This window comes from Dreissena polymorpha, chromosome 3, assembly GCF_020536995.1.
Source record: "Dreissena polymorpha isolate Duluth1 chromosome 3, UMN_Dpol_1.0, whole genome shotgun sequence".
In the NCBI taxonomy this organism is placed as follows: Eukaryota; Metazoa; Mollusca; class Bivalvia; order Myida; family Dreissenidae; genus Dreissena; species Dreissena polymorpha.
The window spans coordinates 64,167,934-64,224,231 of NC_068357.1; the positions used below are offsets into that span (position 1 = coordinate 64,167,934).

The 56,298-nt window shown below is 34.4% G+C and overlaps 3 protein-coding genes across 5 annotated transcripts; 2 read left to right on the forward strand and 1 right to left on the reverse strand.

The window, feature by feature from the left end:
* Nucleotides 1-2,104: 2,104 nt before the first annotated feature.
* Nucleotides 2,105-37,163, forward strand: LOC127874486 (uncharacterized protein DDB_G0273453/DDB_G0273565-like). 3 transcript variants are annotated; one of them, XM_052418842.1, is made up of 9 exons: nt 2,105-2,213; nt 2,840-2,933; nt 16,327-16,968; nt 24,243-24,401; nt 25,325-25,526; nt 28,406-28,555; nt 32,987-33,112; nt 34,562-34,627; nt 35,013-37,163. In XM_052418842.1, the coding sequence occupies exons 3-9, from the start codon at nt 16,396-16,398 to the stop codon at nt 36,053-36,055; spliced, it is 2,319 nt and encodes a 772-aa protein (XP_052274802.1). In that variant the 5' UTR covers nt 2,105-2,213; nt 2,840-2,933; nt 16,327-16,395; the 3' UTR covers nt 36,056-37,163. The 3 variants fall into 3 exon arrangements, with proteins under 3 accessions (XP_052274802.1, XP_052274804.1, XP_052274803.1); XM_052418844.1 differs by lacking the exons at nt 2,105-2,213; nt 2,840-2,933 and adding an exon at nt 7,462-7,796; XM_052418843.1 differs by lacking the exons at nt 2,105-2,213; nt 2,840-2,933 and adding an exon at nt 7,870-8,100.
* Nucleotides 37,164-40,338: 3,175 nt separating this feature from the next.
* LOC127872287 (uncharacterized) lies at nt 40,339-44,197 on the reverse strand. Its single transcript, XM_052415616.1, has 4 exons — nt 44,188-44,197; nt 42,960-43,081; nt 41,742-41,925; nt 40,339-40,526 (listed from the first exon to the last, which is right to left on the reverse strand). The coding sequence occupies exons 1-4, from the start codon at nt 44,195-44,197 to the stop codon at nt 40,339-40,341; spliced, it is 504 nt and encodes a 167-aa protein (XP_052271576.1).
* Nucleotides 44,198-46,600: 2,403 nt separating this feature from the next.
* Nucleotides 46,601-50,978, forward strand: LOC127872288 (uncharacterized). The gene is made up of 6 exons (XM_052415617.1): nt 46,601-46,606; nt 46,937-47,120; nt 47,298-47,471; nt 48,117-48,245; nt 49,715-49,816; nt 50,684-50,978. Exons 1-6 carry the CDS (start codon nt 46,601-46,603, stop codon nt 50,794-50,796), a joined length of 708 nt encoding a protein of 235 aa, XP_052271577.1. The 3' UTR covers nt 50,797-50,978.
* The last annotated feature ends 5,320 nt before the right edge of the window (nt 50,979-56,298 follow it).

Genomic DNA, 56,298 nt, shown 5'->3' on the forward strand with positions numbered 1-56,298 from the left:
CTTTCTGCTTCGTCTTCAGTATGTAGTATATTTGCTCAGCTCATTCATAATCTGAGGCTATTAATAGATGCGGCTGCCGATAAACAAGGGCGAGTCCAATTGCACGGCAATCTCCACGCAGAGATGTCGTTCCTTGCTCTCACATACACCTCAATGACGTAGTACAGGTAGTTCATAATCAGATTTTATTAATAGATTAGGGAAAACAACGTAATAGTATAAGGTTACGCTTGTTTATATTCTCAATTTATAAAACGTGGAACATGAGTTCAACAATAACTTCAGCGATACGATAGACAACAACAAAAATGCTTCACAGTCGCTAAAACCGAATATAACAAACAATTAATTATAATAATAATACGAATGGTCTGTTTCGGTACCTCGTTCATGCTTCTACAGCGGGGATTTCATATAACGTTCTTTTGTTCTCAACAGATACCGGCGATCTTTTGTATTTACGGGTGCTAGCAACGCATTAGTAAAAGGTTAGAAGGTTAAGTTGTTTATAGTCACAGTTCTCAATTTATAAAACTTTGGACATGAGTCCACCAATAACTACAGGCATACTTTAGACAACCTCAAAAATGCTTTATAATCGCTAATACCGAAAACAACTAAATATAACAAGAAATATCTTTTAAAAATGTAGTCGGCGTATACGCTGACTTTGAAATAAAGTTTGCAATTTACTTTTCTAAATAAATAAATAAAATGAAAAGAAAAGTTTAACTATTGTGTGTTTTTTTTTTCATTTGTAAGTTGCATATTCAACGCATGAGATTTGTGTTAGCATTGTCAAACCACACATTAGTGTAAGAAGATAAAAATATACTACGGGAGGGCACATCATATGTGTCCTCACATGCCTAATTATGAGTATATTTCTTCACTATCGAAATATATCGTATGTTAATATTTGATTAAAACACAGTTTTCTTTCGACACATTTAAGTCACACGTTCATAGCCTCGTCATGCGAAAATGGGTCTTATGCGTTTCGGCCAGTGTTTGTTAAACCCAACATGTGCATTTGCGCAGTCAGGTCAGAGGCGATGCTGTTCGCTGTAAAGTCACTCAATTTGTTATGGTCTCATTATGTATCTCCTGACCAGACTGAGAGATGCGCAGGCTTAGTGGGCTATATATATGATGGACGCATATGGAATAAAACCCATGTTCGCATGGCGAGGGTCATCAAAAATCTAATTGCGAATTGTAAATGGCACATTTTAGCACAATGCTTTTTTTATACAAAATTGAAATCAAAATGGCAAACTTATTAATAATGGCAGCCTATCCAGACGTTCGGGAACGATTTCCAGACGTGCTGACCAAGTACGGTAAACATTGTGGTTGGATAATTAAACGATTTCCTCTTATCGTGACACTATACTATTTCGGTAATGATTGTTTTCTCGGCTTGAAAGCAAAACTGAAATTCTGCTAGATGGATTTTAACGCGTAATTGTAACTGGGCCACAATTTGTGTCGTTTGAACATACAGAGAGTATCGGTAGTCCAGAATTCCTTACACTGAACAGAGCTACATCCTTTGCACTGAGCACAGACACAGTGATGTAGCCAAAGTTCAGAGGTTGTATCTCGAATCAGCTTATGAAATATTCGAAAATATTCATGCGTGTCTGTTGGCTTTATGTAAAAGTCATTAAGATGAAAAGCTGAGTAAAACAGCTATGCCGAAAAAGCGCATTAGTGCTCTATTAGTGAGATAGGTATGCGATATTCCAACAATATTCATTTAATATGATGGTGATTGCAAATTGTCTTCATAATCAGTTCTCATTACCATTTTCATCATACTTTCTATGCTTTCAGAACGTCTAAAAAGGGCCATGTTGTTGTTATTTTGTCTAAGTTATCTCTATGAAATAAATAGGATGACAAAAAGTGCACACAAAGCTCGACCCGTGCGTTATGGCACACTCTTTATAAATTTGAATGGCGTGTGCTCATTTCAAACTGCGATTAATTTTGAAAAATGAATTGCGTCTTAAATTATGCAATAGCGAACAACTTCAATGCCTTCAGCGCTTTGATTAAATACAAGTAATAGTTTAGTCTTCTTCTTTTACGATATTTTACTTCCGCGCGACGTTTATCGGTGATTATGCATTGTGTACACACCGGTCTTACTGAAACGTAGTGACCTTACCATCTATGTATAGAATGGGTGATTACGTACACTGAAGGTAAGTTAATGTGTACCGGTAAAAAGTTCGTAGTATTGGAAATGCTTACTTTTTCGATTATAATTAAGTTTGTTTCCCATGACACAATAATGTAAATGTATATCGCGAAAAAGATACTTATCACATATTTACATTTAAAATTATTACAACATTGAGGAGATTTTGAAATCGAAAGTGCAATCAATTTCAAAATGTTGGAATCACAACCCCAATTTTAAAACTGCCAGTGTTTCACCATGTATGTTTGAGTTGCTGAACACGTGAATCTAGCTTTGTTTTAACCACGTATCAATACATATGACAAATCACTTGGCACTTGTATGCATATTCAAGTATTAACACGCATACAAATAACTTTTAAAAACTTGACGGGAAAATGCCATGTGTATAATGCGAAATAATAGTGTATAGTTAAGGTATTAAAACATTATTAACACCATACAGACTAATTTGAGAGCGTTTATATCCTGTTTCCATATAATCATAATTACACAGTCCATAAGATTATCTAACATAACATCAATCTCTTAGGAAGTGGAATGTTTAGGCTTATATATTAATTTTGGAGTTATCGACATTTTCCTATTTAATTTCTTTTAAATGTTTAAATAAACGTGTTCTTGCAGCCGACTGAAAGTGACAGAAGGAAGCACCGATATAAGCATGTCAGAAATCGAAAGGGTTCCAATAAACAACAACCTGTACATCCGTCACTCTAGGGTAAGTAAGGGACTGAGAGCGTTCTTTCGACACAACAACAATCGCATTCGCAGCATTCCCTTATACAACAGCACATACAGCAGTCCCGTACCAAGGCCGGGGGCCCTGGCCCCCCCTCGCCCCCGCTGGCTGTTGAGTTAGGATTTTTTTTAAGTAATGGGCCTTCTTTAAATTGTTCTCTCATGAAACGGCCAACATAACACATTCCCTCAAAGCAGATGTGTTTTCGTGTCCCTGATAACGGGATTAGCTCTAGCCAGAGGAAATAAGCCACAAGACAATGTTTTCTTATCGCCTTGTACACACATTGGGTGGTGCGGTGGTCGAATGGTAACACTCTGGTCTACCATTCCAGAGGTTGCCGGTTCAATGCCCAGCCGGGGCACTGGATATTTCAGAAATGCTTCAAGTGTTTCCCACCCAACTAGAGATGCACTGGTATAAAGCCCAGGTAATTCTCTCGTGTATCGGTGCTTTACACTGAGCACGTAAAAGAACCAAAGGATCTATTTGCAAAGAGCTAAGGTATCGCACCCGGATTTCTTGTATCCTAATACTGTCTCTTCTATTTGCTGTTTCTTCAGCAAAACCAAAGGACCCCATTGAAAATAAGTGCTTGCACTTTCATGGGTTATCCTTGACTGCAAGGTCAAAATACATACATACATACGTACGTACATACATACATACATACAAACATACATACATACATACATACATACATACATACATACATACATACATACATACATACATACATACATACATACATACATACATACATACATACATACATACATACATACATACATACATACATACATACATACATACATACAAACATACATACATACATACATACATACATACATACATACATACATACATACATACATACATACATACATACATACATACATACATACATACATACATGCATGCATGCATGCATGCATGCATGCATGCATGCATGCATGCATGCATGCATGCATGCATGCATGCATACATACATACATACATACATGCATACATGCATACATACATACATACATGCATACATGCATACATGCATACATACATACATACATACATACATGCATACATGCATACATGCATACATGCATACATACATACATGCATACATGCATACATGCATATATACATACATACATACATACATAGTCATTACCCTCTTGATCATGCGTGCTTCGTATATCAATACTTTGTGTAACTCGTCTTTTGATTGACCAAGGGAAGAGAATCAGCGCATGGAAGCAACTGATACAGGCGGTTGAAAAAAAATGTTTGGGAGAAATTAGAGAGGTATTGATACTCGTCATTTTTTGAACAGGTAAGTTTCTTTGTCTTTGTCCAAGGCCCATAACTTCGCAAAAATTCAATTTCCGGAACGAAACTCATACTTCATCCGTATTTAATGTAGGTAGACTCACATACCAAATATCCGGTCAATATCTTTCAGCGTTTAGAAAATAATTTCGGAAAATGAAATGCCGGACGGACAATGGGCGGAGAGTCAAACAGCTATATGCCATTCTATCGGGGATATCAAAACCAGCTCAATATATGATAGAGTTGCATTAAAAGCTTCCGGAAAACGGTTATTGTAGAGAACATATTAAAGTCCAACGCCCATTACTTCGCAAAAAAAATCAATGTACCGGAACGAATTTCACACTTTATCTGTAGGGCATGTAGGTAGACTCACATACCAAAAATTAGCTAAATATCTGAAAGCGTTGCGTAAAAAAACTCCGGAAAACGGTTATCAGATAGAAAATGTCTTAGTCCAATCTAATGTAGGAGTTGTAGACGATTGTGATGGTGTATCTGTGTTGATGATGGTGAAAGTAAAAATGCGTAGTAGATGGTAAACATTTTATTAGGAATTTATTTAAAAACTGTAGAGGAGGTTTGAATTCAAAGGGAAATGCTATTATGGTTATATGTCAGTCATACTTTATGGTACATTTCTTTATAAAGGTTTTTAATTTTCAAAGTGTGCTTTCCTTCTTCACCAAACATCATACATTTCTGAAATCTAAAGCTTCAAACATTGTTGTGCATTTCACATCAATTTTTAAGGCTTTAGACTTCAGAAAGGTGCTGATTAAACTCTTATATTTCATGAATTTTTATCACAAAAAAAAATAAGCATTAAAATTCAAATTGAAAAGTAAATGTAAAACAAGTTCGGGCATAGAGACCACGCCCGCATCCTCCCCGGATCGCCCCCCACCCCACCGCAGTCAAAAAATTCCTGCGTACGTCCCTGCATACAGTTATCATTCACGGGTTAGTCAGGGACTGAAACCGTTCCCAGACAAATCAGCCTGCACAGTCATCACTTATGGGTAAGTAAGGGACTGAAATTATTCCCAGACACAGCAGCCTGTACAGTCGTCACTCATTGGTAAGTCAGGGATAGATACGAGTTCTCAGATACAGAGGTATATAAGTCTTAGCTGTGCAGATTCTGTGTCTTCTGCATGAATTAACTAATCTACAAAGGCAACTATACCTGCAGACCAGTGAGGTTTAAAGACGTTTAAATCCTTGTATCAGTAAAAATGCTTTTCAATTTCTCCACAAACACAACATTACACATTTGAACACATTTTTGATAGCTTAAGATTCATTAAGAGAAGGAACTAAGCTGCTTTCGCACAGATATTGACAGACATATATACACAGTATAGTTGGTGTTGTTTAATCACTCGTTTAACAGATAGCTATTAATACTTTTCTATATTTGATATTGAAGATGCACTGTTGATTGTGCATATCCAATAGCGTACGCTTGAATTCGAAAGATGATATGTTTACAACAAATTCATGTTGGTACTTTCTTTATAAGTTATATGCACATGATTTTCAACGCGTATTAAACGTAATAATATCTATTATAAGATATATATGTTTTGTAACAAATCATAAACGCCAATCTGTTATGCGAAAACTCTCGATGCCGTTTTTGACTTTAAATCTTGGTCCCCTGCTAGAGGCACACTTATCACTCTATAAGCATTCACATTTATCGATATTTTATGATACATTATTAAAATACCTTTTATAAATTATTTATTGAATATTTTGTAATGTTACGGACGCACAATAAAAAAAAAGTTGTAATGGGTTACATATTCATAGGTGCGAGAAAATGAGTAGTAGTAATAAAATGATAACGAATGCAATTGACATGACGAAGCGTATTATTGACAACAGAAACGTTTAAAATTCCATTTTAAGTGTGAGGATATACACGTATGATTTATAATCCCTGATGATGGTTTATTTGAAAAAAAAGTGGCAGTTTATATAATGTGTTTATCTAACATGTCGTGCAATATATCGTGTCTACTGAAGAAAACAACGGCAATACCCCTTAAAATTGGATACATTGTATCCGCAAGGTAGCGAAATCGTGCGAATTTTTTTACACACGCTTGTACAGATGGGGTAATCACGTGATAATCGAGATGGCGCGTCCATGCTGAGGCAGGTATTTTTCGCCGGTTAATACCTTTATTACTTGTATACATTTGTTAAATTCAGCTCATTTTCCAGCCATATCAGCAAGACAGTTACTGGCGTTTATTTCATAGTAATATTCGCTCTATATCTCGACTCGACTTTACTCGCTGCGAAATTTCTTAGCGGGATGACCTGGTAGAACTATTTAATTAAGACAAAAACTGTCAAGAAAATTACTTTAATGTGTTTGATGTTTCTAGTGATAAACAGGTTCGAGTAAGTTAGTGTTGTGAGCATCGGATTGATCTTCTTTTTTGACATTTGAAACGTCTTTTTCTTCAGATTAAACATACGTATTACTATGTATCGTTGAAGGGCCTCGTTTTAATCGATTGAAATTAATAACACTAACACAGTTATGCTTCCGAAGACGCCATTTAATTAGCTTGCCACTGTCAATCAAACCTGTAAAAACCTGTATCGTATTCAGACGACGCTCGCATTAACAGCTGATTGAATAACGAGACCCTGATAACTGGTTTGTAGGCGGAGTTATAAAAATCAATAATGGCCACTAGCTGAGCAATGCACTGCATACAATAGCTCGCGGGGCGGGGTTAAAGTACCCGGTCATAGCTATGTATATGGGCAAAATCGTAAGGAAACGAGTTTTTATTGCGGATATCACTGAAAAGCCAGTTGAAATCGGTTGAAAATAAACAATATAGCGATTTTTATTTAGGGGTCGAGTACGGTAAAGTACGAAAACGACCTAATTAATATTAATGATTTGACACGTTAATTCAAACCTAAACAAACACATTTGACCTTTGAAATGTATTGGGACGCATCATGAATGTTATCGTTATATTGTATATCATACTTTTTTCTACTTTAAATTATATTACTGAAACAGCTTTCCGTATTTATCATTTTCATTTACTTGATTACGCAATTTATGACGTATCTAGTGTGACGTCATTTCTCAGACGAAACATACTATCTAGTTTCTCTCAGAATTTAAGGGACAACAATTTTGACATGGTGGTTTTAACAGTATTTTTTTTTAAATATTTTTAAAGCATCAAACGTATTTCGGATTGTGTGTTTGTCATTAATAATTGTTAACATCGATAGGAATAAAATAATTCGCTACGGCAGGATTAAGATCTCGTAAATCGGGTTTTGGTCAGAGTGGAACTAGCATTCGATACAAACGCTATCAAAAATGGTGTGGTTTAAAATACATTTCGATAATAGGGATGGAAAAACAGAAAATATATTTCGACAAAGGGAGGGAAGAACACTAAATGGATGTTTATATCGTTGTAAATTTATCGTTATAATCAATGGATTAAAGTTGTCATTAAGGTAAATAAAATTTAGTTTTTGTTTTGCTGCTGTATTTTTTTTTCATTTTTTACAAAGAAAAGTATCAAATTCTCGATTCTTTTTTATTTCTTCTCATATTTTCAATAAGATAGTATTAAAGGGGCCTTTTCACAGATTTTGGCATTTTTTAACTTATTCATTAAATGCTTTATATCGATAAATGTAAACATTGGATCGTAAAAGCTCCAGTAAAAAATCAAGAATAAAATTTTAAAAAGGAAAAGAACATTGCCCGGACCAGGTTTCGAACCAGTGACCCCAGGAGTCCTGCCAGAGTCCTGAGGTAAAAACGCTTTAGCCTACTGAACTATTCCGCCGAGTACATATATTTTAAGTATTTTATACCTTATATAAGCAATCTTCGTAGTTTCAAAAAATTTAACGATAAAAACAGAACTCTCCAAATTATTCAATCGTTTCGCGTTGCAACGCTTTATAATTTTTAGGTTTTAAAATCGTCAAAAGATGCATATAATGGCTATATTAGACCATGGTAAATGTTCAGTATTACTGTTTCCTCACAAATATCATAACTAAAACGAAAATTTGCGAATCTGAAACAACTTTTTTCAATTTTGTCAATTTACCAAAGCGTGAAAAGATCCCTTTAAAAGGAACAGTTTAAAGAGGAACTATTTTTTACCTGACACAATCGGTACAGTAGTTATTAGTCGTCTGGAATGTTGAAGTCCTGAGGCTCGACAAGAATCATTATATTGTTATGTCAATTTATCATTTGTCTTTGATAAAATGTGTCAACGGCATAAAGCAGGATAAATAGAATACATGGTAAAGCGAGCCTTATTTTTCTTTTTCGGGCCGAACCGGATAAACTTTCTCCATCTCGGCACCAACCATGTATTCTCTATTTATCTTCCATACAGTAGGCTAATAATGTTTAGCGAAAGCTGAATATAGCTATAAGTTGCATAACTCGCGACGCTGCTATGATTTTCGCCTATTACATGTATTTATGATCATTTATTTATTATTTTATCGGGTAAAAACCGATTTTGACCAGGGTTTTACTGCCAACCTCGATACAAAAAATATTTCAATGAATTAATGTTAAGTTTATTTCTCGCTATACGATTTATATGCGAAACAACGATCTTTTCCGCGAACTGTCACTTTAAGGTAGCGTGAATAACAGTATTTATGTCGAGATTTATAAAACCTGTGTATAAGAAAACAGCGAACATGCGGATTATTGGACGTCAAATAGACTTTCATCGTTTGTAAAATGGACGAACGACTGCATATTTCGGGCGTAAATTACGCACAGACGTCCATTAACGGAAGCGCTGAAAGATGTTAATCAAATTTTGTTTTAAACTTTGTATATCCAACCGTGTATCTAAGTCCATTTTTAAAATTTGAAAACAGAATGATACTATCTTAAGTAAAAGAAACTATCACATGGAAGAATATTGTAATAATCTTAATTATCAGGCAATTTATATGGTGTAATGGATACGCTAGCAACCCTTTATTAGTTGTTTCAAATATTGGCATGCAAGAAAATAAGTAAGAAGTGACAAATTCAACAAACCTTTAAAAACAGTTAAACATCCCGTGAATATTCGGTGCTCTAGCATTGTCATTTTAATTCGTGTCATGTCATTCTCTCAAGTTGAATAAAATGGCGACTGGGAAAATGTGCGCTATCGCGTGAAGTCACGTTTTTTCGTGAGTGATAACACGTAAGCTTGTTTTTTAGTTCATTAAGTTGCACATCTCTTTGCTTGTATGGGTCCCAGAATATGTGAAGCAAATAAGTATTGTTATAATTATAATATGTGTGCATTAATGATTATGCACAATAAATATTAAAAACGAAGTGCATTTATTTTTATATTACGCCTTGTGTGTATGAAGTATAATAACAGATAATTTCTATGAATTTTGATGCATGAACAATAGTAAAAGTAATACAATCAAAACACTTTAAACTGTTGATTTTGGTCATTTAATTTTGGAATGCTTATAAAGTATACAGCAAAATAACGCATAAACTGCATTCCAATGATTTACTTGATCATGCAAACACGATGAAGTAGCCATTTGATAACAATTAATCAGCCAGCCTTTTCCTTCATTATAAAGTATCTGTAAAAGGCACTTTCCCAATGGAGAAAAAAAAATACCAAATAGAGGTCCGAAAAATCCCAAAAGAAAGGAAAGCTGCATCACATGAGCGTATTAATTGCAAGTGAACAAATATAATGACCACTGACAAGGCGGAGAATCACGTTGTCAGAATTGAGAAAAAATGGCCGCCGATGCCTCGATTCGATCGAGAAATCGAGTTTTCAAACAAGCACATCTTTCTTATTACTTACTTGTTTTTAATCGGATGACGCCTATCATATGGCCAGCCGGAAGCGGTTTTAGCGAGTATCAACCGTTTTCCTCTGGTTGGTCTGATTGTGGAGATAAGTCATGGAATATTTCGCGATTTCCTGAACTAACAATTATATCACTGTTTTCACACTAATTAACGCTGTTTAAGTACCAGTTGTTCATGTGGACGCATTTTGGTTGGCAAAAAATGGATAAATCGATTGCTCATGGCGTTATTTTCAAGGTAAAAGTGAGTTTCGATTGGTTTTGACGATTGATATTGAGGACGCACATGGTCCTTATACACAGACAACTTCTTGAAAAACCTGATACGCACATGTCAAGGAATACCGTTTTCTCCGCAAAATAAGTAAAACAACATCGCATTGGCATGTTCTGGTACATTTAGCGATACATATCTAATGTAAAGGCAATGTAAATGTTAGTTTCGTATAGGAATCTGGATCATCAATCGCTTCCGGCTAGTCCTATGATAGGCGTCATCCGATTGAAAACAAGTAAGTTATAAGTAATAAGGAAGAAGTACCTGTTTGAAACCTCGATTTCACGATCGAATCGAGACATCGGCGGCCAGTTTTTTCTCAATTATGACCACGGGATTCCCCGCCTTGACTGAAACTAAACATTTCAGCAAAAAAGGCACATAAAAGAATGTTTAGATGGGTTTGTGCAATTAAGTACCAAGCTATTAAATAGGCGCATAATTCCGAATCTGAAGATATCGCAACACAAATTTTCCCAGTTTCAGGGGTTTTCATGCTTATAATACCAAATTTGTGAGGTACCAGTGCTGTTCCATATTAAGCTGAAAAAAATTATGTTAGCGACACAGGCCTTTAATTTTTAATTAGTGAACAACCCATTTATTATTTTAATCGTCATATATAACAATTTTGTTTTGACAGTGTACAGAGGTGTCAATCGAAGGTGTTCAAATTTTCCATAATATTCACACCCATGCTATATGCATGCTTAATTTTGCTACTGGGACGAAACCACTACCCCTTTTCTAAAAAAAATAAGTGGGACGAAACCTTCATAATTGAAAAATCAACTGCTGTTTGTCTGCTTTTGATTTGTTTGATATACAGAATCGCTGTTTTGTCAGATGTGTTTTAATCATCAGCTGGTGTTTAACACAGGATAATGTAGTACCTTATGATTTGATCGGGCCATAGAATACTTACACTGCAGTCAGTTGTTGTTTTTTTTTCACCATTTTAGGAATGGGACTGGGTCCCTTGGGATTTGGAAAAATCGGGTTGTTTTTACTAAACTTGAGAAATAAGTGTTGCTGTTTTTTGCAAATAAATTGAGTATACAAGTGATTTCATTATTACATTTACTTAGGTTCAAGGCGCTTGATTGTTGATAAAAGAGGCCATAATAGGACAATAATTGGATAAGTGATGTTAAGTTTTAGTAAAACAGAGCTTGAATAGCCAGTTTTAAAGTTAACTTTTAGAACCAACAGTTTTTATGCAAAATCCGGGACACATTCACTCAAATGGTAACAGAAGCTGAGTTTTCCCTCCCATATATGGAATGTATGGAACTGCAATTACAGTATTACATTTTGAGACATTTGACGAAATTATTGCTGTTTAACATTTCATTATGGTTTTATTGGACAAGTTTGGCCATTTTGGGGAACGTTTTGTCAGATATTTGTAAACATCTGTTACCTTTGCTATTGGAAAGAAGTGAAATATCTGTGGAAAGTTTGAAAGAAAATTCACTGGAAATATAAAGGTTAAGTTGTTAAAAAATTTATAGTGTCAAATGTTTATCATCCTTAATATTGAAGGCATATTTATATTTATTAAATATCCTATTTGCTTTACGTGTCATAATCATATTGATTATGATGAATGTAAGTTTGGCAAGTAGTAAATAATAGTTGCTAACTAATTAAAACAGTGGAGATCATATTTTACCAAGGGTTCATTTTGATGCTTTTCACAATAAGATGCAACAGTGATTCTTGTGTTCATGAGAGTAGCTTCATATTTTGTTTTTAACATTACAAGTAAAACATTAAAGATCAGAAAATCAGTGAACCATGACCCTTCCTCATTCTGATATATTGCTGGAATCCATGTAAATTCTAATTTGTATTGCGTAATGAATATATTGCACAGGTTATGAAAACCATACCGAAAACAAAACCGAAAAACATGCAAGTTATTATAGGTTAATAATATATTTATAAGATTTATATATAAGATTTATCTTCAAAATATATATTAAAATAGTCACTTACCTTTCCAAATTCCATGGCTTTTTTATTTGTTTTTGTCCTTCCTCTGTCTGTCTGTCTGTCTGTCTGTCTGTCTGTCTGTCTGTCTGTTTGTATGTCCCAAAACTTTTACCTTGGTTAAAGTTTGATAACTTTTGCAATATTGAACATAGCAACTTGATATTTACCATGCATGTGAATCTCATGGAGCTGCTCATTTTGAGTGGTGAAAAGTCAAGGTCAAGGTCATCCTTCAAGGTCAAAGGTCAAATATAATTGTATTTTTCTTTCCTAAAACTTTAACCTTCGTTGAAGTTTAATTATAACTTTTTTAATATTGAACACAGCAAATTCATATTTGGCATGCATGTGTATCTCGTGGAGCTGCACATTTTAAATGGTGAAAGGTCAAGGTCATCCTTCAAGGTAAAAGGTCAACACAAATTTCTCCATTCAATCTCTTACTTAATTCTCGTGGAGCTGCACATTTTGAGTGCTGAAAGATCAAGGTGATCCTTCAAGGTAAAATGTCAAATATATGGCTTTAAAGCGGCGCAATAGGGGCATTGTGTTTCTGACAAACACATCTCTTGTTTCGTCTTAGAAAATGGCCGTTTTTTTTACAAATTTAAGTAGATGAGAACTAAACTTTTCACAATTTGAAGAAGATCGCGACTCAAAATTTTCACAATCTCAAAAAGTTTACGACTCATTTTATTTTTACAATTTCTTATAGTTTGCGAATCATCTTGTTAAATATTTTCAAAAGTTTACAACGCATTTTCGCAACATTAGGGGGCAAAGGCCTCTTCACAAAGATGGGAAAAAAAGACCCGGTTTCATGACATAAGATGACCTTATTATCATTTTAAGCTAAGCTGACCGCGAAGTTCTTATGCTGAGCTATTGTGATCATCCTATGTCTGGCCTTGTCCAGTGTGCGTCGTTACACTCCAAAGGCAACATTTTCATGTTTATCTTTACACCATCTTCACATGTAGGCTGAGTTTTATTATGGGTCATGTGCATCCAAAATCTAGGTCAAAAGGCAAATCTTATAAAAATGTATGTAACATGTCATACAACTCTTATTTTAATATTAAATTTAGGATTGGCTCAGTTACATTCCTTTAAATGCAATGTTATTAACGATAATTCAGTTTGTGGATGTCATGTCTATGTTTTTTTTTTGTGATTTGAAGTTGAATTATTGTTATGCTCATCATCCCTCTTCGAATAAGGCATCATTTAAAAGTTGCTTTGTACGTTTGTGTGCTTGTTCATTTGTGCAAACAGTCCTGATTCTACCATATCTTTGAAATATGTTTACTTTGAAATAATTTTGCACTTACTTCCAAAGGTCCTTCATAAAGGTGACGCTGTTGCGCATTTTTTTTTATTTCAACAGCTTGGCAATGGGACCTTTAGATTGGGGAAAATCGCGTTGTTTTCATTTAAGTTGGGAAATTGTTGAGTTGTTTTTGTATTCGCTAACAAATACTTAAAAAAGAAAATTAAATAGTTTTTGTTATTGAATTAACAAAGGTTCAATTTAAAGAGTTGGAAAGGGAAATTTGGGTTTTGTTTAACACCACTGTTCAATTATTTGCTTGGGAAATCTTCAATTCGCGAGTTTAGGCAGTCATTTGTGAAATGTATTATTTGTTGTGAGATTGGGAATGTGCCAGAATTTCTGCCCCACAAACGACAAAAAAACTCACTCTACATCAAAGTTTAAGGTCAAACTTATTTGTTAAAGGTCAAATGTATACTTAAAATAGCTTGAAAATCCATGTCTCAGCTTTATCTTTACCATTTATAAACCGATTTTGAAATAACTTTTTACGAAGGTGTTACAACAGTCACCCTTCCCCACAGGCCAAGGCCAAGGTGGCACGTAGTGGTAAAGAGACTAATATGGCTAGAAAACAGTTTGAAACAGCTTGAAATTCAGGTAAAAACAAAAACTAATCCATGGATTTCGAAATGTCGTGGCACATCTTAATAAGACAAGTGGCTTGTAAAACTTGTTCCCTACGTCAAAGGTCAAAAACAGCTTATTGTGACTTTAAGGTTGTAATATGTAATGCTATTTTAAGATAATATACCATAAAAGTATGAGAAGGTGGCATTTCACATGTCTACCGGCTCTGTACCTTAAAATTACTATTTAGCCCTAAAAAAGCTGAACCAGTATCTGCCTTAACTTCTTAAAGCGGATATATACGATCTTGTCAAATATTTATTTATTAATATAAAATGTGTAAAAACTTATTATACATATATTTCAATATAAACTAAAATAAAAGTTAAGAAGAACATGTGTCGAAAAATGCTAAATAAGCCAGATATTTAATTCTGAAATCGAAAAAGGCTGTACAGCCGAATTCGCCAGCATGTATATCATGCATGTACGATGTGAATCTAAATTTAGTTTAACGGTTCATTTGAAATTCCTGCAGCGATATCGATTCATACGACACACGAACACTTACTAAAAAGACGAATGCATCGGTTATTGTAGGAAAATTATTACGAATTATCTTCGTCACAATCGGCTCGGGGCGCTAATTTGTATTTGCTGTATTTTATGAAATTCGTCTTAAATGTATCATTTTTCTTGCATATTGTGTGTTATTATAACATATTTGTATCAATATTTTACAATTCAGCACATATAAAAATCGTATATACCCGCTTTAACTTTGCAATATATTGATGGATTTTAAAACTATCTGGCACAAATAATTTTCCTCGTGACATGTGTAATCATGTTTCTTTGATAAACTTTACGAAAAATGACATGAGAAAATGGCATTTTGGTGGTCAAAACTGTCTCACTACCTCAGAGGTCAGTGTCACAAAGGTCATATTTGGACGTAAAACAGTTTGTCCAGGTTGTAACTTTTTCATCCATCATTCAATTTAACACAGTTTACAGTAAAGCACTACCAGGAGGAGTGTCATATAAACAATTATCTAAAAAGTCAAGGTAAAGTAATAAATAGGTTTTGTTAGATACAAGTGGAGTTTATAGACACAAGTGGATTATGGTGGCATCCTTTTTTGTTTGGATGCATGTCTTGTTAATTTAGGTCTAATAGTACCCTAAGGTCTATTACTAAGTACATGCCTTCAAAAAGGTCAGGTCATCAACAATTTATGACCGTGAACTTAGATGAGTGCGTAAGGGCTCTCACGGCTCTCTTATTTCAATTCTTAGTTGCTAGAAACATGTTTAATATCTTGGCTGAGTTCAGAAAGTGGTATATTCTATTGAAACACAAGGCTTGAAAAGATAATAAAAGTCTTACGTTTTGCCCGATCAGCATAAAACCTGATCAGAACATTATTTTGATTAAATGACATCTTAGCTCAGATTACAAATGAATATGGGTAAAAAGCAAGGTCAAACAAAAGATTTAGAATAAAAACATCACAAAGTCTTCTCAAAACACTTAATTATCTTTGGGTCTGATATATGCAATCTTAATGGCCGTTGTCCCTCATTTTAGTAATATTATAATATAATATTATGAACTAGACGAACATAAAAAACTTGACTACAGGTTCAAGTAACAACAGAGTTCGGAAAAGAAAAAAAAACAACAGTTTTCATGAAAAATTTGCAATAATTAAAAACTATTGGAAAGTTATATAACACCATCTTCAAAAATAAAGTCAGCTTTCAAAACAGAATTACTGAAACTCTGGTTTCTCACTTATTTCATTTATAAGGTCGAGAAATGTTAAAATACTAAACTGTTATTAAAGTAAGTCAACTTTACAAACTGGTCAATATAATCAACATACTAATGACATAATTATTGGAAAATCTACCATTATAAACAACGGTTGTCAAACGATCTTTGAATAAAGCGTGTATAACTTGTTTATGTCTTACAGGGGCTGCTAAAGCGATCATAAGTCTCCTTAAACCCACATTGGATTCTGGGACGTAGCTGATGAAACACCATGGCGAGTCTAACCAATGTTTTCTCTGAAAAGGAAAGGGCAAACTGGCTGAAGGCATGGCTGGCAGTTGTCATAACAAAGTCTGGTTTAGAGCAGTTTAGTGAGAATGAGGCTAAAACTGTACACGCAAATATATACAATAATGTGTGGTTAAGTAATCAGGCGCCAGCGGCATGTACAGGCTGTCACACTGCAAACTTGCTGAAATGCCCAACACCAGGCATATGCAAACGAGGAGCACACAACACATGCAGAACAATGCATGATAGTGCAGAAAAACAACCACGGCCATGTCCATCGAATGTGTGTAATAAAGTCCGTGACGAAATTGTAAAGCAACATAAATTTGCAAATCCTTCTTGGAAGAACACAACTGCGAAAAAATGGGCAAATCATCCATGGCAAATAGCGAAGGCTTATTTACCTCCAGACGGATATGCTGAAGAGGTTTCAGTCCAAGATACCAACTTTATCGGCATCATCAGTTTTATGATGAATTGCAAACACTTTGAAAATAAATTGTCATTCCCAATTGCTCTAGGAAAACCTCATCCTCCGTGTCTTTTGACAAAAGTAAGTTTATATTCATAATGTTATTTTATTACATGTGTATGCTTGGGATGGAGAGTAAATTCTAATGGAACCACTAGGCTGTCCATCCTGCCATGTGTGGCATCATTTATTGTGAATACTAATAAAAGTATTTTGTGAAAATTTAAATATTAAAATGGTACATTTGTTATAACAACAACCCAGTGAAGGAAAGCAATCTAGCTTAGTTCATGGCATATACAGGGATCTATGAGTAAGTGCACAGAGCACGTGTTCAAAAGTTGTGCTTGTCTGTTGTCCTTCATCCGAGCTTCGATCTCTCTGGGTTTTTGTATTCATATTGTAAGATGGGTGGATGACAGTAGTACAAAGTTGTTTAAATAAATATGGTCTGCTCCATTTGCCAGAAGCCACATATTGCAGTTAATTGTACACATGTGCATAAAATCCCTATAAATACCACTTAACAACCAGAATGCAACAATATTTACTAGTAAGTAGGTTATACCTGTTGATGCCTTTTTAAAACTTTGCATGTAGAAATTGTGGTCTCACTGTCCGTTATACACGTCTATACGATTATAGCTCACATGAGGACAACATGTTCGTGGAATCTGCTTCAAGTGAGGTTTGTTATTGCATTTGGTACTTTGTTTGCTGTTAACATTAACATTGTTAACACTCGTATGGCCATATAAATTTCCAATCTTCATGAATTACTTTGCCAGAACAATTTTCCTTATGATAGTTGCTGAGTTCGAAATTGGGTACATCAGATGAAAAAAGCTATGTCATTATGTCAAATAAAATATTGCATGTTAATATTTAAGAAGTCACATTTATTGCCCAATCTTTAGGAAACTTGGTCAGAATTTTTTTTCTAAAGTCATCTTTTCCGAGTTCGAAACAGGGTTACGTGAGATGAAACAATGTCATTGGTTCAAATAAAATATAGTTTGCTAACACTATAAAAGTATCAATCTTCATGAAATATGCAAAATAATAATTTTAATTAAATGATATTGCGGCTTTGTTTTAAAAATGTTTCCAGTCCTTTTAAATTCTTTGCTTCATGTGAGAGGGGCAGTTTGATTGCTATAGTGAACACTTTGAAAGTCATATGTATTTGCCCAACCAGCATGAAATTTAATTAAAACATTTTTATAGAAGTTAAATTTTAGGTCCAATAATAGTGACACTTTTTTCAAGTAATATTATGGCCAAGTTCAAAAACGGTTCGGGTCCTTTGAAAAACATGAGTGCAAGGCTGTTCTTATATGGTAATAGTGACTTCCTGTCAACATTATTAAAATAATATGTTTGTTCCATTCTTCATGAATCTTAATGATATCTGAGTTTGAAAATTACTGATATTATCCTTTTATGACCATAGTGAAACGGTTTGAATACTTTCAAAGAAACATTCGAAAAGTCAAATTTTTGTCCGATGTTCATGAAACTTGTTCAGAATATAAATTTTTTATATCACATGTTTCTGTCCAATCAGCATGCAGTTTTAAAGAAACATTGACTGATATGATATTGCAGCCACATTCAAATATGGTTCCAGAAAAAAAACAAGGACAGATTACACACTTATACAACCACCACCGCTGCTAAAATTTGTTTAATCACATTTGTTCTCAGTTGAGCAATCTAAGGTTTTCCCTCTTTTTTGGTCAATCACATTTATGTTTGTTTCTTTTTCCATGTTGATAAAAATTTTCACACAACTTCAACTGACATGGATTTGTTTGAGAATGCCTTTTAGGATTGTGAACAATCATGAGTCATCGTGTTAAGAATTATTAAATTATATATTATTAGAACTATCATTTATTTAAATAAAAATATCATTTACTAAAAACAATGTACAAATAATGTTGGAAAAGCATATTTTTATTAATTAGCTGATTCCATTAGCTCCCCTATTCGGAATACGGTGAATTTACGAGCCATTCCCAAAGTTTGGAACTTTTTCCCTAATAGCATGTTTTTGACATAATACTGTGTTTCAAAGTAAACCACCCATAATAGTTACATAACATACCACATAATCATTGTGAGAACATTTGGGTCATGGTGTCAATACAGACACTATTTTCCCTAATAATTGTTTACACGTAAACGAAGGAAAGAATCATGGGACAAAGAATTTCACATCATAATATTAACCATCCACATGCAAAAATTCACAAAGCTTGTGATATAAAAAATATCCCATATGTATCATTGTATGGTATATTTTGATTTGCAAAATACAAATTATAAAGATTAATGTTCAGGCACAAATATGCGGTACTAGTATCTGCAGTGACATCATAAATGATAGAGCTGATACGTGTATTGTTTTTATTTTAAACCTGTCACTCGTGTGTTGACAACGCTTCTTCACATATTATTTAAAGTATAATATGAAATCTGGTCACAATTATGTTCACTTGAATTATACTAAAGGTTCAAGCAATATGACATTAGTTTTGTATTGCTAATACAAGACCCAATGATGTAATTAATTTATGAAATTGTAATTAAGGTTCTCAGCAATGAAAATTCAAAGATTGTTTTCAGTCAAGGTGTGGTTAAACTGTGGGGTCACACATACACCTAAGGTAGCATGATCCAACAAGGGAGGCAGCTCGTGATGTCATAAATCGGCTTAAACCAAAATGTGGCACTTCATTATCTCGCTTAACATGGGTTTTACAGCTCTTTTCTGATTGGATTACACAATCCGAAATAACCAATAAAAAAGTCGAGATATTTATCTTTCAAAACATTCAATGCCATGCCGCATGCAATCTATTTTAGATATAAAAATCGTAAACCAAAAAGGTTGTAATGTTTTTCCGTGATTATACATGTAGATACTGTTATTGGCTGAAATCAATGAAATAATACTTTAAAAGCATTCAAGTTTTAGTATTCAACAAGAAAGTGGTAGAATATTTGTGGAAAACATAGGATTTTGATTCAAACTTGTGTTTGCTACGATTTTACGAGTGGTAACGGAAATTACCGATTGTACAGATGTATCGACAGACATATTCCAAACAACAGAAAAGCTTTCATATTTAAAGTTTAACAGCCTTGAAATCACCAATTTATCAAATAAGAATCAAAATCATTCATTTATCACCCAGTTATAGTCAGTAACACCAACATATTTGGGCGAAACCATCGTGTTTTTGTGGAAACCGCGATATATTGTTTTTCGAAAACCGACGATCGGTAATGTCCGTTCCAACATGGAAAATTTCGGCAGACAAGTTATTGTTAAAATTCATATGTTGTATACCATTACACAAATGAATAATAAATAATATTTCCTTGATTTTGATGAAGAACACTATCTATACATGCGTATTAATACACCATTAGGCTCACCTTGATTGCCTACAATATTTAACAATAAATATTTGAGTTTATCCTTCCATCCGATAGTTTCGTCAATTCCAATAGCTCGACAACTCAATTATTTTAGAAATTATTACCCATATCTGATAAAACTTTTATTACTTATTTTTATTTTGAAACTTCTATTATATATATATATATATATATATATATATATATATATATATATATATATATATATATATATATATATATATATATATATATATATATATAGTTTGAAAAACATTTAGGCAAAGATTACGCATGTAATAAAAAATGACAATAATTGAGAAAATATTTCCTTTTAATTAGGGATGAAAGGTTACAAAAAAACATTTGCCAATATTTGCCAATTAACCTTTTGTCGTAACCGGTTGTTAACAGGTCAACCTCAAAACCTTTAGCAGTAAAAATGTTAAGTATACGGTAAACATGTCATACCGCTCGTACATGTCGTACATGTACTCAATTGAAACGAAAGTAATTTGTGATCACTTGCGTTTATAACATATCAGTTCCTTTATAATATTTTATAACATTTATTTCAATAAGTTTGTAAATGTAGCTTTGTTTTGTATTTATTTTTCCTACGTTGACACCTATAATTTAAAATTATAAAACTACACACTGTTCATTTGTACGTGTCATTAATGTATTCTTGGTTGGGCTGCTTATATTACGTTCGGGTCGTATTGCTCACAATAATTTTGTGTTTCTTTGTTCATTCTGTTTTAATTTTAACTCGGCTGTTTTCGGGAAAAAAAACGAGGTTTGCCGTAGCCAGCTCGTCGTCCGCCGTCCGGCGTCCGCCGGGCTTAAACCTTTACATTTTGTTCTAAAATCAAAGTGCTTCCACCTACAACTTTGAAACTTCATATTTAGATGCACCTTGATGAGTTCTACACGCCACACCCATTTTGGGGTCACTAGGGCAAAGGTCAAGGTCAGTTTGACCTCTGAAAAAAATATTCTGACAAGCTTTCATTTATTGAAAACTGCATCCGCAGCCGAGTGTTGGCACCCGTTATGCGGTGCTCTTGTTTTAACTAAACTTCACATACTATAAAAAATGATTTTAAATATTTGTTTAAACTGGTGCAACACTATCCCACTATTTATAAAATCAGCAAACACAAATGTATATGCAGAACATGCACAACACAACAGTGTTCGTTTGGTCAAGAAAATGAAATTGTCCACTAGCTTGTAGGTCATGCGGTTGCGATCCTTGATAAAACGACGACCTGTTTTTGAAAGCACTTGCTCCTATGGCACGGAATGTCAATGGCATGAACAAAAGCTTCCGAACCACGTGTGCTATTGTTGGGTGTGGTTATTTTCACACCACCATGTCAACGGGTCGCCATTGGGTTGACAATTTACTCGCGTGATTGGTAACGTTCCGTATCGCGCAACTTTCAAGCAGTTGCACAAATTATTGATTTAATTATTTTGTTCATGTAACTTTTGTTCTTAATGTTTATTAATAAAAAGAGTTTAATAAATTGCTTTCTTAAATAAAACTTGCCTGCGACGGTAGTGGTGGAAATGTTAGTGACGTAAATTACTAATAATAACATTAAATTATGATAAAACAAATACGACGTAAACTCGACAATTTTTGGGGGCGATTGATTTCTGCAATTCGCCCCATAGGTAACATACTTTACGTATACCGAATAATGTAGTCTGTTACTGCATTTAACCATTTTGCATCAAGATTCTGCATTCGCAAACTAAATAGCTCCGATAAGCGCGTTTCATCCATGGCAACGTCTTTTCACTGTGGCATTAGCACCCGAGTTAAACGCAGTTCTCATGGTAGTTGTATACAGCGAAGAAATATCGGTTTAATACTGAACTATCTACAATTAACCGATACAGCGCATTTATGTTCTTTCGTTTTAAGAAATCAACTGCGTTCGCGATATGGGCGACACAATTCAATTACCACGCGCTACATTTTTAAATGTCAAAGTAAACATCTCAATTTTCTCTGCGCTACAAAGTTGTTATATTACAATTCGCCCGTGCTTTTCACGCCAGTTTTTAACTTTTTCCTTACAAACGAAATACATGTTGTGGTTGTCAGCAGCTCATTAATTTGCGTAAACGTTTCCCAAGTTATCAAAATAATCTCGTACATGTATATGTCCGTCCTAACAGTTAGTAGAACAGTATCAACAGTTATGTTTTGTTCCCATGAAGTTGCTATATGACCTACACTGTGTCGGTGTGACTTAAAATCCAGCAGATAAATTAATTGAATATATATATATATATATGAATAATAATTTAATCTACGTCTCTGATGTATAGAAACCTTATGACAACGTTTGTCTTCACGAAATCTCAGATACATATAACACTAAGTCAGAGTAAAAACCTAGCTCACCAGTTCAAATGATAATAAACAACATTTTATTCACAAACGTTTCACAGTTATGTATTGGCACGTATGACTAAGACTTGTTTTAAAAAGCAGCATTTATTTGCAAAATCATATATTATGTTGACAGCCTGTCGCCCTTCCTTAATTACATCTGTTTTATTCAACAAAGGTGATTGGTTTGCATCACGGTGTATAGTGTTTTTACTACCACAAAATTTGAACAAAATCACCCCACCAGTACTTTCACTACTTTGATTAACTATGTATTAACTATGGAGGCAAATCTTGATAACAGTGTTACTTATAAACACTTTATTTTCCCAAACAATTAGTGTTGGATATTGGTTAACAAAACATAAAAATAAGCCGCCCAACTGATTTGTATCGCGAGTTAGATAAAGGTCGCTACCTCGTCGCTAATAGCCCCCTTTCCCGCCGTTCGCTAGTTAAATTTTCGCGAGTAAAACAAGTTAAGTAAATTAATGATATTCTTTTTAATATCGTAAACCAGTGTTGCCGAAATATTCATAAAAAATATAATTTTCAAAGAAATCCGTTGAAACAAAAAGGAAATGCCTTCTGAAACCTTATATTATTCCTGCAAGTATTTTACATCAACTTTTTATGTTTAAAATATCATTGGTTCATGCTACTAGAGGAGACAAATTTTCACTACTTTCATTTGAACCAAAGTGTAAAGATTATTCCACATATACATTTGTAATGCGATTAACACTTATTATGCTACTGTTCCTTGTAGTCGATAAAACAACATGTGCCATTCACATTCGTACTTCCAAAGTAGAAATAGATTGCTTTAAAAAATGCACACACGAAAATTGCTCACCATCACGTTAAAATGCTCATCATTTGATGAAAACCACACACAAAACATTACTAGTTATGTTCCTAGCGTTGGGATTGAGTAGTTAAATAGTTATTAAATTAAAGTGTTTTCTGTTATATCTTTTTTATTTTATCGTGATGCTATGATGTTAATTTTTATGTCCACTTCAATATTTACAAGTTTAATTAATTATTATGAGCCAAGTGTGAGGTTTTGAGCTAATTCAAACCGGTTTAAAGCATGCCCCCCCCTCTCAAAGTTTTTTTGCATTGATAAAGTAAAAAGGGGGACACCTCTTGTCCTGTGAATTTCATTTGTTTTTTGTATCAATAATTGGCAAAAGCTTCCTTGCCATAAATACAGAACTTGTTGCAGCTGAAGTTTCACTTCCTTTGTCTGTCATATGGTAAAGATTTAAATTGAAATATATATTTCCAAAAACAAGATTTTGACTAATGAACGCTTGAATTACGCCCATTGAGTTACTGGTTATTAGACGAAATGCTTGTTTATGCCAATTAATACTCAACTTGTACAATGTAATTTTGCAGATGTTTCATATTAGTTCCTGCAAAATTGTGTACATGCATTAATTGCATTTAGCAATGTCAAAATCATTTCAAGCAATACTTTATTTAAGGTTAACATATCTTTCAGGCGCGAGAAAGTTTCAGGGTTGTCCGTCATTCATCTACTCGTAAAATCACAGATACGGAACTCCTAGACATCTTCACAACATTTATTAGCCTGCTGACAGACCCAGCATGTCTAGCACATGACGCTGGTGCACAGGAGGCTGTGAGGAAACTAGAAGAGGTATAAGTTTCTTTCATTGACAAAACTTTGCTATTCGCCACATAGTTAATGAATGGGTCGACCTAACAAGAAGAAATATTATTTTGTTGTTTGTAATGGAATTATCTAATATGCTTATGTATGTAGATTTGATAAATCTAACATGAAGTGCATGTATGTAGAATTTCGTCTTAGACATTGAATTAGATAAGAGATCCCATTGTATATATTACTGAGTGTATGTATTATCTGTAATATGAAGTGCATGGTGTGCATGCTTCCAACATTAAAATAAACAATACTCATTTGTTGTCGTTGCTGGAACACTGCATGCGATTCTTCACCGCGGCTCAGCATGACAAACACTTAGTTACCACAGCAATACTTTCGTGTTAGTCTCCATAATTGTTTGGCTTATATTTGTTTGTGTTTAAGAACAAACACATTGTGTAAATGATGAGGTACAAGGGAATTCATACACACATATTACAAATTTCTTTAAAAACATGCTGACATGTTGTTTAATACAATAATTAAATATATTAAATTGATAATTTTTAAAAATTTATAAATTTATAATTTGTAAAAACATTTAAAAATATAACGTGAGCACGGCAACTTTCTTACCTGTTGATAATGACCATTTCTCCTCACTAGTAAAAGAAAACTCCTCAATTTTCCGAGCAAGATAAAATCGTCCACGGCGAGTCATATTTTAGTAGGTCTTTGATCTGACATAAGTAATATTTGCTTAACACATAATAAACGTGTCAAGCATTTGAAACCATTAACACATATCGTTGCTGTGAAATGGAAAGCAGTAACGAATGACACTTATATCAATAATACTTTTTATACAGGTGCATAAACTGGTGTTATGTTACAGTTGTTAAATGGTTTATGTATGTTTTTCCTATTTCAAACATTATGTTTATCCAATACAGTTGCAAAACGAATCATCGAAGATAACGACGGACTCATTTATTTATTCACTAGAGGCTATTCAAAACTCATTGAAGATAACGACGGAGGCTGCTCGTGATACACATAAGGCAGCTTACATGTATATAGCGAATGAGGCTGTGGATGAGTTTTGGATGAACATTAAAGAGCGTAAGAAGGCTCTGTATGAGCATTCTTCTGAAGGTATGTCTGACTTCTTTTTGCACTTTAAGTTGCCTTTCAATAACTACGCATATGTATTTCGGATAATTTATTATGTTCGTGAAACTGGCTACTCATTCTCAGTATGCATAGTTATTTAATCACTTGTTAAACAACTTACCATTTGCAGAAATGTTAGTGTGTTTTCTCATTACTCGGAGATTGAAAATAAGTGTGTGATAATGGACGCTATTGGCAAACATAAAAACATTTGTATACATTGTTTACAGTAGCACATGCATTTAGTTCACAATTCCTCGAGATATGACTCGGATATTACATTTCTCTGATTGGAATGTCAAAGTACCACGGCTGTTAACCAACTACACACAACTGCATAAAAACAATCAAATAATATTTTGCTTGTGCAGTCCATGATTATATTTATTTTACGTAGCAAGTCAATTTCCATAATAAAAACACAACTCAAGCTCAGTTCTAAGTATTTTTTCTTAATATTTTTATTGTAATCCAGAGTCATATAACTTAATGATAGGGCTCACACACAGTTAAAAAATGATGATGATCAATAGTAATCAGATTCAATTAAATTCATGAAAAATAATTAAGAATTTGATTCAAATTCACATAGCATTGATAAATAGCACATATTTACAGCTAATAGTTTTTAATATATATGGAAAATGTGTCAAGTAACTCAATTAAATAATGCAAACATATATCTATATATATATATATATATATATATATATATATATATATATATTTATTTATTTATATATATATATATATATTAAATATATATATATATATATATTTATTTATATATATATATATTTATTTATTTATTATTTATATATATATATATATATATATATATATATATATATATATATATATATATATATATTTATATATGTATATATATTTATATACGACGAAAAAATAAAAGTTCTAAAATACCGTTTTTTTTAACAATTATTAGTTTATATTGATTAAAATATCACGACTGGCATGTTACATTACTTGAAAAAGTTGTTTTCATATTTTCAGTATATAAGGTAATACGGGCAAAAAAGGTATTTTAAAACTTTTATTTGTTCGTCGTTTTCAGTTGACAGTCCCTTTAAATCCGTGATAATTTATAGCAGAGCATAACTTATTTTTTAAAGACTTGGAATACGCAAATACTACACAAGTTATCAAGTATACAACCTTTCACAAGCAATATAAATACAGTATTATAATATCTCACTTCTGATTCCTATTTTATAATGTCATATATGTGTCAGACATAATTTTATGAAACCTTGACGTTGTAATTTAATACATCTTGATCGGACTAAAATCTTCATGAAACTGTATCCGAACATTTGGCCAATGTTATCTCGGCCTTGTTTAAAACCGGGTCACTGGGGGTCAAACAATTTGCCAAACTGTTGAAATAAAGAAGTAGATTGTGAACACTCGATTAATAAAAGTGTTTACCTACCCAACCATCATGAAACTTGCTCGGAACATTTTTTTCTAATTATTTCAAAAATTGTTCTTTTACCATTGAAAAACATGGCCGCCAGGGCGCTAAGCTGTTTTTCGTTTAAGACTATAGCAAAACCTTGCCATCACTCTACAGGTCGCATGTATTACCAAATCTTCAAGAAGGTATTTCCACCCAAATCGTCGCTTGATTTATATAGTGCTCTTACTACTTTTTTCATTGTTTTAGAGAAAAAGGCATGAAAAGGTTTAACTTTTATTTTCTCACTTATTTATGCACGTATGTGGAAAAAAATATACCGGAGTGTTTATCAGCAAACGGAGAATATGAATATAATTAAATATTAACTTTAGTAAATTATATGCTAATGTTATTTGCAATTTTATGTATGGAGCATACTGGTAAAAAAAAATAAAAAAATCGTTAATGCTGAACTGCTCTATCGGGACATGAAGCATTTTATCGGTTACGGATCTGGACATTAATTCATTGAACGTCATGGACATGGATCATTACAGTTCTGAACTGAAGCTCAGTCACGTGGTGTAAATTCTGGAAATTGATAGGCTATTCTGAGCGTGAAGTCTACTTTGCTCTCAGTCACGGAGATGGTGCAGTACAGCATTCACCCGATTACGTCATATTAAAGATCTCGTTCTCACGAACATAGCGATATAAAAAAAATCATTTTTGAACAAAATGGAGATGGAGCACTATAGCAATAAAGCGAAGAAATGCGTCCCAACGAAATCTCGACCGATTTCGAAACAACTCCCTGTCCGTTAAAAACAAAGCCGACAGTGGAAAGGCAGTTTCCCTTATATGGCTAGAGTAAAATCTTATAAACAACACTTAAGACAAAATGTTCAAAATTCATCAGAAAATTTGTTATGGTGATTTTTAAGTCCTAGTTTTAAAATGATAAAGGTCCGTTGAAAAACATGGATGCCACGTGGCTTGGAAGTTGTCCATATTTTGCCTATATTAAAACCTAGTGAATAACTTGAGGTCACATATATTGCCCAATCGTCACAAAACTTGCTCAGAACAATTTCTCAATTGCTCAAATGATATCTCAGCTAGGTGTGTAACTGGGTTGCATTGTTTAAACAATCTTGGTCGCTTAAGTCAAAATGAATACAAATCTTGTGCACACTGAGGCTAGATGCATAATTCGTCTAAAAACGTGGTCATGAGATCCCCATGATATCTCGATTGATTTGAAACTGGGTCACGTGTGGTAAAAAGATAAGTCATTAGTTAATATTACAGAAAAAAAAGTTTTTGAGCAGTCCATGGAAACACATAGACAACATGTTGTGGGAAGTTTTCTTTATTTAGGTTAAATTAAACATTGAATAAACTAAATACCACATTTTCTCAATCTTATTAAATGTTTTAGCTCACCTTTTCACGATAGTTGATAGCTTAGCCGATAAGACTCTGGATCAATTGCCGAAGTACCTTGATCAGTGTTTGAAGGCTTTCAATGCTCACATGGATGAACATTCCAGCAAGACTGTGGACTCGCCGTACGAGAAATCATGTAAAGGTATGCCTGACTTCAACTTGCACTGCAATTTGCCTATCAATGACACCGCATTTATATTTCGCATAATCCATAATGTGTACGAACCACAATACTTATTCTCAGTATCCGTAGTAAGTAAATTACATGTTTAACAACAAACCACTTACAGAAATGCGAGTATGCGTGCTCATTACTTGAGGGACCTCAGTAAATGTAACAAATGAAATACATGTAAAACCTGTTTTTCTAGATCTGTATGTGTTTGTTAGCCACATAACCCACTGAATTCACAATGTTAGTGTAAAATAAAAAGGGGTGTTGTTGGTACAAACACTTCTGATTTCATAAGAGGCAATAATCCGATTTTAAATCCCTGCGAATATTACATTGGCTGCATTATCCACATATTCCAATATTGGAATTTTTTAACGAGCCATGTCAAGGGCTATCGTTTCAAAATCGGTCTCTGAAAAGTTGTGCGTCATTTGTTAGTAAATTATTGTTTAAAGACCTGCACTGCGCATACACTTAATCATTTTTGAAGTACACTGACCTCCCACATGTACTGAAAACTTATTATTATTTATCATACCGCCATATCGGTATTTGCCTGATAGTATGATGCCTAATATAAAAAGTGTATCAGTTCAACAGGAAGTTGTCATATCAGTGGATGTTTTGAGGTAGGTTATATGACCGGTATCAACTATAACGTCACCATTTGTTTAGTAATACAATCAAAGCAAACAAAACTAACCATGATGTTATCTATGTTAGACACATAAAGAGCAGCATTAACCTCAAAAACGCCCTGCATATTTTTATTTTTAAATATTAAGCGCAAGGTCTCATGCTGTCATTGTGAACATGTCAAAAAGTATATTCTTTCCCGTAAAATTACAGATTAGTAGCTTCTTGTTCACAATTTCCTTTAAAATTGGCACAGGTTACTGCCTGATCGTTTTATAATATGTCATGATGCGTTCAACAAGCCTCGCTGTTATGTTATTCTAAGTCTCCCTTGATAAGTTACTAAACGATCGGGCAGTAGCATGTTATTCTCTATATTTCACTTCTGTTTTTTAATTTAAACATTTGATTATGTTGGAACGTAATATCGAAAAATCCGTCAAAGCTAATACTCAACAGGCGATAATTAAAATAAATCTATATTAATCCATGTGTATGCATGCTAGATTTCAATATATTCTACATGCTCGACTTGTTTGTAATAAAAAGTACATCATGTTCGTTATTAATATCATAATAATCTGTCTAGGTATAGTTAATATTACCCCCTCGAACAGAGTTTTAAACTTTTATTTTACTTATTTGCGGATCGCGCTTAAACTTTCATGGTTGTAAAAAACGCTTAATGTGTAAAGTGTCGTAAAATTGGAATTTGGGCTTTGACAATTGTTGACAAAATTAGGGCTATATGTGTGTTTTTCCACAATATATTATTAAGTCGCCTGAAGCTTGTGTTTTTTTTACTTCACTTGAACGATCGATGGATCCTGAACAAATTTTAACACTTGAATAACCACAACATGTAATTATTGTATGGCAAGTTATATTGGCTGTTACATTTTTTTGCAGAATAATGGCCCTTTGCCTGTTTCTACATTATAGATGATTTAGTCCCTAAATGAAGTGTTTTTTACTCCTGTGTAAATACTGATTTGATTTAACTCATCATTTTAACAGTTGAATGCCCTTTATGTGTTGGTGATTGTACAGAAATTATTTGCGACTGTGACGAGTTATGGTAGAAGTATCGCTTTTTTCTGTGTTTTTCTGCTCTAGTATAAACTAGTATATTGTACGGATATTGTAAAGCGTTTGTGTTAGAATTAAATCATCAGAAATAAATCGTTGAGAACACTGATATGGACTTTTTGTACGCTTTATTGTACGTAGATGTGAACGTTTAATATGTTTAGAAGACTACGTGACAACTATATGAGGATGTTTTCCTTATATGGCTATAGTAAAACCTTGTTAACACTCTACAAGTCATATTTATTGCCCAATCTTAACGAAACTTGGTCAGAACATTGAAATACAAATAATACACGTGGGGCCACATTTAGACTTATTCAAAATCAGCGTACACGCAGGCGGGTATATATTTGTGCCTACAGGCTCAAATCTTTCCTGTAGGTATATATGTAAATGTTTGTCTGAAGAAATATAATGTATGCCTATTTGCACAAAATGTATACATGCTCATGTGTTAGATTTTTATGTATACCTATTTACTTTAAAGGCACTGTCAAACACGAATGAGGAAAAAGAAAAAGTCCTAAAATACCTAAAAAAAATACAATTGTTAGTTTATGTTGATTAAAATATCACGACTGGTATATTACATTACTTGAAAAAAAAGTTCATATTTTCAGTATATTCGGTAATCAAATTTCGCGATGTCAAAGCGAAAGTACATCGCAAAAATAGGTGACAAAACGATAAATACACTATAAATAACGCAAGTTTATTGATCATTTTATATATAAAATATATACAATTCACTACGCATGCACAATTTGCTTTCCTGAGTTTACCACGTGACGTTGATGATCAATCTACTAGCGTTATTTATAGTTAACTGGTAGTTACCTGGTAGACATATCCAGTAAAATGTATTACAAAATATACTGAAAATATGAAAACTAAACAACTTTGTTCAAGTAACGTAATATACCAGTCGTGATATTTTAACCAATATAAACTAATAATTGTAAAAAATACGGTATTTTACAACTTTTCTTTTCTTCGTCGTCGTTGTTGACAGTCCCTTTAAACCTTTGCGCTACACCATACAGAAAAAACATTTACCAAAATAAATTGTTGACCACTGAGTCATTGACCATGATTCTATATTCACTAGTTGCATATACTTTTGTCCACAAAGTTACGGTTTTAGCTCAATTTCAACATTTATCTTGTGAAAACTCTAGAGGCCCACTTTGTTAACCAATCTTCATGAAAATGGTCAGAACATTTTTCTCAATTTTATCTCGGCCGAGTTCGAAACTGTGTAATAGGGGTCAAAAACTAAGCAACAAGGTCGAATTGATAAAATAGTTTGTGAACACTCTAGAAGTCAAATTGTTTTATCAATCTGCATAAAACTTGTTCGAAACATTTATCCTAATGATACATCGACCGATCTCGAAAATTGTTCTGTTCGTTTGAAAAACATGGCCACCAGGGCGCTGAGTATTTATAGCTCACCTAAACTAAAAGTGCTCAAGGTGAGCTACTGCGATCACCCTAATCCAGACATTCGTCGTAGTGCGATGTGTGTTTTTTTGCATCAACTTTTAGCTTGTGACCGCTCTAGATGCCAAATATTTCATCACCTCTTGATGAAACGTGACCATAATGTTTTTGTGGACATTATCTGTGCAGAGTTAACATTTTGCCGACATAAGTTAATAATCAAAGCGCTGTAGGCACTGAAGGCCTGGGGCTCGATTTATTGTGACATAAAATGCATTTAGGATGTATTGTCCGAATTTATACAGATTGACCTTAGCGGTGGAGTGCAGAAGCTCAGAGGCTGTAAGAAAAGACAATGTTTGTGTATATACTTCAGTGTACATAGACTGTGGAGGACAACACGATACTGGTGGTGGGAACGATAACCTTTTGTTGAACTCTACATATCTGGTAGAGGTTCGTCTACATAGGCGGTGAAGATATACAACAACAATAACGACATAGCCGCAAAAAACTGTTATTGTTGGCACTTCCTTTGTAATGTGTATACAAAAAAATCCACTTACCATGATAAAGAACGGTGTACAGATTGTGTACTTTGTCTCACGTAGAACTTTTCGCGCTCGATTTGCGCGCTCGATCTGCGCAGCGAAATACCATATCCGGTTACATTGTCTTTTTCCGAGAATGATCGTGAATATATTTTTTTTTCATTTTCTTTTTTCTGGAATGTCTGGTTAACGCAAAATAAAAATTACAATATTTTAAAATATGTTTATAAATACCAAATATCATGTCTTCAAGAAATATATCCAAAACTAATTATTCATACTGTCTCCGTAAACACTCGTGTCTTTTCGGCCTAGACCGTCAAGTGAGGAACTTATTCTCGCATAAATATGTAAACAATAAAAACTATGTCGTAGCCAATGCTTAGCAATTTTGCTTCAATAATATTTTTGTACACTTTTTATGACACTGTCATTTAATATAGTGATGTTCTGTATTTACAGAAATTGGTATCATAACTATGGCCTTGGGGCTACGCCCCAGGCCAAAAAACTTGGTCCTGAGAAAATGATTTCACGGTAATATCACAAATGTCATGCAGATAGCATGTCTTTAAATATCATATTAAATTATATGTTAATACAAATAGTCCAAAATAAGGAACTTAAAGGTTTTCAGAATATTTTTACATGTTCCATCTCAGGTTAATAATTTCAGGACCTCGAATTGAAGCACTAAGCTCATACTTCGATGAATCAAAACACAGGAGCTATAATGTACTGCTTGTGATGAAGCAGGCAGCTACGGACGAACACTGGACATTTTTTACAAAGGCGTGTGAGGGTAAGTGGTAAATTTCAAACTGTTACGAATTTGTATTTACTATGTAAGGACCCTAAGAATCCACACACCGACCATTGCTCTTAGATTAAAAATGGATGATATTTAATATGGACATTATTTGTATATAGCAGATATATGTAATTTGGTATATCTGTGTAAAATAACGTAAATCACGATATTAAGTACACACATCATACAATAAGAAGCGCGACACTCTACTCTTTGCATTATGTTATAAAGTATGGATGGCATGTCCTTTTGCATGTTCACTCGAGACGAAGTATGGTCAAATTGGCATTTCTCTTGTTGTTCAAACGTACAGGAGTTATGTTATGAATCACCTAAAGATGACCTAATGTGGTCAGTCAACGCCGTGCATCATGCGTTGTCGAGAATTACCTTGTTACCACTTCAACGGCAATACATATGGCTCAATCTTGATTTTACTTGTCCGAATGATAAGTTATACAATATTCAGGCAAAGTTCAAATTCGAGTGCAGTATTGTAAACGTCAATATCAACATGTTGAACCGTATTAAAAACATTGTTATGCTTCAAAAGCCCTGTGTTTTATCCAATCTTTATTAAACTTAACAAAAATGTTTTAATTTATTATGATGAGGGTTAAAACTATGTCACTGGGTAAACATTTGTTGAAAATCTAGAAGAAAAAATGTATTAATCCACCTTGATTTATCTTTGAGAGAATGTCTATTTTGTCAATATCTAAACCAAGGTTAAATTTAGTAACACGGAATTGAAAACATACTCATTAGAACAAATTTAGAAAATATTTTTTCTTCTGTACTCTCTAGCGACCAAAGTGGTGTCTCAATATTGTTGTGATTAATCAGCGTTTTCACCTATCTGGACCTAAATTGAATTGTGTTGTATTAAACTTGATTAAATATCGTATAAACCAACGATTCTATAACCGCGAAACTTATATTTCTGATTTATTGAGTACGTGGAAATATTTGCAGATTCTTTTATTTTATATGTTTATTGTTGTATGTAATTGAAGGTTACTGTGTCACATTTTAGCCAATAATGATATTTACACATGTTTTATTTTTGGTAAAATTAACTTTAAAAATACTTTATATACTGCAGATCTCTAGACTAAACTATGTTTTATTTAAGAATTCAGTGTTAAGAAACAACCCTGTTTCCTGTTTGCTGCCTAAACCCATAACTGTCCACGGGAAACAATTGTATGATAAATGTTTTAACCAGAGAATTATCCGGATTTTAGGGTACATTTATTTGATCTGGAAACGAAGAAATGAATATGTTATTTTTAAAATCGTTTCATCACGATTCGATTACGCACACATATCATGTTACATTTTGACGTCTTTCTCTTCAATACTATGCTATATAATATATACACAGTTGCCCTCTAGCGGCATTTTATTTAGATGAAACTAGTTTAATTTCCATTACAGATAAATACAAGTGCGATGGGGACATTTTTGAAACAAATTTGGATAGTTTTGTAGTCTACGTACCAGGTTGGTATCTGTAAAAATGATATAAATAATCAAAATAAATATTTAATATGCAATAAAATTGATATTGAGACTTATAGAAAATGATTGTAAGTAAAATCGAACATTACATAGAAAGGAACACCTTTATGGTTGTAGTCAACTTAAACTGAAGACGCATATGCTCATCAAATCTTGCTTACGTCTTTGTTGGCAAGTTTATTTGGTATATTTAACAGAATACGGAAAGTAACAGCTATTTGCTTGAGTGCCATATTTACATGGCTTTACTTTTCAATTTACTGTAATCATGTAGTCTGAAATTTCTAGCAATATTATACTAATATAAAATATGTATTCATTTTAGAGAAACTTTTAAACGTATTCACATGTACGAAATTTGTTTCAGCCAGGGCCCCAGATGATCCAGATGATCTTAATGTTTCTGACACTACAAACGATTTGAAAGGCTCCGTTAGTAATGATGAAGTTCATGGTGTCTTGAACGGTCCTGGCAATAGCACGGAAGTCCAGGATTTCAACGATGCAGTCGGTAACATTGTAGTCCAGGTTGACTTTGACAATGCAAACACCGACACTGAATACAATGTCGGATTGAACGATGAGGTCAGTAACACAGAGGTCCATGTTGGTTTGAAAAGTCCACTTAGCACCACTAAAGTCAAAGATGACTTAAACGACCCAGTCAGTAACACTGACGTTCATAAAAACGTGTACGGTCTAGTCAGCCGAACTGCCGTCCAGGATGGTTTGAACGGTCATGTTATTAAAACCGAATTTCATGGCAATTTAAACGGCCCAGTCAGTTACACTGAAATCAAGGGTGATATAAACGGCGTAGTCACTAACGATGAAGTCCAGAATGATTTGAACTGCGCAGCCAGTGACAATGAAGATCAGAATGATTTGAACGGTATAGTCAATAATAATGTTGTCCAGAATTATTTGAACGGCGAAGTAAATAACACTGGAGTTGATGATTATTTGAACGGCACAGTCATTAAAACTGAAGTCCAGGATGATTTGAACGGCTCGGTCAGCAATACTGACCTCCAGGATTATTTTAACGGCTCAGTCAGCAGCACTAAAGTGCATATTGATTTTAACAATCAAGTCAATAACACTGAATTCACGGATCTTTTGGACAGCCCAGTCAGTAACACTGAAGTCCAGGATGGTTCAAATATTTCAGTCACAAAGCCTTGCGATATAGATGTCGTGAATATTTCGAACTCAAATCTCAGAGTTCCGATTAGTGCTGACGTCACTAACCCTCAAACAGAGACACAAACCGATGTTTGTGCTTCAGTTTCGAACCATAGTGCTGATGAGAATTATAATCACAAACTTATTTATGATAAGTGGTTTTTATTTGGAACTTGTCTTTTCATGATATCTATTTTATTTCGTCATGTAAAAAAATCGATTTGATTTGGTTACATTTGAGTATGGTAACTTTGTATCGTGCAGATTCGCGAATATTCTTTTTTTTTGTTAAAAAGGAGTGTGTAAACGCGTTTATTTTGCGTATTTCAATTCTTTTAAAAATATACATGTTTATTCAAAAGATGCTTTATCATATTTCAAATGCGCCTAAAAGTATTGTTCAAAGTAAATATTAATATAACAAAAATGTCAGAAATATTTATGAACGGTCTTAAAAACCGGTTAAAACGTATAAACTGCGCGACAGGCATACATTTTCAGCAGCAAATTTATTGCTCATTTGCTAAATTTTACATTTCAAATGTGTGTCGCCTTTTTATCGACGATATGAGTAACTTAAGCGAACGTGATTCATTCGAAAAGTAAAACAACCAGATTCGTAAACTGATTTTTTGTTTATTTATTTTTGTTTGTTTTTGTGTGTGGATATATAGGATGATTTACGCCCACGTTTGTTATTCTAGCCAGTAAAGTAGAATCTTGACAAATATATATGTGGTTTGTATTTTTTCGTGCAAAGTATAAATAAATAAGATTTTTTTTATTTGCATAGCTCTATGCACTATGTTAATGCATTGTATACTCTATGATTTAAGAATGGCTATAAGATGGCTCTTATTTTCAAAAGTGGCAACATTATTTAAAAAATAGCGAAAATGGATGGCTAAAGAAAATGTTCACTCAGAGAGAACTTTGTTGAAGTATTATATATTATAAAATGTGAAATAAATCTCACTATGAAATCGCTTGGTATGTATTTAATGTATTCATGTATTGTGAATAAATAGTCTTCAAATACAACAATGTTGTTATAACATAGCTCAGAGCAGACAATCAAACTTGCTTAAGTTCCCCAAAAGTATTCACATCTATACGGTGCATGAGCAGCGGGTTTCCCCTTCTGTATAAAGTATCTGTAAAAGGCACTTTCAAAATCGAGAAACAGTTACACATTTCCCAATTGACGTTATAATAATTTGAAAAAAGAATGAAAAGTTGCGTAAATTCCGTTCAAAAAGGGCTTAAAATCTGCAAGTTAACAAGTACAATACGCACTAAAACTTAACATGTCAGCAAACAGGCATGTAACAGAATTTTACTCAGTATGGATATAATCATGAAAGAATGCTGGCATTGAATTGTTGTATATCAAGACACAAAGAACGTATCAATTAATTCTAATTTTATTATTTCTAAAAGTATGTGTAACATATGAAATACAATAAATTAATGAATACAATAATGTGTAACTAAATCATAATACGCAAGTTCATCAACGCCGATCATTGGACCCAATAGGTTAACTTTCTACATGCGATCAATCTACCACTTTTTATTGTATGATTAAATAATGCATGAAGATAGAATATAAATATTGGGCTTGCATATTGTAGGATAAGTATGCGATTTGACATGTGCAAATAGTTATATTCATTTCCAAAACGAGTATTTTTATCGGATATCGAAAGCGAAAACTCCAAAACAAGTTTAAGGGGTGTTGAGCCAGGTTCATAAATCAATATTTCAACGCTTTTATTGGTAATTGTTTATTATGCAGATAGTGTGATGTTTAACTTTTTGTTTTCAGGTACTTTCCAGAACTCTTGTTTTCATATCAAACGATGTTGTAAAATATATGTTATCATTTTGCACGCCGAACTATAGAGATATTAAAACAAAATAACACTGAAAATGTTCGATGTTGTACCTTAACAAGACTACATTTAGAGAACTCTTTTTCGTATTTGATGGAAGGTCGATGTTTTTTTTCTTCAAAAATAGCTCGGTGACTTTTTTTAAATCTTACTTTATTATAGGAACATGATGAGAAAGAAATACATTAAAGTTATGATGCGAAATTCCAGATGTTTGTGCAATGTCAAATATGTGGCTGAAATGGTAAGATTTTCCATCATGTTTATCGGTCGTATAGAAATGATAAAAACACAATGTCTTATCATGCATGTTAAGTAATGCACACGTATAATGTTTGGTTTTATTAGATATAGATAAATGATTTAAAGCTTACAAACTAACGAATATTTGTCAATATCAACAATTATCAGTAATTACTTTTAGTCTTCCCACACATAGAAATAATATAGTTTTAATGCAAAAGTGCATGTTTGGTAATTACAAATAAGATCCAAACAAGGCCTGTGACCCTGTTAATGTTTTCATTTTCCACATAGTATATGTAATTATTAATTTGAAAAACATTTTCTAAAATATGTCATTGCAAAAAAATGCAAACATCTGCCACAGCACCCCTATATATCGATTATTCTCAATAAAATTATAAATTCAATTTGGTTCCATTGGCGACCGTCACGGCGATATCAGCACTTGTAACAGTGTTATTCCAATGGTTACACGAGCGAGAACAGCATTCCCAGCACCACTAGAACAGCTGACATTCGCACCGCTGCACTTCCGTCTGAAAACATTCATATTATTAGCAGATGCAGAAATAGCATTGTCACGCATCTCAAAATATACGTTAATGCCTGCACCAAATATATAAAAATCAAGAAAGGGTATTATGAAGATTTTAGCAACAAGAATAACTGTAATGCAAAAAAAAACACTCCACATTTGGTGTGCAGTGATATCAATGATTAATATAGACAGTCGTGAAAACGACAAGAAGTGGTATTCGATACGAGCAGACGAATGTGTAAGTTGGAGACTCTTTCAGATCATGTTAACGAAAATCATGACGCAGGTGGGATATTTGTAATCAAATTGTAGGAATTACACCCAGGATTCAAGAATAAAATGAACCACTTAGTGCAAAACTGAGGTCACGAAACCTTGCGTGACTATATAACTATATAGCTGCTAACCAGGCGTGAATTTGACGGAATACATCGTCGGGCGAAAACGGACCTTAAAACATATTCGGACAGTGTTATTACAGTTATAACTGTGCATTTACTTTGAGGAGTAGTCATAATGGCCGCCATTTACGAAACCTGACTTAATTGCGGACAGGGTAGTTACTAACCAGACTGCGCGCATGCGCAAGCTTGTCTGGAGCTACGCTGACCGCACAAGGCTTTATATACGTTTCCTTACGACGCTGCTCAAATAGTAAACAAGTCTTATCTCAGAACTTGCCGACATTAACCTGACACCGACGCGTACGCGGGATTATGTTCAAGTATCGTTGTATTGATTGAATTAGTTTTCATAAAGGACTCATGTTAAATGAAGCCTCGTTCCGGACAAAAAGTTGGAATAATGCATGTGCGCAAAGTGTCGTCCAAGAAATCTGGGACGACAATCTCCGCTGTTGTTTTCCCTTGAAGGAAGTCCTCTCTTAGTGATGAGCTGCACGGACTTATTTACAACGACACTTAACGCACATGCATTAAGAGCCGTTTCACTTTATGAAGAATAACAGTATTTAAGTGAGTAAAAATGTTAGCAAAGTCCTTTACTATTAACTTCAGCGAGCGATATTATAACAACGTGACATTTCTCTATATCACTCACTGATGTCGAGAACGAGAGTAGCGTTCATGGCGTCATTCCAGCCGTCATAGGCGACGTAACACACAGCAAGTTGGCCGTCCATATCTGAGGTGAGCGCGAGCGGGAGGTTGCTTACACTGTTACCATAGCCTGTAGAGTGAAAACGGGTTGATAACGTCTTACATTTCGAACACTGTGTACCATTACTTTATTAACTTTTGTATTTAACTTTTTTTGAGGATGTATACATAGTATAATATTCGTCATTACACAATATTTTCAGGTACACTAAAATGACAAAGTGAAAATTTGATATAAGCGTTATTACGTTTTGCTTTTTGTTTTTGTTGGTTTTATAGCTATTTTGCAGGGAGATTTCTAAAATGTTTAAAATCTTAAATAGACTTGAGCCTCGTTTTAGGAAAATTGGTCTTATTGCAGTGCGTAAAGTGTCTTCCCGTCTTAACCCATGCAGTCCGCACACGCTAATCAGGGACGACACTTTTCGTTGTTATGATATTGTTCGTTTAAAAAGGCTATTCTAAAGAAAAATCCAGTTTAGACGAAAAATGTCGTCCCTGATTAGTCTGTGCGGACTGCACATGCAAATCTGGGACGATACTTTACCCATATGCATTAAGCCCAGATTTCCCAGACCGAGGCTCATACAGTCTCAAGAAGCAAAGTGATTTGAAAAAAAGTTTAGCATAACAACTAACAACAGCTGCAGAAAAATAATTATCATAGCAACAAATAAAAAACAGATATGCAAACAACCCTTTACACAAGCTTTAAAAGATATAACCTGTAGCAGAAACGGAACCCGTTTGCAGGATTGCAGAGCTGGTTCGCTCGACGTTATTGATAAGCCATCGAAGGTTGGGCGTCGGGCGGCCATTATTGGCGGTGCACGTGAGGTTCACGGTCGTTCCAGCGTTTGCGGCGCCGTTCATCGTCAGAGACACGCTCGACGGCAGATCTGTTAAAAGAGGCAATCGTTCAATTTAAGCCCCAAACCACAAATACGTGAAAAAAAAACTTTGTATAAAAATGATTCTGATGATCATCTGATTAAGGTTTTGGTGGATTGTACGTTGTAACTCTTTTGGATGGCAACTATGGAGAACACAACTAAACTTCGTAAAGCGAACAAGTCGAAAAGCTGTAAAAAGTTTTAACAATAAGGCTCTAAAACATAATTTAAAGCAATCTAGATTACCTGCCCCTAACACCATGTGTATGGATCAGGCAAAGACGAAAAGTCGCCTAATAACAACAACAACCTGTGATGGGGAATTTAAGCCTACCGGTATGCAGAGAAAAGTGTATTAAAATAAACTTTGTAAACGCTCATAAATTGGATAGGTAAACGTTAACTTAATGAATGAATTGTTATAATGTGTATGTTGCATATGTATGTGTATGTTGAATAACTGCTAACAATAATATAACGCATCGCCCTTTGTTCTATAGCGTTAGTTGTGCTCGATTGGTCATTGTCGGCTAGGGCACGGAAAATATACTCAACCCTACCCTGGAGAAGGGCCGGTTGAGCGTTTTTAGTACCCGGGTATAGTACAGTATCAATAAAAGTACCCGAGGTACACTTAAGTAGTACCTGAACCGAAAACGAAAAATGGAGCGTTAGTTACAGAACTGAGCAAAACTTTATAATTTTATTTGTGTGATCTTGGTGTACTAGGATGATGTACCATACTTTTTTTAATTACATCATAACGATATTGTATAAGTATTGTATTTATAAAGAGTAAAATTATAAAACTGAAAACGTGTAATCGAATGTATATCATAGATTTGTTTATGGAGAATGATTGTGTAGGAATGTATTGCAGATGGAGATCATATTGAATGTATTCAAGACGAATAATCTCGCCCAAGTTGTGTGCTTTGTTTCTCATGGTGCTTTACCATACAAAGGCGCTGTGTGCTTGGCTGTTGAGAGGTACTGTGTTGTAGGTTGATGTAAATACAGATAGCAATAGCAGCTGTGGTGATAATGATCGTAGAAGGAGCGACGGCAGAAGCAGTAGTAGTAATTTTATTAGTTGTATCATTTATTTGTATACAACCTTGTTGAATAACAAACACTTTAACACAATTGACCCTTAATAAGAGCAAAACGTGCTTCTTAAACAGCATAGATATGCAAACTTTTTAGGAAACTATTCCCTACCGACAACGGTAAGCTTGGCGTCATAGTCCGTGGTTCCAGCGGTGCATCTGTAGACGCCCTCGTCGCTGGTTGCGGCGGTGATGATGGTTAGGTTGTACACGGTCTGGATGGCGTACTTTGTGGCCGAACCCAGAATGTTGGAGTCAAAGGTCACGGGGTTGAAGGTCGAGCTTCCGTTGGATCTCTATGTTTAAAGCATACTTAGTTTCACGCCATCTGTTTATTTCAGCGCGAAAAAGGCTTATTAAGACTTCTTTGAGTCCATGTTCTTGGAAGAAGCAACAAATATAGGCTATGAGAAGAGCTTAATGACGCACTGTGACTGCGGGTCGGGCAAGGGACCTAATGGTCGCAAGACGGACCCCATAACTTATGTACATTTCGAAATATATTACGCAGTGGATACTTTTTCAATAATTAATAAGTAAAATAGTCCGTCGAATTCGGGCAAGACATTATGAATGATTGCGGCTAATATCTAAATGTAGTTTCGAGGTTTCGATGTGTAGAAATAAAATGTAATAAAAGCATTTACACGATATGTCTGATGCCAAAACTACTGTTCACTGGTTCAGAACAATAATAAGGTAAAATAGTAAGCAATAAACTGGTTCAGCCAGACAACTGACACGGATCTTTATGCATGGATCAAAGCCTATCTCTGTGGAAACCGCGCTTTATGCATGTGCGTAATGTGTCGTCCCAGATTAGCCTGTGCAGTACGCACATCCGCGTATGAATATATCACACATTTTAAGAGTTTCATTTATGCTTATATAGTTCATAAGTATTAGGTTAACGTTTACAAGCTTTAATTGTTCGCTATGTTCATACAATTATGATAAAGACGGATGTTAACTATGGCAGAAGTAAAGACAATATGTGTTCTAATTGAGTTCACATGTATTAGTTTTACGTGCTATACATTTTCACAACTACTGTAAATCGTGCTCTTGGAAACAAGGGTTTAATGCATGTACGTAAAGTGTGGTCCCAGATTAGCCTGTGCATACAGCACGTGCAAATCAGGGACGAAACGTTGCGCCTATATTGAATTTCCTGAGAAGAGACTTCCTTTAAATAAAAAAATCCATACAAGTCTAGTGTCGTCCCTGATAATCCGGTGTTTTCTGCATATGCTAATCTGGGACGGCATTGTACGCACAAGTATTAAGCCCCGTTATTGTAAAGTAAGGCTAATAATTCTGGTTTACTTACGAACTTCCATTGGACGCTCTCGGAAGACGCCTTGTTGGTGACGATGCAGGCGATGGTAGCATTGCGGCCAATAAGAACAGCTGTGTCTGCCGGAGCCTGCGTCACCGTCAGTGCGCTACAGCCTGGAATGGGGTAGGGGGTAAGAACATTGTTGGAATAAATTGGGTTGCGCTCTGAGAAAGGGGTGTTGAATGCATTCATGTAAAGAATCGTCAAAGTTTAGCCTGTGCAGTCTGCACAGGCTAATAAGGGACGATACTTTAAGCTTTTACTATAGTTTTCGTTTAAAGAAAGTCTCTTCTTACAAATAATCCACTTTAGGCGGAAAGTGTCGTCCCTGTTTAGCCTGAGCGAACTACACGGGCTAATCTGGGACGACACTCTACGTGCATGTATTAAACCCCCTTTTAACAGAAAGATGCTCAATTATAAGAACAAAATTAAACGTTTAAACCAATCCCAGTAATTGTTTAAGAATAAATTTCATTTCATTTTTAGCATTTTTAACATCGGTATTTATATAAAGCTTGTAATGATGTGGATCTGTCAGCAGTTGTACTAGTACATAGTATTGCTCGCGACGCATGTACAATATTCTCCGAAGGAATAACGTAAAATAACTTTAAAACAAACTTTTTAAATCTTTACATAAAGACACATTTTGATATAAGTTCAAATGAAAATGCAACAAATTGAAAATTAAATCCTTCTCGTTTTCCTTTAAAATAGTATTTGCTATAGTTTTGCATAGTTAAACTTCGATATGATATGATTTAAATATTAAAAAGGTTGTTATTTGAACAACTTAGTATGTCATGGGAACGACTAAGTTAGTCATGTGAACGACTAATTAAGTCATTGGAAAGACTAAGTCAGTCAGGTGAACGACATAACTAAGGTTAAATTACACTAAATCCAATTACAAAAAAGATCCCTTTAAAAAACGACTAACGTTCAATGCGTTTTAATACCATTCCTTTATTATACTTTGTTTAAGTCTTGTATCAATTTCAGGCTGAAAATGCCTGATAAGCCTGTGTTGACAGCACAGGCTTATCTTGGATGAAACTTTAAGCTGATGCATTAAGCCCTGTTTTCCCAGAGCGATGCTCAAAGAAGCAAAGTTGTTATCTAACTAAATGTGCACGTCGATATTTCAGTCATGAAATCAATAAATTATTAAATTCACATGCAAGTATAACTAGAATATAAATTTAAAAAAACTTACCAACAAACATCATAGATATTAAAGCTATTATCTGAAACATGTTTGCTAACTTATGTCTGCGTCCAACGTATGCCAACTTTCTGGTCCCGAGTTTTCGGCAAAAGTTGGGTGTACCGTTTTTATACCGCCTTTATGCTCAATCTAAACCGCGTGCCTATGGAAACCAACAAATATGTTACTAATACGCTATTTCAAATATATGCGTACTTACTTCGATATGTTTACTTACTATTCAATGATAAATATAGCAAACACCTTTCATGTGTTGTCTTCTAACTGTACACAGTTGATTATCAAATTTTAAATAATTAACCTATTGTTATTCAACTTATTAATATAGTCAATATGTTTACAACGTCATCGAAACGGTGAAGAACCGGAAAATATTTATTCTAGGTATTGTATAAATTAATTGTATTGGTTTGAGTGCGGATAAGCTTATTGACAAACGGCGATCCTGACACCTAAATTAGGATGCTCAGTAATGGGATTATCTCGGACTTATTCATTATTTACACAAACCCCTTTGAACGAGAAATAGCCTGGTTTACGTTTATGGTGCAAAATTGTGTGGATAGCATATAAAGTTATGGGTAACCAGACTTGTTTAAGGGTTTAACACCGAGATGTATGTTCTGCCCTTTTATTTTATAGGACATTCGTCATCAACGTTAAGGGGGCCTTTTCACGTTTTGGTTAATTGACAATATTTATAAAAAAAAGTTTCATAGTCGCAAATTTTCGTTGTAGTTATGATATTTGTGAGGAGAAAAGTAATACTGAACATTTACCATTCTCTAAAATATCCATAATAATGCATCTTTTGACTATTTAAAAACCTGAAAGTTATAAAGCTTTGCAACGCGAAACGATTGAATAATTTGGAGAGTTCTGTTTTTGTCGTTATATTCTGTGCCACTACGATGATTGCGTATATTGAGTATAAAATACAGCACTCATTGTATCAGCACAGATGGCCGAGTGGTCTAAGCATAAGACTTTTACTCCGGGGTTCAGTGGTTCGAGCCCAGTTGAGGGTTACTTTTTTTCTTTCTTTATTTGTATTCTCTTTTTTTTACTGGAGCGTTTTAGATCCAATGTTAACATTTATCAATATAAATAAAGCATTTAATGACAAACTTCAATATCTGCCAAAATCTGTGAAAAGGTCCCTTTAAATAAATATGTGAGTACGTGTTTACTACAACCCGCACCCACAAGCTCATACAAAAATATGGGATGCAGTTGTTTCAAATCGTCTATTGACATATTTACCTTGTACATAAAACATGTATGAGAGACACCATTATTGCCAATCTCCATGCAGAGTTGTCGTTTCATGCCCCCACATTACATAATTGCGATACTTTCTAACTGGCTGCCGGCATTGGCAGTTAAACAGCAGTCCCAGGTAAACAACAGATCCAAGTTTACTGTTTCCCTTTCATTATCAAAGGTATGAATTATTTTTTTATAAGCATTATAAACAAACTAAAACGGATAAATTCATTGGCTTTTTGTTGGGGGGGGTGGGGGGGGGAAATCATTCCTAAGGAAATAATTTTTAAATATCAAAGTACTGATTTATTGTCAGGCTCATCATTATTTTTCTCCTAACGACACCATGACGCAAATACCGGTAACAGAAACAACACTAACTAAATCAACGAAACACATTTATATAATAAATTGATCGTGTTCTCCTTATTTTTCTAAAAATATATATGCCCCTTTAATATTTTTTTTCATTCTTCACAAAAAGTGTTGGTTTCACGTTGGTGCACCATTTCGGACAATCATGGAGTCGTGGACAGTACTGGCGATTGCAGCTTTGTTCTTGAATGGTATCCATTTTGCTTTTTATTTAATTAGAATTTTAAAACATGTTATTTTTTTACGGAAAGTTTCTTTTACGTATATGTGAGACATCTATATAGTATAATTAATTATGTCCAAAAAATATTACTTAAATAATATTTTAACAATAATGATAATAATAATAATAATAATAATAATAATAATGATTATTATTATTATTATTAGTAGTAGTAGTAGTAGTATTATTATTAGTATTATTATTATTATTATTATAATAATTAATAATAATAATATTTCGCATTTGTTTACATTGGCAATATTACGATGAGATATGGATATCCACCCCGGTATGTTATTAACCATCAGTGCGCAAATGTTTGAGCTGTCAAATCTTCAGTACCGTTAAAAAGAAATAATGAAGGGAGTTAAATATGTCGAGGCTCCCATTTGTTATGTTGGTATTTACAACCCCTAGGTTGCAGCGCGCTGACCGTCGTACTCCGACCAAGCGACACGGCACGTACACTCGGCTCTAACGTCACGTTAGCGTGTGTCGTCACGAATAAGGCAGCGTCCGAGAGCGTACAGTGGAAACATGCACGTAACGTTCTGTTATTTGCATGCCTTGTTAAGAAATACTTTATTTTGATAATTTATTCTAATTTAATGACAAATACATTAACCTAACTTTTGAATGTGAGTATTATATTCAAGTTTTAGGTCTATGCACTTGTTGCGTAGTAATATTTCATCACTTTCTATCATTTTTTAATAATATTATTGGTTGAAAATACTGCTTTGTTTACAAAATAACAATATGTTTCAAAATGAATGACAATATTATGCCGCTATGTAATATCTTCAAAATAAATAACGACTTAACGCGTCATCAGCGCAACGATGACGTCATTATTGTTTGATTCCGCTACAGCAACCTCGTGATAGCGACGCCATCAACGCTCTGACGTTCAACGAGAATGTTCTCTCCAATCCGGCAAAGTACGCCATCAAGTGGACGTACAACCTGACAGTGTTCAACCTGACGCCGTCAGACGCCGGCCTTTACCGCTGTACTGCCGGCGGGGTTGACTATGACGCCTTCCTCACCGTTGTCGGTACGTTTTGATACAGTTTATTTTCGCTTTGTGTTGTGTTATTTATTCCTTTTTTGGAATAAAAAATATTCGTGTTTCTCTTTAGTAGTGTGACATATTTGTTTCTGAATAAAAGTCAAAGTACTGTTACTACTGCCATCACTTCTACTGCTTTTTCCAACATTGCTATTCTTCCAGATCTGCCGACGAACATTACCATAGAAATGGTCGGTGAGCCGGTGAACGGAGAGACACACAACCTTACGTGCCAAGTAAGCAAGAGTCTGCCGCCGCCGGAAGTAAAGTGGCTCGTTAACGGCATCGACATGACGAGCCGCGCTGCAGTTTCCAACACAACCGTTTCTCCGTCTGGTAAATGTTACCTTAGGAAAAGTTTTAACTGCTGAATGTTGCCAGAAGTCATTAACCCATTAATGCCTAGCGTCTAGAAAAAACGCCTTGGCAAACAGCGTAGACCCAGATGAGAATGATGCGGCGTCTCATCAGGGTCTGCGCTGTTTGCTTAAAGGAATTTCTGCGATAAATGTTCTAAATATAGAAATAAATATACTAGACATCCCTAATTTAGGAAATAAATTGATCAAATTTAGAAGGATGGGATAGTCCACTAGGCATAAATGGGTTAAACAATCAGCGATATAAACTAGGCAATAATAAAGGATTAATGCACTGTACACATATGAATTCACATATGATCACATAATGTTTCGTTCGTTGCCCCTACGATGCCAGATTGGTTTTAAGTTGTTCAGTCATATCAGAGCTCAGTTAACCAACTCACGCTGGTCCGCGTAAACTTGTTAATCAGTACTAAATTCACATCCGTAAAACAGTAAACAATAACTGCCCTTCTTAAATAAGAGGTAGGGGAAATTGGCTTAGGAATGAATTCATCACAGTTGGTGGGCCGGTAATCGAACCCGCGTGACAAGATACACAGCAAAAAACAAGTTTAAATATGAAAATATTTACTAGCTAAATACTTGTGTTATCCAGGTTACGGCGAGGTGACGAGTACTCTGTCTCTTGCACTGGACGAGTCCCTGAACGGCGGGGGAGCGGAGTGCGTGCTGTCGTATAGGGGCTGGGATCACGCGGTCAGGGCCACGTACACTATACGGACAAGTGAGTGAGGCTAGATTGATATGTCGTATTATAACGGGTAAATATAAAGCGGAGAGAGATGCTCCGCGTATTGCAGTAAAGGGTGTTTGAGGTGTGACCATGTGGCCAGGGACCCGTAAGGCATACGAAACAAATGAATTTTGAGTTATGTGTATGTCCCTATTATATTAGGTTATTGCAACGCGGAGAAAGGGCCGGATAGTTTGATAACATAAAGTTTTCGCATGCGCTTATGGCTACGTACTTATTACATATGAGTAAGTGGGCGTCTTTTATATGTCTTAGCGAAAAGGTCGTCCCAGATTATCCTATGCGGACTGCACATGCTAATCTGGGACGACATTTTATGCACATGCGTTGAGTCCCGTTTATCCAGAGCGAGGCGTATATAGTAAAGTGACAGTTTGAAACATCTTATATTTGCGTGCCTTCATATTTTATTTCATAACAGACTCGGCAATTAATAACACCTGGCAATACTTATATAACACCACTAAAAATACACATATGTAAACTTCCCGATTCGTTCGATTGCACGCAATGTGAAAAAAAAGTGTAATTTAATATATATATTATTCTGCTTCACTGATATTTGAGTGGATTTTATTCATTATTTATGCATCATTATGACATTTAAAACTAGTGAATCCATTGTATGTGAAACAAGATAGAGCACTAAACTTAGGCCTTATATCGCAAAACATAAAGTCGTGTTTACTGTTGTTATATTAGGAATGCTACCTGTTAATGCAGTGTTTACTGTTGTTATATTAGGAATGCTACCTGTTAATGCAGTGTTTACTGTTGTTATATTAGGAATGCTACCTGTTAAAGTCGTGTTTACTGTTGTTATATTAGGAATGCTACCTGTTAATGCAGTGTTTACTGTTGTTATATTAGGAATGCTACCTGTTAATGCAGTGTATAAGAATAACAATCGAAATATACCATAAAATGTAATGCTATCAACTCAAACATATGGTGAACGTTTTTGTCTAGTGTTACTTTAAAAGCCTATAGACTGGATGTGTTATCGACTTTGTCTGTGTTTATGTCCATGTTTGAGAAATTTCTTATAACCTGGTTTTGGTATTGTGCATTTCATTTGTTTTCCGTTGTATATGAAATTTTTATTTATTTATTTATTTATTTATTTATTTATTTATTTATTTATTTATTTATTTATTCATTATTTCATTCATTCATTTATCCATCCATTCATTCATGCATTCATAATGGTATTAATTTATATGTTCATTGATTGATTCATTTTTTTTATTAATTTATATGTTCATTGATTGATTCATTGTTTGATTAATTAGTCGATTTTCCCATTCATTCATTCATACAATAATTAATTAATCAATTCATTCATTATTTCAAGCATGTATTCATGTACTTAGCAATTCACAGATAACAAGCCAAACTTATTACTATTACTAGTAACTCATATTGCATTATTTTTTCAGTTTATCCTGGCGGTTACGCGAACTCAGGGACCGGAATATTCAACCCCGGCACTTTCTTGTTCCCGAATTCCGGTCGCAATCTTACTTCCGGTTTGCCTTCAGGTAATATTTATATATTGCGTACCTTCACTATTTATATGTTCTACTCATCTTGAATCAAGAATAAGGAATCGCCATATATATGAGTAAACGGATCACCAGCGCCATATTCTTCAGAACAAACCATCAAAACACGAAGTCATTATAATACGATAGCAAAAAATCTACAACAAGATGATATTAATGCGGGATCACGATAAGAATGTGCGATTTTACGACAGTACGATTATTATATAGCTATATAATTTCTTACGCATGTTCACCATCGTAAAGTTAGACGGTCGTATGATCGCGTTTTCTTTATCGTACTTTCCGTTTTTATCATCCCATTGTCCCGATGTTTTCGTCGTATTGTCGCGTTATAATCGTCGTTTCTCGTGTTGTCAATGTCTAACTGTCGATATATCAATATTCTCTTGCCTTAAACTGTGCACACGCATTATTAAAACCCAACGGCAACGTAATGGGAAAAATACACGCGATAATCCACAGCATGATTATGGCAGTTAAATGATGATTACTTGAGTCTTGTTCTGAGAAAACTGGGCATAATGCATGTGCGTAAAGCGTCGTCCCAGATTAGCCTGTGCAGTCCGCACAGGCTAATCAGGGACGACACTTTCGCTTTTATAGTATTTTTCGTTTAAAGGAAGTCTCTTCTACACAAAAATCCAGTTAAGGCGGAAAGTGTCGTCCCTGAATAGCCTGTGCGGACTGCACAGGCTTATCTGGGACGACACTTTACGCACATGCATTATGCCCAGTTTTCTCAGAACACGACTTACTTGACAGCAAGATGATACATTTGGTGATAGCAAATTATTAACTCTTTATTTGTTTCTTACCAATCACTGCGCTTAATGTCGACAGGGGGTCTAGTCTCGAACCAGGGTGCGGCTCCAAGGGGCACGTTCCTGATCCGGTTCATGAAGCAGTCGGCTTCCGAGAACATCAACTGGGAGCTGCAGCAGTACCAGCCCTAGAGGCGCCAACCTTAGTTTGGGCGGAGAATGTGATTAGCCTTTGCGGACTGCATACGATAATCTGTGATGACAAATGCAGAATTATCGAAGAACGATTATCATATTCTTAACAATTTCTTTCACTGATATGTGAATAATAGGATTTCATTTTCCACTCTATTTTATATGTTTCATACGATTGGCAACACATATTATATACATATTTAATACTTTAAAAATAATGTATCCATCTTGTGAAAAATGGTTCCGATTATACAAATAAACTTTATATATAGAGAATCCGTATTAAAGCAGTCGTATTTGGAGGTTGTCTTCGTATATTAATTTGAAAGTATTCCAAGAGTATATTTTTGCAATTCGTAAAAGATATCCATAATTATACACACTAGAAAATAGTTTGTATCGCTTTCCATACATGTAGCTGTCTATTTTAGTTATTACTATGTTTGCTTATGACTAACTTAATTATATAGATTATTATGAGTTGGGAAAAGTATTTACAGTGATTTTAAAAAGTATTTGAGAATGTACACATCTATAAATACATTTAAGGCGCGCTTTGTGAAAACCGGACTTAATGCATGTGCGTAAAGTGTCGTGCAGGCCGCACAGGCTAATCAGTGACGACACGTTCAGCTGAGACTGGATTGTTGATAAGACGAGACGTCTTTTAAGCGAAAAAATCCATAAAAACGGACAGAGTCGTTTTTGCGCATTTTAATCTGGGACGACACTTTACGCACATGTTTTAAGCCCCGTTTTCCCAGGGCGCGACTCAAATGGATTCACGGATTTTCATTTGTCATAAATGATTTTTCATGATTTCATCACTAAAACGTCGTTACTAGATAAATATCTACCGGGAAATAGAGACATTGATTTCTGTTTTTTCACATGTCTTTATCGAGCGGGAATGCTATTTTCAGCTGTCATTATAAAAGAAGAAAAATATAAGCAAAATGTACAATAACATATTATTTTAGCACATTATATCGGTTTTAAACAAATGGTTAATTACAAAATATATGTGTATTTAATGTTAATTAAAGTAAACCAGTGTACTGGTTGAGCATTTGATTCCATTAAAAACCTGCTGTCCGTTTCACATATACAACAGCGGAAGGGCTACACAACTTCGTAAGGGCTACACAACATCGTAAGGGCTACACAAAATCGTAAGGGCTACACAACATCGTAAGGTCTACACAACATCGTATAGGCTACAATTATCATGAGGTTTATTCGAAGTGGGTTCATTATCATGATGTTTTATTTTCATTTCAATTTTAAAAATTGTTTTTAATTGGGTCATTTTTATAACGATTGACGTGTAATAGGGTGTTATTTGCGATACCTTGTGAATCTAATGACACTTGTTGAATGGGGTCACTTTCCGATGGCTTTCCCAGGAGCCAATCAAATGCATGATAGCTACAAATGACAGTTACAAGACTCACGAAGGATTCGAAGTCTGTTAAATGTGTTTCGATTTTTTATGTGCCGAAAACTGTTGCTGTTACACTAAGATTTCATGTAGATATTTCAGTATTTTTGCTGTATGGATTTTCCTATAATTTAAAAGTAAAATATTTTATCAAGTTATAGGCTATATATATTCTGTAATTGAAACGTTACAGGAAAGGGAAACATGTGAGCCGTGTATTGGGAATAACTGGGCTTAATGCATACGTGTTAAGTGTCGTCCCAGATTCACTGGAGTCCGCATAGGCAAATCAGAGATGACACTTTCCGCTTTTATGGATTTCTTGTTAAGAGGAAGTTGAACATAGTAAAAGATGCACAGACTAATCTAAGACGACACTTTATGCACATGCATTAAAACCAGTTTTTCCCAAAATGATGCTCTTCTTCACTTTTGGCCATCTTGTACTGCAGGTATTTAAACACAGACTAAAGACGCAACTGAAGGACAAGTAAGCTCCTGGTCATACCTGGTGTTGCTGTTCAATTGGCTCTAAACGTAGATTATTTGAATTACTGAGACTTAAGATGTTTGAAGGGTGGTGGGGAGTTTTATTTTATGATGCTTCTATTGTATGTATAGTGTATTGTGTAATGTTTGGCAAAATAAACATAAATATCCGCTTGTTTATTTGATTTGTACTCTTACCATAGGATTTCCATAAACTGTTCACATTTTGATGGATTTTTGATAGTTTTATCTATTAAAATAAAAGTATGTTGTACAACAAACGTGATACAACATTTATATATTGGAATTTTATTAATTATTGGATCGTTTTAGTATTGGCACTCTTCTCTTCTAGATGAGACAAACTTTAAAAATGATAAGTAAAGCGCTTCATGCGGAAATGGGTCTAATGCCATTATGCGGCCAACGAGGCTCAAAATCAGCCTGCGCATTTGCACAGACTTGACAGGAGCTACCCTGTTCGCTAATTAGACCACCAAGTCTTGCGTGATTTAATAGAAGAAAAAGATGGTCCTTACAAGAATGTGTAAATGCAAAAGCTTGACGGGAGCTTCGCTGGTCGCATATGGCATAAGACCCATTTTCATGTGATGCGGTTAAAACATTAAGTGCAGAAAGCAATTGTATTCTATACATAAGCAGTGCATGTACAGTCTATTTTATAAGATATGGAGGAACATTAGACTGCCGGCAAACTGTATAGCTGCAAGTGATGACTTTAAGAGCCAGTGAGATGCAACTGTTATAAGTTATTTGTAAGAACACATTCTTGAATTCTCGTTAAGATGGTAAAACTCCAGCGATTCGCATAATACTCGACATTTATTTATAAAAAAGGTATATAAAATAGTCACAATATATCAATAAACAAAAAATATCATCATTCGGTTGATGTACACGCAATAGCACAAACATATAGTAAATAAACATAATACACTACAAATACAAAAATATATTATAAGTACAAAACATTTCCAACATTTCAAGCACAGAAAATGTGCCTGGATAAACGGGGCTTAATGCTTGTTCTTAAAGTGTAGTCCCAGATTTATGTGCAGTCCGCTTTTATTAAATTTTTCGTTTAAAGGAAGACTCAAAGCGAAATTCAGTTTGGCGGTAAGTGTCGTCCCAGATAAGCCTGTGCTGACTACACATGATAACATGGGACTATACATTACCCACACGCAAAAAGCCCGGGTTTTAAAGGGTGGGCTCAGGTATTGAGTATTATATATCAGACGTAAAATAAATACAAATTCGTTTCCTGTATTTTTTCCCTGACAGAAATAAGTCTTCTGAAATTGTGATATATCAGCTGATAATGTTCTCCTCACCGTGAAGACATTATGATCGAAATGTACACGGATATAACAAACCTGATTAATTTAATGCATTAGTTTTTTGTGGAGCGGTAAAAAATTCAACTAAGTTTGTTTATAATGAAAGACATTATTTGACGTTACACACGCACACAAGCCCAATGATATGATATACAATAGACGTATCCAAGAAAGAGTTAAATTTAAGGAAATCAAAGCGCTGAAGGCACTGAAGCTATTCGCTATTGCAAAATCTTAGACGCAACTCAGTTTTCAAAATTATGTTATAACGTTTTGTATCGCAAGTTTGAAATGAACACAACCCATTCAAATGTATAAAGAGTGTGTCTTAAAGCAGTCGAGATGTGTGTGCACTGTTTATCCTCATATTTATCTTATAGATATAACTTAGACAAAATAACAACAATATGTCTCTTTTTTCATAATTGGTTGCTGCACTGGCAACCATCTTTAGAATGTTAGTTGCCTTGCTAAGGAATAACAAGCCTATAATCATGTACATGTTTTGTTATGTGTATCTAATACTGTATCTATTTTCTTTAATTTATTCAGCAACAATTTTGCCCACATGACAGACTTTTAATGCAGCATTAAGCCCCGTTTACCCTGAAAGCAGCCAATATGTACAGATTTCAGATAAACTGGCCAATGTCGTCGCACAAGCTGTTATAAACACTAGACTGGCCAATATGTCACACAAGCTCTTAAACCTATTTTTTACATACAGGCTGTCTGCTGCAGTTCACCAGTGAAGTATAAACAGGAAGTGGTTATCGTTCCTAGCGTAGCTAAAGCAGACTGACTTGCAAAACTGCCTCTCTAAATAAGCTGCGAGGTAACGCTCACAACTAAAAACAATACATATATATTCAAACAAAAATACAGGTGATTGCATTTTTTTTATTCAACTTGAAAATACGACAAACAATAAAAATATGAATACCAAAATCGTGGCTGTTAAATAAAATACTACGCACATAATTGTAGAGTGCTAGCAACTATGAGTTGATTGGTTTCACAGATTTGAATAAGCAATTACCGGTAGTTAACAGAAGCGCAATCTTTAAAATCAAAGTAAAAAGAATTGTCGATATTATCAAATTAATGTATTCAATTACTGCCGATCGGTTTACTCAAGAGCGTATTGGAAAAGTAAACGATAAACTGCGTTCCTTCAATACCTGAATAATGGACAATTAAATCACAGTTAATTAAGGTCCACGACACCTTTATACAATAGAGCCGGCCTATGTTCAAATCGGGCTTAATGCATGTGCGTCCTAGATTAACACCTCTGTGACTGCACAGGCTTATAAGGGACGACACTTTCCACCCTGACTGAATTTCCGTTTAGAATAGTATTTCTTTAAACATAAATTTTCAAAAGCAGACAGATTCGTATCGAAGAGCCTGTGCAGATTGCACAGGCTAATCTGGAGCAATATTTAACGCACATGCCAGAGTCCGGTGTTGCAGAGCGGGTTCTAATAATACAACATGTATTACATGACCATACAAGATATATGCACCTTTTTCCAAATCGTGTTTAATTTAAAGGTTTAGCAAACAGTAAAGAAATATCATTTTGTATCTAGTTATTTATCATCGCACTTAAAAATTGTTTGTATGCATGCGTTTTATTTGGTTAATATTCCACCAGATTGTCAAAGTCACAATGTAATCTTATTGACGAATAATGCCATGGCATTGGATATACAAAATATTTAGTGAATATGCTGTATATATACCTTCTTACAATGATCAGTGTATTGTGTTAACATAATTTTATAATTTAAAAAATGGGGTCGATCTGGTAAAACGGGGTTTAAAGCATGTGCGAGAAGTTTGGTCCGAGATTAGTCTGTGCAGTCCGAAACTTTCAGCCTGCACTGCATCTTCGCCAAGAAGAGACTTCCTTTAAACCGTAAATACAATACAAGCGGAATGTTTCGTCCCTGATTAGCCTGTGTGGCATGCACAGACTAATCTGAGAAATACTTTTCCCACGTGCATGTAACTCCGATTTATCAGAAAAGAGATCAACAAGATGCTATAAGTCATCATCCATATACTTAACAACATTGCTTGGTTCAGTCTCCACGAACACCTCTGTCTGTTCTATAACAATCGCAGGTGGTGTATAATTCATACCATGATCATGTGCACATGTAAAATTAGCGACGTCCGACTGTATCTCAGCCGGAGACA

What these genes read in the sequence shown, in the direction of transcription:
- LOC127874486 (XM_052418842.1), top strand. Translation starts at nt 16,396, where the DNA reads ATGGCGAGTCTAACCAATGTTTTCTCTGAAAAGGAAAGGGCAAACTGG. An exon ending in CTCCGTGTCTTTTGACAAAA is followed by an intron (nt 16,969 to 24,242) that starts GTAAGTTTATAT and finishes CATATCTTTCAG; the next exon opens with GCGCGAGAAAGTTTCAGGGT. An exon ending in TTTTGTAGTCTACGTACCAG is followed by an intron (nt 34,628 to 35,012) that starts GTTGGTATCTGT and finishes AATTTGTTTCAG; the next exon opens with CCAGGGCCCCAGATGATCCA.
- LOC127872288 (XM_052415617.1), top strand. An exon ending in CGCCTTCCTCACCGTTGTCG is followed by an intron (nt 47,121 to 47,297) that starts GTACGTTTTGAT and finishes CTATTCTTCCAG; the next exon opens with ATCTGCCGACGAACATTACC. An exon ending in CACGTACACTATACGGACAA is followed by an intron (nt 48,246 to 49,714) that starts GTGAGTGAGGCT and finishes TTATTTTTTCAG; the next exon opens with TTTATCCTGGCGGTTACGCG.
- LOC127872287 (XM_052415616.1), bottom strand. An exon ending in AGAGCGTCCAATGGAAGTTC is followed by an intron (nt 41,926 to 42,959) that starts GTAAGTAAACCA and finishes CTTTAAACATAG; the next exon opens with AGATCCAACGGAAGCTCGAC. An exon ending in CGCCAAGCTTACCGTTGTCG is followed by an intron (nt 40,527 to 41,741) that starts GTAGGGAATAGT and finishes CTCTTTTAACAG; the next exon opens with ATCTGCCGTCGAGCGTGTCT.